The 72,089-nt window shown below is 33.3% G+C and overlaps 1 protein-coding gene across 1 annotated transcript; it reads right to left on the bottom strand.

Annotated features, from left to right (window-relative positions):
- Positions 1 to 18,416: 18,416 nt before the first annotated feature.
- On the bottom strand, positions 18,417 to 48,424 carry LOC143246461 (ferroportin-like). The gene is made up of 8 exons (XM_076493203.1): positions 47,849 to 48,424; positions 44,232 to 44,296; positions 41,772 to 41,931; positions 34,367 to 34,609; positions 30,517 to 30,732; positions 28,224 to 28,403; positions 26,150 to 26,608; positions 18,417 to 25,096 (listed from the first exon to the last, which is right to left on the bottom strand). The coding sequence occupies exons 1-8, from the start codon at positions 47,928 to 47,930 to the stop codon at positions 24,498 to 24,500; spliced, it is 2,004 nt and encodes a 667-aa protein (XP_076349318.1). The 5' UTR covers positions 47,931 to 48,424; the 3' UTR covers positions 18,417 to 24,497.
- Between the last annotated feature and the right edge of the window lie 23,665 nt (positions 48,425 to 72,089).

Raw genomic sequence — 72,089 nt, 5'->3', positions numbered from 1 at the left:
CTAGAAGTAGTACATGACACTTTGTTTTCATGGTTTGATCCAAGGTACTGTTGTTATACTTCTAGAAGTAGTACATAACACTTTGTTTTCATCGCTTGATTTAAGGTACTGTTGTTGTAGTTCTAGCAGTAGTACATAACACTTTGTTTTCATGGTTTGATCCAAGGTACTGTTGTTATACTTCTAGAAGTAGTACATAACACTTTGTTTTCATGGTTTGATCCAAGGTACTGTTGTTGTAGTTCTAGCAGTAGTGCAGAACGCTTTGTTTCCATGGTTTGATCCAAGGTACTGTTGTTATACTTCTAGAAGTAGTACATAACACTTTGTTTCCGTGGTGTGATCCAAGGTACTATTGTTATACTTCTAGAAGTAGTACATAACACTTTGTTTTCATCGCTTGATCCAAGATACTATTGTTGTAGTTCTAGCAGTAGTACATAACACTTTGTTTTCATCGCTTGATCCAAGGTACTGTTGTTATAGTTCTAGCAGTAGTACATAACACTTTGTTTTCATGGTTTGATCCAAGGTACTGTTGTTATACTTCTAGAAGTAGTACATAACACTTTGTTTTCATCGCTTGATCCAAGATACTATTGTTGTAGTTCTAGCAGTAGTACATAACACTTTGTTTTCATCGCTTGATCCAAGATACTATTGTTGTAGTTCTAGCAGTAGTACATAACACTTTGTTTTCATAGCTTGATCCAAGGTACTGTTGTTATACTTCTAGAAGTAGTACATAACACTTTGTTTTCATGGTTTGATCCAAGGTACTGTTGTTATACTTCTAGACGTAGTACATAACACTTTGTTTCCGTGATGTGATCCAAGGTACTATTGTTATACTTCTAGAAGTAGTACAAAACACTTTGTTTTCATCGCTTGATCCAAGGTACTCTTGTTGTAGTTCTAGCAGTAGTGCAGAACGCTTTATTTCCGTGGTTTGATCCAAGGTACTGTTGTTATACTTCTAGAAGCAGTACATAACACTTTGTTTCCATGGTTTGATCCAAGGTACCATTGTTGTCGTTCTAGCAGTAGTACATAACACTTTGTTTTCATCGCTTCATTCAAGACACTAAATTTACGATGACAGAAAACGAGTAGAAATATAGATGTTTTAGTGTTTTAATTCAAAATAATAGATTTTTATAACACTAGAAAACGAGTAGAAAGACAGATGGTTGAATTCAGAACAACAGATTTTTATGACATCATAAAATGGGTGTCAAAATAGGTGTTTTAGTGGTTGCATTCAAAATAATAGATTTTTGTGGCACTAGAAAATGGCACTGATGTGGAATTTCATTATCACTCTTGTTAAGAGTGCTCCAAAGTGAGGAGCACATTTCGCAACAAAGAGACGCGAATTAATTTCTTTAGAGTATCAATGATAAGTGCTTGTGTATTTAAGTAAAATGTTTCTGGTTTTAATACCAACAAGATTCTTTACAACTGTGTATTGTTGTTATTACTTCCTAAAGGTAACTAAAACCTGTTGGAATACTGGTCATTGACAACAATCTATACTGATAGTGATATTGGAGCATTATTGAAAACAAAAATTGATATCAACATGTCTTTGTTCTAAAAAATATTTTCAGTGTTTAATTTCGTTTAAAAATATATGTTCATGTCTTCATAAACAGATTTTTTTTGTTTTGAATTTCATGCAAAGCTACACGAGAGCTATCTGGGCTAGTCGTCCCCAATTTAACAGTGTAAGGCTAGATGGAAGGCTGCTAGTTACTACCACCCACTGCCAACTCTTGGGCTACTCTTTTACCAAGAAATAGTGGGATTGACCGTCGCATTTTATCACCCCCACGGCTGAAAGGGCGAGCATGTTTGGCATGATGGGGATGCGAACCCGCGACCTTCAGATTTTGAGTCGCACGCCTTAACACACATGGCCGTGCCGGGCCTAACATGAGACACACTTTTTACCAGTGTATTTACTTTTCAAACGTTTATTATCAATAGCGGTTTCCCACATGTATTCAGATTATAAATCCGATGGTTCGTGGTTTACGGCCCTTTACTGGAAAAACGTGCTGTGCTCTTTAGAGTTACGGGTGCGCCATAAAGATGACTGTAAAATCATGTTATTCGGCCATTCAAGAGTTGGCGACAGGTGACGTTCACTACCCTCTAATCTTTCGGTTCAAAATTAAAGACAAACATGCTCGGAAAATTATGAAGCAATCTATTTATTTCAGTACAGTAATTAACTAAGTCTCATAGTTATATTATCTGAAATTCTCTTTTTTACTTTTTATTTTTGTTTGTTTCATTTCACTTTGTTTTATTTCTCACGCGACACATTTTACCGCACTTATGGAAACATACTTATCACTGGTCTCCAACTCAGTTCATTAGTATATTCAATGAAAGGAGGGAGTTTAGATATGTTAAGCACTAACTTATATTTATAAATCGATTATTTAGACTGGTGTTGTTCATTCACTTTTGCTGAACATTGAAGTACACAAAAGAAGGGGCCCGGTATGGCTAAGCGTGTTAAGGCGTTCGAGTTGTAATCCGAGGGTCGCGGGTTCGAATCCCCGTCGCACCAAACATGCTCGCCCTTTCAGCCGTGGGGGCGTTATAATGTTACGGTCAATCCCACTATTCGTTAGTAAAAGAGTAGCCCAAGAGTTGGCGGTAGGTGGTGATGACAAGCTACCATCCTTCTAGTCTTACACTGCTAAATTAGGAACGGCTAGCGCAGATAGCCCTCGAGTAGCTTTATGCGAAATTCCAAAACAAACAAACACCAAATAAGAGTTCATTTTAGAAGTCTTACCATCTGAAATATATTATCGTTGAATACTTTGAATTTTAAAGCATGATACTGCACATTATATATTTTAACAGAAACTACAAATTAGTTTAAATAGCTTTTAAATGTAAACAACACTTCAAAATGAACACACACACGTATGTGTATAAACTTTTTTATAACGATTAGATTTTTACGTTGTATAATGACCCCCGCTAGTACAGCGGTATGTCTCCGGATTTACAACGCTAAAATTAGGGGTTTGATTCCCCTCGGTGGGCTCAGCAGATCTACCTAGATCTATCTTAAAAAACCATACAAACTTAGAGTTATTGTTTCTATTATAACGTCGTTGAATATTTTAATGTTTATATAAGTTAGTTTTATATATATTTATATATGTGTGTGTATGTTTGTGATTTAGATACGCGTTTAAGGTTTGTTTTTTGTTTTTTTTGCAATTTCGCACAAAGCTACTCGAGGGCTATCTGTGCTAGCCGTCCCTAATTTAGCAGTGTAAGACTAGAGAGAAAGCAGCTAGTCATCACCACCCACCGCCAACTCTTGGGCTACTCTTTTACTAACGAATAGTGGGATTGACCGTCACATTATAACACTCCCACGGCTCAAAGGGCGAGCATGTTTGGAGCGACGGGGATGCGTACCCGCGACCCTCAGATTACGAGTCGCACTCCTTAACACGCTTGGCCATGCCGGGCCACGCGTTTAAGGTTCTCAGTGACTCAGCTGCATATCTGCAAATTTAAAAGGCTAGAAAGGGATTTCAAGAGTGGTGGGCAGAGAACAGACAGCCCATTGTGTAACTTTGTGCTTAACTTCAAACAAACGCATTTAGATTAAAGCGTATCGGTGTTCGTGAGTATACAAGTTAAGTTCGATATCTGATCCGCTTGTTTTTTCTGTTTAGTTTGTCGTGAACGAGCAAAACTAAAAACAGAAGAATGCCACATTTAAAGTTCTCTAAAGATGTACAAATATAGCTAGATATAAAGATACCTTATAACTCGCTTCCACCCCACCCCCGATGATTCAAAAGCACCAAATGAAGAAAATATGCGATAGAGAAAAAATAGATTTTTTTTTTCCCTTGAAACTCGAAGATGGTGAACTGCCAAACTGCGGCGCCTACGTGAGTGGTTTCCTTGTCAGACTTTGTATGTAAGCGGAAAAACAAATATAGAAAAACATGGTGGTCTTATTAAGTTTCTTGAGGCGTCAGGAGACGTAGCTGACAGGCCATCTTCAGCTCGTGGCATAACAATTTATTAAAGTACTTTGTCGTGTTCGACTCCAGTTCCGCGCTACAGCGGTAAGAATAAGAGATTAAAGGCATAAGAAAACAAACACAGATCTCTTTTTCTGATGACACCTAGCACTCTTGTAAACTTTAATATGATATAATATTAGATTAATGACACTTTATCGTTTGCTTGTTTTGATGTTACGTGCTAATAATGTCCCAGTTACTCTTCTATAGTTCTATATTCGTGGCTTGTTGCCAGAATCTATACTAAAGTAAATACCAAGCCCGTACGCAGAATGTTTGAAAGGTTTTTATGTTGTTTTTCCTAATTTGTGAGATTAAAAGTCAACAACTATTGTGCGAACATAAGATAATGTGAGAAAAATAGGCGCTGTAAGATTAAACCTGCATGAAATATAGCTTAAACAAGTGCATCACTCTTAACATTAAATCCACAGACGTTTCTCCAGTCTAAACCATATAAACATTTTTTATATCACAAAAATAGTTTGGTTCGACTAGTAATTTGATGGTCGGGGTGTTAAAATCCTCGTCTCATCAAACTTTCATCTGTGGAGACACTATAAAGTTACTATCAACCCCGCTGTTCGTTAACAAAAGAGTAGCCTAAGAGAGTTGGCGGTGTATGATGATGACTAGCTGCCTTCTCTCTAGTCTTTCACTGCTAAATTACGGACGGCTAGTGCAGATAACCCTCGTGTAGCTTTGCGCGAAATTTAACACAAACAAACAAAAATGACCCGCCTCGTCTAAGGACGTGAATACACCTGTTTTAAGAGGAAGTAACGTCTAAAATTCCAATAGTTATCTTCAGTTTTGCTTATTATTTCTACAACAATAACAAAAAATATTCTTCTCAGAAGTGCTTTGACTCATAAATCAATATTTTCAAATTGTTCTAGAAACTATTTTAATAAGTTAACTTGTATCAAAGTTCGATCTAATTAGACTAGTTTTTAATAAGTTTTGTTTGTTTGTTTGTAATTAAGCTCAAGGCTACACATTGGACTATCTATGCTCTGTCAACCACGGGTATCGAAAGCAGGTTTACAGTGTTGTAAGTTTACAGACATGCCGTTGTGTCACAGGAAAGTTTTTTAATAAGTTAAAATAAGAGATGAAAAATGACAATTAATTACCCGGTAAAATAAAATGTAAAAAAACAACAAAATCTATTTACAGTAATAACACCTGTATCAGACCCAGGATGGCGAGCTGGTTGAGGCACTCGACTCGTAATCCGAGGAACACGGGTTCGAATCCCAGTCACACCAAACATGTCCTTTCAGCCGTGGAGGCGTTATAATGTATACGGTCAATCCCACTATTCGTTGGTAAAAGAGTAGCCCAAGAGTTGGCGGTGGGTGGTGATGACTAGCTGCCTTCCCTCTAGTTTTACACTGCTAAATTAGGGACGGCTAGCGCAGACAGCTTTCGTGTAACTTTGCGCGAAATTCAAAAAAACAAACAAACAAGACCTCTGTCACAAAGTATTAATAAAGTTTTCTGTTAGCTCTGGCTACGTTTCTTAAAATGGCTTTCGTGTATGTTTAAGTTAGCCATTTAATTACTTGTAGCAATATATTGAAACTGTTATAATTAACTTTAAAGATTCTTGTGTTTAATTACATTACATCACTTAAATATCATCCTTTCAAAACATTAATTTGTTAAACCGGATTCATATGATAACAGAGGTTGTATTTTAAGGATTTCTGCATAACTTTACAAAAGTAAAGAAAGAGCTCCTTTGCCAGTTGTATTTATTCAGATCACTCTTAATGACATGTCATTTTGATGTAGCGGTTTGTTTCTTTGAGTTGAATGTCGCGCAAAACTACACGAGAGCTATCAGCACAAGCCGTCCCTAATTTAGCAGTGTGAGACTAGAGGGAAGGCAGCTAGTCATCACCACCAATATCCAATTCTTAGTACTTTCACAAACAAATAGTGGGATTTACAATCACATTATAACGCTCCCACAACTGAAAACGCGTGTGTGTTTGATAAGACGAATATATGAACTTGCGAATCTCAGGTTGTGAGTCAAGCGCCCTAACCACTTGACGATGCCTTGATGTGATGGTGTCCAATTTAATAGCACCCGTTTTACGGTTTCGTGCAACATAATAAACTTGTGTGTGACAAATTTTAAAAATAGTTTCCCACTGGTACAGCAGTATGTCTGGAGATTCATACCACTAGAAACCGAGTTTCCATACTCGTGATGGGCAGAGCACAGATAAACCATTGTGTAGCTTTGCACTTAATTCCAAACAATCAATAAATTTAAAAAAATAAAGTAGGTTGTTTTTATGAGAAATTATATTTGTTTCAAGCAAATTAAGTTTATCTTTTTGAGAAGTTAGAATATTAGGAGAAAAATAAAAACTTTTGACTATTAAAATGTAAAACTGCGACAATATCCCTTTTTTAAGTCACGTCAAAAAAAAGTACTCCATTTATGGTTGAATAAGTGAAACATGTAGGACTCATGTAGGTCCAAAGTTAGTTTGGTAAGAAACTGATGATAAAAAACAAACATAACACAAGTAGCCAAATACCAAAATACTGTTGGAATAGTTGCATTTTTGTTTTTCTCATCTGTAAATATTAACAATTCAACTTGTAATTGAAACAGTCTAATACAAGAATACAGAATTAGCTCTTTACGAATTCTGAAATCGTGTAAATTCAAGACTGTGAAAAATGCAAAAAAGCTAATCACAAACGTTTTAATACCATTAGCAAAGGTAAATATTCTTATCAATTAATGCTTTAAAGGTACGAGAATAGTTACGAGCTTTGGAAATTCGGAAATAATTTTGGTTCATGAAAAAAAGAATAAAAGAACATAATTTGCGAAGGTACAGGAGAAAAAAGGAAGAAAAGCGAAGGAAAGGAAACAAAAAGTAGAATATAGGGGGAAGCATCTGTAAACAGTGATATTTTATGGGTGCGAACCAGTAGTTTTTATTGTGTTCGTGACTTGGTTCATAAAATGACCCCAGACTTTGTTTTCGGATTCTGAATTTGAACAAAGTTATACTTTTACAGCTTTATTGAAAGGTTCGTCTCAAAAGTGTACACATTTGATGTTTCTAAACTATTTACTGGAACTCAAATATCGATCCATAAAAATAAAGTATTTCTTTATCAATTTAAAGTTTATTTTGGGTTTTTTTGTTATAGGTGGCATTAAATGTAAGAGAATGTAAAAAGAAAGTTTGTTTTTTTCTAACAACGACGGCTACGCCGTCGAACTCCAAACTTTTCAAACTAATTTCGTATTCTACTTGTATATCTTTAGACATTTACAACGAAGACATATTACAGTTTTGCGTAACATGAAAGGCGGTAACGGACTGGCAAACTTTTGCTTTTTAAATGTATTTTGTGTTACTTAACGATGATTATGAGAAAAAATGTAAACTAAGTAGTTTGTTTCAACACGCCTAATATTCGTCATAAAAATTACGCTGGAATATTAGGCCTATTAGTTCTATGTTGTTGTTTTTTTAGTTTTGGGGGTTTATTTAACACTCCATCCGAAATTTTTTTAGTTAAAATGTTCATTCAGTATTCTAACGTCAGGTTCTCTTTCATTAACAGTCGTTTAATTAGAAGGAAATTATTTATAAAAAATAAACAACTTAATCTCTTTAAATTTCTAGTACGACATTTTTATCCCATTATAAGGATTAGTGTTTGCCTGTGTGTGCGTGTTTGTGTGTGTGAAAAGGTTGAATTAACGGCACAGGATTAAGCTTTAAGCTTTTGTAATTGTTTTTGTTAAGGTTTGTTCCAGTTACTGCTTAAGCATTCTTTTAAAAACACTTGATATTAAGATTTTATTTATATTAAAAAAACAAACAAAGTTCGATAATTATCTACTACGTGTCAATCAGATGTCAAGTTAACCTATGCATTCATTTTACAAATTAATTAGCAAAAGTAGCAACTATGCTATAACATATTTGCTAGAGCAAGCTAATGATGATGTAATAATCATCGTAAAACTTTGTGAAGTATTTAGTAATAAATTTAAATTAAATACACAAAAATGAGTGAAGTAATAAGCGTATAGAAGATTGTTGAGCAATTAATCGGTGGCTGAGTTTCAGAAAATTTATTTATTGCAGAAGCCAGCTTTATCACGATTATTTAATAAAATAATTGACTGGCAAGGAAACTGTGTAAATTAGGCTAGGTACCGTTAGTCTCGAGATTTCTGTATCAACGTTGTTTGTAAACTCAGGCCGACAAAGTACAAGCGAACGTAGCCAGTAGAAACATTACAAAGAAAATATCGATATGTGGGTTAGACTGCCATAATTTTATCAAATAATCAAATTAAGAAAAGGATGAATATACTATACGATTCTAAGTAACTGTTCAGCTGAGAGCAATAACAACAATCAATCATTGATAGTTGTCTTAACCAACATGTCCAGAAGGAAGTATCGTCTAGAGCAAAGTTCCTGAACAGGGTAGGGATAAAACAGAAATACCTTAGTCAATCTTTCTCAGTTATGTTACTTTGATGCTCCTCTTGAAATAATGGATTTGTTTGCATGTGGCCAATTTATAGATGCCATAAAGACGAAAACAAGATAATTAGTTTGAAGAAAAATAGGTTAACATCTTTTAATGAAATTCTTCAGTTGGTGGCAAAACTTGAATCCCTTAAAGTCGCACATAAACAATTAAAGACACCATCTAGATTCTAGAATTTATGGGATCAAGAGATCGAGCAGTATTAAAACATCACCTTCCTCTGACGATAGTCTAAGTGAACTAAAAAGATTAATAAGACAACTAGTTACACGAAGAATTAAACTACAAGACCATTGGTGTTTCAGTGTAACTTGAAAGGACATATGGCCAGAAACAGCAGAGAAAACTTTGTGGGAATAACAACGTCTCCAAATTGATACAAGTAAAAAGGAACTATTATAAATGTGGGAAACTTAACATTGCAGCAAGGCTGTGAAGAGTCAGTAAATAAACCAATGGATGAGACTTTAAACCCAAGCAAATCAAAGGAACAAGGAACTAACCAGACATCAGGAAATAGATGAACTTATGGGAAATTCAACTGAGATTACTTTATCTCCCCCCAAAATAAACTAGCCTGTGAATCAAAAGGTTTATTAAAAGCAAGTACTGTAGTATGTGGAACATCAGCAATTCTACAATTACAATAGTTCAACCCGATTTGGAAATGAAAGATTAGGAATTGCCTCAAGCAATGATGAAAAGCGAGCGATTGGTGTAAACAAGTGGACATAAAGTTCCAACATACCTGTTGTTACTCTTACCTAAAGTATCTTTACTATGCCTTATTATGTGTGAATAACTGACGTCGAAGAACAGTGCATAATGGGAAGTGACCAGCTTCAAATAACTTCACTGTCTGTAATCAAAAAATCCTTTTGCACTACTTGATAGCTACTACAATAGAGACTGAACTTCCAGTGACAACAAAAATGGTTAATGTACTACAGAGAAGTAAAGTACGCTTCCAAGGATTTATTCAAATTAAATTTAAATCTATTGAATGGGACATAGTAGAACCGTATACATTAGTGTGTCCTTAGAGATTAATATCTCTTGTGATTCTTAAGAATAAAGGTACCATTATGATGGCCAAAAATACAACGAACTTTAAATTTTAAGTCTGTATGAAATATTGCAAGATATAATTTGTATAGATAACACTTTCATATCAAATAACATCAGAAGCAATTGCATTTAAACATATTTAAGAAGCTTAATATTAAATCCTCACGTAAAGAAAACTTACCACCTCACTTATAAAAGTTGAATAACTGGGGCTATAACGATCTTATAACTGGTCATGTCCATGGATTACATTACTTTCTCACAAAATATCAAAATATAATCTCTAGTGGGCTTCATAACTAAAGCCAAAAATAATAAAATATCTAATAAGTTTGATACTGGAGATACAACCCTAACATTCCAGTTAGCCAAACGGAATGGAGTTTTGAAAAAGGTAAAAGTCGTATTATCGAAGGAGTGATAGATTAATGAGAACATCACTTGCTCAATAAAGTTAATACTAAATAACACTTCCACATCAAAGAACATTGGAAGTAATTGCTTTTAAAGAAATATATAAGAAGCATTAATATATATCAGTACTTTAGCTCATAGAACCGAATATTAATCCATGCCCACAGCCATCACTTACTTTAGTTGTGAAAAAGATGGACTACAAGATCCTGTCTGGACTACTGGAGATGAATGAAGTTTCAGAAAAGGATGCCTATACACTGCCAATAATCTTTGAATGCTCTGTCTAGATTAAAATGGTTTTTAACCTTGGATACTGAGAGCGAGCATTGGTAAGTGCAAGTCAACAAAGCAAGAAGAGAGAAGATAACCTTTCCTGTAATAAATGGTTTGTAATAATTTGTTGTATTCCCAGTTAGAGTATGTAATGAACCTGCTACATTTCAATGGCTAAAGAGATGTACTCTTCATACCACCATGGAATGTCGTACTCATTTACTATTATCACATAATCACATAGAGGACTATCTAGGATAACGTTTGCAGTGAATTAAAGAAAGTTTTGGATTGGTTATAGAAAAAGAACCTTAAGGTGAATCCTAGAAAGTAAATTTTTTCAGCAACAGCTGAGTTTCCAACAACACATGAATAACAGAGAATGAATGTCTACAGATCGATCTAAGATTGAACTTGCTCAGTACTGGCCAACGACAAGAAACTTACACGAGATAAGAACATTCATTGGACTATGCTTCTAATATCATCATTTTGGAAGTTTATTTTCTGATATTCATTGACCTTTAGGCAAATAACTTGAAAATACTAAACTTTTGCTTAACTAATGCTTGTGAACAAGCATTCAACAAACTAAACATGGAATTAACCACTTATGTTAGCATATCCAATCAGGTGACTTCAGAAACTTCAGTAGTAGAACTTTAACTTTGTGCATTACCCTAGACAGCACTAAGAAAATGTTAATGTGTTAACAAAGTGTGTAAACACTGAAAACAGAGAAGCACAGGATAGTAAAGACTGTCAGCATTGAATACAAAAAGACCATTCTTCTGTGTAAAATACATAAGAAACTCATGGTGAGATTATTGACAATATTTGCGGTTTCGAAGGTATAGACGTTCAAAAATATTTGTGACTTGTATGATATCAGGGATTCTGTAAATAAAAGAACTGTGAATCCACAAACAAGTTGATGCATATGTAGTTTACAAAAATGTATTTTAAAATGTAATGGCATTTATACGTACCTCATCAGCAGGTCGAGGTTAAAATTAAGATTCGTATCTCCATTTTGTATAACAGCGATGAAAAACAAAGCAAATACAGTTTGATCAAAAATTAGAACGATAAAAACTATTGTAGAAGGTGAGTAATGCATATAGGAAGTAACCAAGAGCACTGAGGAACATTTTGAAACTGGAATTTCTTTATATATATTTTATTTATATGTATTAAAAATTATGCATCAATGGTTTTCTGAATTTTAACATTTTTAGTTCCAACGATCTCGACATACTTTTAACTTATCTGAACACACGTTTCCATTATTAACAATCAGAATTCAATTCCCCATATCTTAACATTTATTGCTATTGTGTACATTATAAATATACTTGCCTTGCCACTGTTGACAGTAACATAAACTTTTCCCTATGGGCCCGGCATGGCCAAGTGTGTTAAGGCGTTCGACTCGTAATCCGAGTGTCGCGGGTTCAAATCCCCGTCGCACCAAACATGCTCGCCCTTTCAGCCGTGGGGGTGTTATAATGTTACGATCAATCCCACTATTCGTTGGTAAAAGAACAACCCAAGAGTTGGCGGTGAGAGGTGATGATTAGCTGCCTTCCCTCTAGTCTTACACTGCAAGATTAGGAATGGCTAGCGCAGATAGCCCTGTAGTAGCTTTACGCGAAATTCAAAAACAAACCAACAATCCTTTCCCTTTAAGTCCAGCGTAAGAGCTGAAAGTGTTTCAAAAGACACCCACACGGAGGCCACTTAGTACCTATGGCAACGGTTTATATTGTTAGAAAATTAAATTTAGATAGCGTGTTATTTTAATAGGGGAATTTGTTTGGGATATTCTCATTTATAATCAACAGTTACTTTCAACATAAATTACATAAAAAGGACTCTCTCTCTTGTTTTGTCTTTCAAAATTGGATCTTTCTAGTATATCGAGTGGTCATTCGAGCTATCGAACCCCTCACACCTTACATCTGATAAGTAGATTGTGTAGCCCTATTTTGCATGTTTTACCTACAACAAACATTGCACGTGCCTTACCCTGTTATTCACTGAAATAGATATTATGGTGATTTGACTTTAACCTAATCCAGCTTCTACTAAGTAAATTACAAAAGCCTCATATTTTAAAGCGCTTTGCGTTGACATTCTTCGAATTCTAATAAACACAGAATTTATATCAGCTTACGACGGCATGATAACTGAAACAATAAGCAAGGTTGGCTGAAGTACGCAAAACAGAAAAGTGGAAAGTTATAAAGAAATTGAACAAAGAAACGATCACTAAAAGTAAAACTTGAGTCTGAAAGAATAAAAACCTTACAAATGTAGCATTGCTTACATAAATAAAACTGAAAATTTTCATATTTTAAACTAAAAAGTAATTAACGTTCGACAAATAAAAAATAAAGCAACTACTTAACATCGCCCACCACAATATATATGTGTATATAATATCGGTACTCATGTATAGAGTTAAAATAATTAATATACAACTTTGAACATAACGCTAGCCGTCCCTAATTTAGCAGTGTAAGACTCGAGGGAAGGCTACTAGTCATCACCACCTACCTCCAACTCTTGGGCTACTCTTTTACCAACGAATAGTGGGATTGACCGTAACGTTATAACGCCCCTACGACTGAGAGGGTGAGCATGTTTGGTGCGAATGGGATTAAAATCCGCGACACTCGGATTACGAGTTCAACGCCTTGACCCACCTGACCATGCTGGACCTCTTTTACCAGAAATGAAAGAAATCTTTATAATTACAAACCTGAATTGAAAAAAAATAACTGAAAAAGAACGTTTAGGTATATACAAGAAATATCATACTAGACCTTATTTAGAATCTGCTATTAAACATTTGTATATTGTTAATCAAGCAATGCATTGTATTGTAGAGAGTAACTTACCTATGCATTAAAAACTAAACATATTAAAATTACAAGAGACGTGCAAGGAGCACACCTAAACTCGAAACTTAATGATATTGTCGTGGAAGTCTATGTTAAGACTTTATAAAGATCAATACAGTGATTCATGCTCTTTGACGTATGAAAATTAATAGCCATAACATTTGTTTTGCAGTTTTAGTTAGATATTTGTCAAAAACACTCAAAGTTTAGTTGCAAATAATAAGATTTAATAATTTAAACAAAAGTACTTCCCGTCATAGAGTAGGCGAAATGTTTGTTATCCTTTTTTAATGATACAAAACCTAATTTAAATATGCATTGTATCTAAGTTAACATAATTTAGTACATATCGCTCATTAATAATATAAAAGCCAAATCTCATTTAGTGTTTGTCACGTTTTTTAGTTTGGTAAAGTGAACGTTAATGTATAATCTTCAATTATTTTCGCGTATACACTTTTCTAACCGTGTTTGTAGTTTTGATAACATGTCGGTCAAGAAACATGGCTGCACTCCTTTCGATCTAGTTACCTATTCTTCTGAGTCACTCTGGTATGATATGCGATTTCTCGTAGTAAAGACTGCTTTAAAAAGTAGAACACTATATAAAAAGTTAAATGACAGTCTTTTCCACTGACGAGTGATGTGATACATCGAGAAAAGTATCCCTTATTTCCTATGTGATGTTGATAGCGTATCATCTCCGAGATAGATGGTAATATATATCATGCTGTGATAACTTCGACTAACTCTTGCTCTGGAAAGGCGTCTACAGCCAAAGCAGCTAAATCACTTTTAATTTTGTCGATATTCTATTTCGTCTCTTTCTTGCTTCATACTCTTTCAAAGTTAGAAAAATCCGGTTTAATTCCGTCATACATTATCTGACTTTTTGTTGTTGTTGTTGTTGCGTTAACAGGAGGTTTAATTTAATTAAATGTCAGTAATAAAGTTTATGAAGTAACGTTTCTGATACTTCGTATTCACAAGTGTGGTTTGTGGACTGGACCAAAATGCAAACTACTGATGTTTTTGTTCATGTTTGTTTGTTGTTTTAGCAGTGGCAAGCGAAAACGGGTGAGGTAGGACTGGTAATGGTCCACAAAGTATTTTAAGAACACCTGAAAATAAGATGAGATGGACATCCAAATGTGGAACGTAAAATTTAATCCATAGAACTATAGGTGGAGTCTGTATATCGGTTTTTTTAAACACATTTTTTCTAAATCATTTACGGACCAGAAGGACTGTGAATCCTTGAGTTTACTGCGTACAGAAGCCCTTGTAACATAAGGGCCACACAGAAAAAAAAAATACAATCAGTATTGCATTTAATTCTACTAATTACTGTTGAATTTTCTATATGTTTCGCCTGGCGAAATTGTTTGTTAATGTATTTAAAAATACGCTATCTAAACGAAACATTAGCGTTGTAAACCCTCAAATTTACCGTTGAGCCACCTGGAGGAGGACAATGGTAGCGAATAATATATAAAATAAGTTGTTAATTTAAGAAATAAAAACTAATAACTTAATCAATAGCGAAACAAAAATAATACAAAGAACAAAATAAAACGATCAGAGAATATAGGGGGAAAATGGTAAATACCATCAATCAATGGATAAACTAATTATTTTTCTAAACCTGTATGTTGTTTTAAATTGACATTTTCTGATTCGGTGTTGTTATAATTTCTTCGAAATGTTTATAGGTTAATCCACTGTATGTTTAGGCTTCGTCCTAACTTAATTTATAATTTTTACGTTTTGAGGCCATGAAACGAATAAAAAATGAATCATTCTAATACATTCTGATCCTAATATACCATTAAAAAGGATATTTCCCATACCCTATCTGGTAACATCTTTCCCTACATTAATTTAAAGATAAAGCTATATGAAATAAATTAATGATATTTTTGCAGTTGTCCCCTAGGACAGTGGTACATCTATGGATTTATAATGTTAAAATTCGGTGTTCGATTCCCACAGTAGATACAGAAAATAGCCTAACATGCCTTTGTTTAGAAGAATCAATTCCACCATTTTATTTTAAAAACATCTAATAACAGATCAATCATACTGTAATGTAACAAAAAGTCGATATTTCAAAACGCATGTGCTACGAGAACAGTAAAGTTCTAAATTACTTTTTTTTCATATTTTAAGATCAACAGAAAAGTACCTACATGTAACCAATAGCATCATAAAAAGAATAATCATGTCATCAGCTCGCGATATTCATTATTTATTCCAAAAGACCGTCTTGCCATCTGATGGTTAAGAAATAAAACACTATTTAAAAGATTCGCCTAAAAAGTTATTAATTCAATTATGAGTATTTCACATGGTAAATTGAAAAAACAAAAATAAGTTATAAACTCTGTATATTTTTGGCATGTAAAGCTGTTAGATTATGAAAAATTACTTCAGAAATGCAGTTGTTTTCAAGTTGAGCAAATCACAGTTACTAGTAACCATGGGTCGTGTAACAAAATATAAGTTAGTCAACGAAATGTCTAAGCAATAATACGTATTAAATACAAAATATGAGTTTGCTAATTGGGCAAAACCAACTTCTTGCATAGCAAAAAAAAAAAAAAAGAGCATATGATGTCCAGACATAAAAGACTGTCTTTCCTATCCCCAACAAGTCCGGCATGGCGTAGTAGTTAGAGCGCTCAGCTCGTAATCCGAGGGTCGCAGTTTCGAATCCCCGTCACACCAAACATGCTCGCCCCTTTTAGCCATGAGGGCATTATAATGTGACGGTAAATCTCACTATTCGTTAGTAAAAGAGCAACCCAAGAGTTGGCGGTAGGTGCTGATGACTAGCTACCTTCCCTCTAGTCTTACACTGCTAAATTAGGGGCGGCTAAAACTGATAGCTCTTATGTAGCTTTGCGCGAATTTCAAATAAACAAACTCCTGTCGCCGAATTGAATAAGGATTAAGTTCCAGTGAGGTGTACTCGTGTGGAAACTTGACTTTATTAGCGTATTTTGTTTTGTACGTGAAGCCAGATTTGTTTCTGTAAGAACAACTTCTTAAGACTTGACGAAATTTAACTATTGGATCTTTTACTATGTGAATAACTTTAAACCATTCACCTCTGTATAATGAAGCTTGTACCTGTAATGTTTCATTTTTCTTGAATTTAGTCAATACAGTTTGAATGTTACCTGAACTGTGTGTATTGACAGCTAAATGGTAAAATGGGTCGTAGTTGAATTCTATTTAGTTTTTGTAGAGTGTAACATTTGCTGTCAATGTTTTAATTTGATATAACTTTACCTTCAGGCGTTTTGTAAAAAGTTAACTTTATGACTTCGTCATTATTGCTAAATTCCTAGGTTTTACACTTTACAAACAACGTGTGTGTAAATAAATATTTGCTTAATGTGTTTCTGTCGAGACCTTCTTCAAGTCTTCTGGTATACACTGGACCTTCTGTTTGTTAGCCTGATCTTCTCGCTTGCTCTTTTGTTGAATTATACACAAAGCTACTCGAGGGCTATCTGCGCTAGCCGTCCTAATTTAAAAGCGATATACCGCGAGTCAACACTACTCATCCCCTACTCTTAAATCTGATTATTAAATTAACTAGCAGAATTTGTCACACTATTATGACGCCCCCATGACTAAAAGAACTAGCACGTTTAGTGATGGGATTCTAATCCTTGACCACCAGGCAACGCCAAATCATTTTGCACTGGAATGTCGTAATACATGTAACAAGTAAAAGGCATATGCATGTTTGTAATAACAGTGGCATGATATGTTTGTTTGTTTTTGAATTTCGCACAAAGCTACTCGAGGGCTATCAGTGCTAGCCGTCCCTAATTTAGCAGTGTAAGACTAGAGGGAAGGCAGCTAGTCATCACCACCCACCGCCAACTTTTGGGCTGAAAGGGCGAGCATGTTTGGCGCGATGGGGATGCGAACCAGCGACCCTCAGATTACGAGGCTCACGCCTTAACACGCTTGGCCATGCCGGGCCTAGAACGATATGAATTATTCGGCAGAAGCTATTAGATAAGTGATGTTCATTTTGTGTACGAAAAAACATCGCATGGTTTTGAATTTGTACCTGAGCTTAAGTTTCAAAACCAGTTTAAATGTAAGTTCCGATATCGTATACCATTTTACCCTACAATGACGTTAAGTTCTATCTTGAATCGTTTTCTAACGTTAGTTTTATGTTGAGGTTTGCTTCTAATATTTATCAATTAACTATTTTTTAATCAAATTTACTTTTTATACTGTAAATATGGAAACTATTTTACACTCAGGACAATCACGTAGTCCTTGAGCATTATACATTATTCGATTTTGAATTATCTGTATATTTAATAGTTAAATGCGTGTTTGGTTTGTTTTGAATTTCGCGCACAGTTACTCGAGGGCTATCTGCGCTAGCCGTTCGTAATTTAGCAGTGTAAGACAAGAGAGAAGGCAGCTAGTCATCACCACCCACCACCAACTCTTAGGCTACTCCTTTACTAACGAACGGTGGCATTGACCGCACATTATAATGCCCCACAGCTGAAAGGGGAGCTTGTTTGGTGCGACGTGGATTCGAACCCGCGACCCTCGGAACCACCTGGCCATGCCGGACCCGGAAAACATGTATCAAAATGCTTCTTTTCAAGAGCACGTCACACAAACATGATTTAATTTTTTTTTTTTTTACAATTCCTAAAATTTCATATTTACAGCAACATCAATGTAAAATGTTTACAATAAAATCTTATCTCTGGTATTAACATCAGTTTACAGTTAGTTCCCAGTAATACTGAAACATAATTCCTAAAACATCAAAAAATAACACAAAACCATTTAACTAAAATTAAGGAAACTTTTGAGCTCGTTTTAAAGAGTATGGTGCTTTAAAGTTCAACTCAAGAGAGATTTGTGACTTCAAATCTTGCTCTGTATCAAGTTATTTCCTTCCAAAAAATTTTTAATAAATTAGGACTAGGAATGTGTAAAAGTTGCCATTATCAAATAGTTCTCACAAACCCCTCAGAATTCTCTCTCGAATCCCCAGAGGTCTGCGAACCATAGTTTCGGATATGCTGCACTACAATCTTTCATTTGAAACAACTTTTCAAAACCTGCATTTTAACAATGCAAATAGACAAACTATTTTTATTTTCCAATCTTTTTGTTCGTTTACATTTGAAAACATCAATTTATATCTGACAATATCAAATTCAACATCATGAAAAACACCAAGTAACACTGTGCAATTTTAAAGACTTTAAATACTTCTCTTTTAATGATTTTTGTTCAAAAAGCATAAAGTAAAACTACAATTACAAGTCACATATAAACAGTATGAAAAAGACAGTATCTATAAGTTTCTTGTTGTTTTTTTTATGATAGTCTAAAGAAGTGTAGCTGCAAAGAAAATTTTGAATTTCAAAAATTGTCTTTACAATAAATAAACACAATAATACAAGACACAGCTCACAAGTAACTATGTTTAATAACATTTTCTTGGGCTGGGGGTGAATTTACTAGAAATTTAAATTACAGAAAAAATAAACAACAGAAACCTAAAAAAAATTTTTAGTGAGATTCACTGTCACATTGTTTAAATTACAGAAAAAAGAAACAACAGGAACCTAAAAAAAATTTTACTGAGATTCACTGTCATGTTGTTTAAATTACAGAAAAAATAAACAACAGAACCTAAAAAAAATTTTAATGAGATTCACTGTCACGTTGTTTAAATTACAGAAAAAATAAATAGGAACCTAAAAAAAATTTTACTGAGATTCACTGTCACGTTGTTTAAATTACAGAAAAAATAAATAGGAACCTAAAAAAAATTTTACTGAGATTCACTGTTACGTTGTTTAAATTACAGAAAAAATAAACAACAGGAACCTAAAAAAAATTTTACTGAGATTCACTGTCACGTTGTTTAAATTACAGAAAAAATAAACAACAGAAACCTAAAAAAAATTTTTAGTGAGATTCACTGTCACATTGTTTAAATTACAGAAAAAATAAACAACAGGATCCTAAAAAAAATGTTAGTGAGATTCACTGTCACATTGTTTAAATTACAGAAAAAATAAACAACAGGAACCTAAAAAAAATGTTAGTGAGATTCACTGTCACGTTGTTTAAATTACAGAAAAAATAAACAACAGGAACCTAAAAAAAATTTTAGTGAGATTCACTGTCACATCGTTTTTCCAAATGTTAATACTTTCATTGACTAAAAACATTAAAACTACTAATTGAAAGACATAGTAATAATATTAAAAAGTAAATAAATATTAAACATGACTCAATGCTAGCATTAAAATATCTGTCACATATTTTAAAATAAAAGTAAACAAACAGGTATAATAGAAACACTGGATGAGTATTACAACACTAGACACCTACTGAAATATTAAAGTAAACAAACATTAATATGTTCCTCCTCCTCCTTTTCTTTCTTCAGAGCTTGAAGTTAATTCACCCTAAAATTCTTAGAGCTACTGGTAAATTTTAGTTTACAAAGCATGAAAACATGAATGTTTACATAATTCATAATAACCTTTATCATACTTACAAAAAAACATCAACATGTAAATTAGTTTTCACTAACATTATATTAAAATGAAAGTATCTAGAACATGCTACACTATACATAACCTAACCGCAACTTCTTCACAAGATTCACGTGATTTCCTCAACCCACCAACCCAATCAATATTGCACATAAACAAAGTAAGAGTTTTTCACCTTTCATTAATATTCATTTTGAAAAAGCTATGAACTTAGTATTATAAGAACTCCAAGCACCACCTGTCAATTTTCTGTACCTTGATTTGATTTCTTTAAAAAAAGAAAAGCTACATTCTGTACTTCCCTCATAAATTTATAATCAAAATCTAAGTGGCACTTCATATTTTGAGTTTTACCTTTTCAGAGATTTAATTGGTTTGTTTGTTTTGAATTTCGCACACAGCTACACGAGGGCTATCTCTGCTAGCCATTCCTAATTTAGAAGTGTAAGACTAGAGGGCTACTTGGGCTGTTCATTTACCAACGAATAGTGGGATTGACTACCACATTATAATGCCCCCACAGTTAAAAGGGCGAGCCTGTTTGGTGTGACAGGGATTCAAACCCCAGTGCTTTAATATCATTAATAGTTCTACACTAAAACCATAACATAGTTATTACTATAAAAGCATTAAGAAATTATTTTTCTTTAGTTAACCTTAGTTCAAGCTTTCTGCTACAAGGGTAAACTTAAAAATTTGTAATTTTCTTGTTTTAATAGGGATAACAAAGATATACAATTGGATGTGATCTTGTGTTAAATATACAAAATCATTTTATTTAATAATCAAAAATTAAAATCTTTGAAAACTGATATATTATTAATAAAATTCTTGTTATATAGTTTAAATTTTCAGCTAAAGGTGCCACTCAATCTTTAATTATAAAAATGCATTTGTAATTCACAGCATTTGATAAGTTTGATCATCAGCTAATTCCCTCCTGGTTTAGCTGTCTAGAATGCCATATGCTTACTAGTATGTAAATTAAATTAAAAAAAAAACAACAGCTACAGCACGTGATAATGTGTAACATAATAATATAAAATCACACACAGTTTTATTTCAAGATTAGTATTGCTATTGACAAAGAAAATTATTGAAGATAAAGAGCCTTTGTTATGGCCACATTTAAGATCCACTTTACTAGATATATTGCAAACAAGTAATAAACAAACATTTGAAAACACAGGATTTCAGATTTTATCACACCTTGATACTCATATTTCATAATGATTTCAACTCTTGCTTAAAAGACTTAGTGGGTACAGTATAGGTGATGATAAGTTAAACTGTGAGGAGAGTTTGGATCTGATGAGGATTCACATCAAAACATCACACATCCATGTTAATATCATACAACATAAATCCTTCATTTTCAGCAAAATATACCACAGCTTGCCCTTAGTACAAAATCAAAAGCATGGCATGAGAATATTAACATGTGCTTAGGTACAAAAATGAAATTAATATGCCCCAAAGTAAAAGAAAAAACAAGTTTGCAACTTGTTTGATAAAACAGATACCTATCAAGAAAGGCCCAGACTAACATATTATTATTTCACTTTAATAGTAAAAAGATTTTTATAAAAAAAGATTTACCATACGTGTATATATAACAAAATGTTCATTTGTCTTTAGTCTGCACATACAGGCATAAATGCATAGGTAGTTATATACTAGTGCATGATGAAAGTAAACTTTAGGTAAAGATAATAACAACACTAATAGCTGTCTATTTAAATTATAAAGAAATACTTGCAATGAAACTACTGTCATCTTATATTTAAAAGGTGTAATATTTATATTACAGTTTGTGTTACTAGTATGAAGTCAGGTTTTTACAGTATTGTCACTGTAATAACTCTGATACAGCTGAAAGTAAAGTGAGTGAGGCTCAAGCCCCAAATTATTGGCTAATGTTATACTAATGTTGAAACCAATACGCTGCCAGGACTTCAAGCTCCACACACAGATACTTTCTTACCTGGAACACTAAATTATTAAAACTTCATGTTACTGTTTATTTGAAATATTCAAACTACTGAGCAAGTCACCTGCTATATTACAAACTATTTTTAGAAAAGGTAAATGTAATATTATCATGTTCCTTTTTCAATTATATTTTATTAAATTCCTCAAGTTATAAAAACTTAAGTTTTTTCACTTAAAAACTCAGGCATTTGATGTAATTCAGGACAGAAGAATCTCCAAACTGACAATAAGCAAGTTCTTAAAAACAAAAGTTATAAATAGTAATCAATGTGAAATAAAAGGAATTTACAAAAAACAACAAGAAAACTAGGGTATTGTCACAATTCTTTATATATAGTCATTTCTGAGATTAAAATCATTTGACTTTGGTTTACTCTCAACAAGAACCTTAACTGTATATCACCCAAACTGACAATGTTAGAAAATTACCCATTTTACTATAAAATTCTGATACCACATGCTAACTTGACAGTATAAAAATGACAACTGTAACACATCAAGAATCAGCCAAGATTATATGTGACAATGTTTCTTGTCAACTTTTAAGTTACATCTCAAGTTATCTAGTAAATTAGAAACACATTTTATAAACAAAAAATACCCCACATATAATATATATTCTGTATAACACATTCATGACTTAGAGAAGTAATAATAATAGTATCTCAATCCAAGTTGCTTGATTAAGATAATCTCTTTATCTTGTGATTATCTCACTCCAGTTACAATATTTTTTTTTGGGGAATGGCATAACATCCTGAGAAGCTAGAAATTCACCTAAAGTGATATATGAAACCAAATAGAATTCAAATCCATACAGTTCATATAAAAGGCTAATTTCATTCTGCCCCCAAAACTACACTTTTCACATACAATCGGCTAAATGGCAAAGTAAGAGATTCTTGGTTACAAAAACTAAGAGTTTGAATCTGTCCAGTTTCCATTCTTTCAGAAAACATAAAATATTTACTAGCTTTATAAATCCACTTTGAGTAAACATACAGTACTCTAAGTTAATTTAGGTGAGTGAATAATACTGAATATTATTGTACCTAATAATAACGTGCTGTGTTATACAGTGGACCAACTCTTTAATGATTACATTACTGACTTATTTTCATTACACCAAAGGTAAAACTGAAAATATTATCTGTGACATAGTGACCTAATGCATTCTTTCTTTTGCTGCACCCTCTAATGCAGACTGTAGTTTCATCAATTTAAGGTTCATCAGCACATCTTAAGTTATCAAACCAAAGAAATACAATTAGACCTTTTATAATGGTAATGTTTATATAATATTTATGGAGGTTTTCTGTCCTTTTTAACTCACCATATAATAACCTAAATTAATGTAGGTGTCTCCACCTGCATACCAGAACATTAAATGATAAACATTTTAGTATATTCAGCTGGCAGAAAGGTTTACACTAACTTCACAAAAAAATAATCACATGTGCTCAACTCTTCACTGATTTCTATCATACAATTGGAGAAAGAAAACAAACTCAACTGAAATACACAATTGTATTTCTGTCTTGCCTTGTGCTCTTGAGCTCCACTGGTCTTAAAACGTTTCTCATCTTGAATTTTGGAAAACAAAAAACAACTCTTGTGGATGGGCTATTATTCATTATTAATATATGAATATCAAATTGTCTATCTCAAACTTTGTTCTGCAAAGCTCTGAAACTTTTGGTAACAATTTAAGAATTATTTAGAAATATCACATCAACAATCCATTAAGTTATAAAATCTGTTCAACATAACATACATGACTAAATTTAATATCACAACATAAAAAATAAAATCATACCAAGCTAAGACTACCATTAATTCCTTGTATATGAAAATAAGTAAAAATCATCTATATAAATCATAAAACAAAAAATAATGGAATTAAACTTCTGAAGTATCATCTTGTTTCTTTTAATGATGGCCCACTTATCTTTTAACAACTGATTGAAAAGTGGTTCAACAGGTATATTTAATTTAATCAGTAACCAGTCTTTAAAGGCTTTAAAATTTAACTCGATCTCTACACACCATAACAAACTAAAGTTAAATAACAATATAAATTTATATATAGCTTAATATATAATATATAAAGTACATCTTATCTTCTAAGTAGGTAGTTCTGAACTCTTGGATTGCAACCAAACATTGGATCAACATGGCTCTCCAGTGACTGTGTCAAGGAATTCTATTCAAAGTAATGGGTAACTGAACTAGCCTCATTGCCATAATTTGGTTCACAGCCAAAAAAAAAAGTTAAGAACCACTACTCTATATACTAAAAATAGAACAACCAATTAAATACTGTTTATAAAGATATTTATCCTTGAAGCTCACTCCAACTTAACACACACCGGGACCCAAGTTCATTAACAGTCAGTGCAAACCAAGAAACCCAACATGTGTAAGCTCAAGCAATAAATCATTCTTAACTCCCAAGGGAAAGTAAGCTAACATCAACTTGGCCAACAAGTAGTACAACCTTTAAAGTAGTGCAAATGAAGTATACAATAACTCTTTAAGCCATGTTGGTCTATCACTGAAATAATTAGATCTTTTAAGCTTAATTTAACTTTAAAGATACAACTGGATTACTGAAACCTGGATAATCAATTCAACATAGCTTAAACAGATGATTCATCTTGTGATGAATGTAATGGAAGATTGACGGGATCCCCATTTTGAGCTTGTGTATTATTATTTTTAACATCTTTCCTGGTCCAGAACCTGCTGAATCTGACCAGAGGGCCTTCTTTATTTGTGGAAGTGGTTACCTCATGAACATGGTCATCACATAGATCTATTTCTTCAAAACTTGGTGTCTCCTGCATTTCATTGGAATGATGCAGCTCTGGTGGTTGTTTTATTGCCTCTGCTTCTAAAGGCATGCCAAAAAGAAATGGTGGATGGGGATGATGATGAAAGTGGGGGTGACTAGCACACTGGGTAGCACAAGGAGAAAATAAGTCAAAGTGGAACAAGTGCCCACGTCGCTTTCTTGAGAAGACAGCATAGGAAATCCATCCGGAGCAGACAAAGATAAATGACAAAATCACTAAAATTCCAAATGTTTCCATCCAAGGAATTGCAATAACCAAAAAAAACTTCAAAAGATCCATGGTCATGTTGGTGCTATATTGTACCCCATTGACAACCCCAAGCTCTGTCTCTTCTACCAGCTCCTGGAAAATTTGGTTCACAGTCAGGTCAGCAATCCACAAACCTATCACAAGATAGATTATAAAGTCCATGAAACAGTCTCATGGCAAATTTTCACATAAAATAAAAATACCATGCATTTAAAATCAGCAGTTCACAAACTTTTGACAAAGAATCATAAAATTCGTGGTTTCAAATTTATATTGAGATAATTCATTGTGAGTGAGCCATCAGGTCAACAATTTACAAATAAAGCAAATCAGTTAAAGTAAAATCAGAATCAGCTGAGAGAATTCATGTCAAAGTATATAACCATGTTCTCTGGCAAGTACAAGTGAAAAATCTTATACAATTTTACATGAACTCTCTTAACTGATTCTCCATTTTTTTTAAAACTACCTTTTCTGAAGTCCAACATAAATGAAAGAACATATCCTGATGAGTTGCTAAGAATTTATATTACAACATCAATGTCTAATGTTTAAGCATCAGGTTGAAAAGCTAAAGAAATTATGATAACATTCTGTATAATTAGTCCTAATGTAAGAAAAATTGGTAAAAGTTTTCTTTATTTTCCACTACATTACCTAAGAAATATATCACACTGACAACCCATTCTTTCTGTTGCAAAGAAAGAAACAATGCCAAAATAACCATTATGAAACAATAAAATACAATTGCAATACACATGAAATGGTTAGTAAAAATCTGGTAACTAAACCAAAACAAACTAAAAAAAAAATGTTTCAGCTTTTTCACCAGAATCCACTTAATAGATTACATGTCAATCACCACTTAATAAGTACATTACAACAAATTCAGAATATTTGTAAATTAAACATTATTTATAGAAAAACTCTAAAATGAAAATTTCCCAGTTAAACTACATTGCAGCATTCCAAGAGACATGCACAATGTTGCATAAAAAACACTGAATTCACTAACATATTATGAAAAATGGTCTAAGTTACTTGTTGAAATTAAATTGTTAAAATCTTTGATGGATATCTATTGAAAGTTTAATTACAATAAGTTTAGTTTCATGCAAAAAACATTTACAAGTTTTATAATATCCTACACTACATGTAGTATTTGAATAACTAACATTAATACTTACCAAATCTTGCACTTATAATCCCAGTAAGAAGGAGAGCAACAGATGTATATTCCTGATGGCTGGAGCTCTCTAACTTTGTGCCAACAGTTGCAATGACTGAAGAATTTTCAGGTTGACCAGTAGTTGTTTCCCAGATGGCCACAGAACTCAGTTCTCCAGAACTGTTGAAAACAATCAGTTGTGTATGATTAAGGTTTAACTTATCATGTAGGTCACTGACTCTCTCTTTGGGATGTCCAGTGAAAAATGGATCAAATGGACTACCTGGTGCCCATACTGAAGCTACACAAAATATGAGACAAATAACCTCTAGAAAATATCCAAACAGTCCTGTCCTCTCTAAGCCAATCCTGTTGCGAAGTTGAGGATAGCAAAATGTTCCAAGCACACCCACAAGCCCAGTCAAACCACTCATTCCTCCCATCATTCCTTCTGACAATCCCTGTGTATAAACATACCCTGAAAAATTCAAAAGAAAAAATACACACTGTTTCTTTAAATGTGTTCCACCACTAATGTTTATATGGAGGCATGAACTTGTTCTATACTTCTTCCACATATAATAATTGTTTATTACAATGATTTAAACAAAACCATTACTTAACAAAAATATTTTTAAACAGGCTGATGGTCCTTATTAAGTACACACCTAAAACAATATGTCAAAATAATGTGCTAATTATTCTCAATATTATGCATAGTCATAGTATTTAATAAGTAGATTGAACAATATGGGTGTTGGGCTAAGAATTCTTCTAATAGTGAGTGTGTGACTTGTTGGTGACAAGTTCAAAAATAAAAAAAGCAGCACATATTCCACTTGTTTTTAAAATAACATATGTACATTCAAACTAGTTAAACATGTAAAACAAATTATTTACACTATAGAGATAATAGGTATACATAAACACCATAAATAGTTCTCTTCTTGTTGTCAAAAGCACACTTATGTCTATTCAGTTTCTTTATAATTTCAGTTGACATGGTGATCTACTTTTCTCTATTTCTACTGGACTAGCATTTTGTGAATAATTCAGCTACAATTATAGTACGAGTCACCACAGTCATATACTGCTCTTGCAGTAATCACTGGTCCCCATACCTCAGATATTGTCAGTTCCTTTTGTCAAAGTGCATTCAGACTGGTTCAATTACTTTAGAACTCACTCTGACAGAATAAACTAAACTTCTTATCTCTTTTGAAACTGTTTGTTTTACACTTAACATATTAATCACTAGGCCTAAGTTAACCATTAGCCCTTTCTCTCCTATGGAAGTTATCTTTAAGTTTAATCTTTCTGTGGCCAAACTTCTATTTCCTGTGACTTTACTCTCTCACCTGCTGTTCCTGATCATCTCACACTATTTATATATGTGTCATTTAATTGTCTCCTCACTTTCCAGAAATCTCTATATCCTTGACATCAATAAATTTCACACAACTTTTGATATCCTCAAAATCAATAAATAATAAACACAACAACAGACTCTTACCAAGTTGCATAAATAAACTTGTCATAATGTCTACTTTAGAATAACTGCTTTCAATTCTCTTGTTATAAAAAATCTATGCAATCAAAAAATACTGACCTACAAAATAAATTAATAATACCTCATTGAACAGTCTTGTATCATGACACAAAGTCTGTCAACATGAAAAGCACATGTTATCAATCATGGTTGTTTTTTTACTTCAGTTAAGTTCACCCAAATTTCGATGGACTATTAACAAATTAATATCCCAATTATATTTCAGAAAATTTCATTTGCATAACAAATTATCTCACTTACCAAGTTATATCTTCAGAACATCTGATATATTCTTCAACTGCAAACTCTTTCATGTAGAAAATTGTATGTCAAGCACACTAAGTATTTCTTAGTTACCATCTCAAGTAGAAAATTTTGCCTTTTTTATACACATGGATAACTAAGCTTAATTGCACAAACATCTTAGTCAAAAATGTGATGAATAAAATAGCAGTCTAGTAGTTATCTAGTATGATCTTATATATCATTCAGGTTAATATCTGATTCTGATATAAAACTAGCACTTTACTGTGCATGTACCTACCAACAGTTATACTATCAAATCCCAAGACTGTCATATACAGTAGAGCCAATCCAAGTCCCGCAGGAAACACTTCTTGTTGAAAATATGTTTGCCACCCACGGAAATACCTAATACAAGAAGGGCAATGTCTCCTAGAGGTAGATTTCACAACTGTTGGTTCATCAGCTTCAGAATCCATGTCTACCAGGAGAAATATTAATATCTCGAATATGTCTTCACCAGTATTGTATAAATTTCTTAAAGTACAAACCTTATGTTATTAGTGGATTCTCCTTAATATTCCATGCCAATAGGTTCAAATAGTTTTATAAGAGTTTAACCTTTCATCTACAACTTTGTGAAATGAAAGACTAATAAATGAAAAAAAACACACAAACTGTTATATATGATACAAAAACCATATTCAAAATAGCATTTCTTTAAAATGGTCATCAAAAGGTTCTTGAAATGGAAACAACTGATTAAACTAATTATCTTTAGACACCTCTTCCGAGAGGTACATAACAGACTAACAGTGACAATGTTTAAACCAATATCCACTGAAGATTTTCATTGTATATGAAACTATATAATAATCCAGAACTGTACAAAGGGATGCAAATAAATGTCAATATTCCAGAGAAACTTTTTTCAATTAATTGCTTTTATCATAGTTTACATTATCTACACAAATAAATATATTTTATTCTACTTTTGTCAATATTCAAACCATATATTTAAAAAATCTAGTAATGTTAGTATATTAGTACAGAAACACAATAAAATGCTGCAGTATGACAACAAACTTTAGCATGAAAATTTCACTAGCAGCATTACCAGCTTATCTGCTAAAAAAACAACAAGTATACAGTACTGATAAAATCACAATATACTTAAGTCCAGATGTAAGTGTTTTCACACCCTAAAATTATACTTCTACTACTGATTTAAATCTAGTTTTAATGCCAAGATACAACTTTTATAGTAAGGAATAATATTTTTCAGAATAGGTACCAATATTTCTATCGCAGGTGCAATCACTCTCAAGTACACAATGTTTTAACAGTAAAGGTTTTACTATTCACATCAACATTCAAACAACAGATTTTAGAATTGTTTCAAATGTAGTTTTTATTCCAAACTTAATTTGATGTTTTAAATTTGACTATTAGGTTGTCCAGAAATAAATGTCGAAATTCTCACAATGATGTTTAGAAGCTGAATATCGAGTAACTTATCATTGGTTGGTTTAATGCAATGTTTGTCACTTACAAGGTGTCTTAATTGTCTGCTGTTTCAATTCTACTCAGAGTAAGTTTTGCAACCTCCAAGGCAACATGGACAAGAAGGACTTTCATCTGATTTTCCTATACGATTTCAAACGTGGACGAAAAGTTCTGAAACTACATGGAACATGAACTAGACATTCAGCCATGGATCCATTACTACATGTACAGATTTCGATATGGAGATGAAAGTCTTGGAGACCACAAAAGTCATGGAAGGAAGCCATCCTTAGATGAAAACACATCAAGGGAAGCAACTGAGACAAATCCTTGCACAACAGTACATGAGCTTGCAGAAAAGCTAGGCATAAGCAAATCAAGCATTGCAAACCATCTGAGTGTGTTTGGCAAGACGAAAAAGTTGGATAAACAGGTTCTGCATGAGCTGACTGAAGATAACAAAATTGGCATTATGAGACCTGTTAAGGATGATACTCCAAAAATTGAATGAATTGGGAATCAAGGTTCTGCCTCATCCACCTTATTCCTCAAACCTTTCCCCTACAGATTTTCACTTTTCAAGCTCTTTGAAACTTTTTGCACAATAGATGCTTTCAAAACTAGTCAGCTACAGAAGAAGCTTTCAGGGAGTTCACTGACCATAGAAACTCTGATTTCTACAACAGAGGCAAAAACAGCATCGTCACACATTGGCAAAAGTGTGTTGAAGCAAATGGTGCTTACTTTGATTAAAGCATGTTTTACAACACTGGTTTATATTTTTCCAAACTTTGCTCTTCAAAAACAACATTTATTTATGGACAATCTAATAAAAAGAAAAGCTTTAACTACACCATTTCCATATAAAATTAATTAAGACCTGTAGAAACTTTATGTACAGAGATTTCAAAATGTACATAATAGTGGCTCTTGTAGTTTGTGTCTATATTACACATTAACCTTATCATTTCAAACAGAAGTCTTGAAAGTTTTTCATGCCCATGTGATTGAAGTTTTTTAAAGTTTCATTAATGGATATTAAAAAAATTCTGTTTAAAACAATAAAAAAACTAGTCTAAAAAACATACCTTTTTTCTCCTGACGCTTGTTCCTTTTTAAAGCCAACTGTGGACATCCTTGGTAAATCACCCAAAGCAACCAGTATTCCACAGAAACAGATATAATGTTCCACAAGGCCAGGAAGATTGCTGCTGTCACCATGGAAATGGTCATCACTTGACCCACAATTAAAGGAGCCAACAGCTTTGACAATAGGTCTATACGTCTTATAGCAGCATTTATTTCTAAACAGAATACCCCATATTAATATATGCAGCACATGTATACTATATTCATTTTAAATATACTTTACACAAAATATTTTTCAATAATAAGTATGATAGCAAATAAAAAACAATCCTAGAAAATACATATGTTTATTGATACTTATCACTTTTACATATCTTACTAATATAAGTAGATTATACAATTCCTGTAATACTAAGTTCAGAAACTACGACAGCATTTGCTAGTTTAAGTTCAAGCTCAGACAGTACTCACATGAGACAAATGATACCCTGCTGAGTACAAAATGGTACATATTGATGCAAGTTGTGTATTACATACCATATGGACACTGAGGGACCATGTGGTCCTTCAAGACTGTCCTTACAGTAAAGAAATTTCAACCCATCCTTTATTTTCAGGAAATCAGTTCCCCTCCTAAACACCTGTACAATGCCAGCTTCCACTACTTTCTATGGCAACTCATTCAATAAACCTGTCTGAAAACTAAAACTGTCTTAACTGTAGCCTACAGTCTGTATTATCCACTTCTTAAACTTGTATCCTGTTGTTCTATTATTTTTAGAAAGAAAAGTAAAAAAAAATAATCAAAGGTCTATATTGTATTAATCCACTGGAAAACTTGTCACCTTCAATAAGATAACATTATACCCTGCTTTCCTAAAGAGCATGGCATCTTAATTAAAATGAACTCTCCATCCTACATCCTTGTAATCTTCCTCTGAACCTTTTCTAATAAATCAGTATCTTTTGTAAGATAAGACCAAAACTCTACACAGTATTTCTACATTTCTGAATATGTGCATATCATGTGACCACTCTCCACCAATAGTACTGCACCACCTATGTTAGTGCAGCTAGCCCTCTCTACTATTCCCACTCAGTCTTTAGTTTCGAGAATTAGCAAGTTACAAAAGAAGAACACAGGTAATGGGGAGGAAGGGTGATATAGGAATGTCCTTCAAAGGGAATTTATACATGTCCAATTCAATGAAATGAGAGCTTCCAAGAAAGCCCACATCCCTAAAAAGATAGAACATTTCAAGCAGCAAGAAATCAGAGATAAGAAACTTGTGAACTACTGTCATCAGGAATCCCTCCCATGTTGCTTCTTTTTAAGAGCAGATGAGTGTGGTCTCTGGACTGTGAAGAGGAAGAAGCCAGCAGAAGTCAGTTATCCATATCAAGAAAAGTACAAAGATTCGGAGACTGAAGATGTTGGGCAAGAGTTTGCACATTCCACCAACAAAACACTTAAAGATCCAAGATTAGTCCAAATGATATGACCCACAACTGAAAAACTGAACTATAAATTATGTGGGCACAGTGAGGAAGAATATAGAATAGTAGATTTTGAGGAAAAAAATCAAGTGTCTAGAACCATGGGCATAAAAAAAGGGGCCAAAGAAAACCTCAACCCTATGAAGAGAAAAGAAATGAACATATCAGCAAGGAAACGAAGCAAAAACAAAACAAAAACCTAAGTTCTACCATGTTAAAAATGACAACAGTAAGGCATATAGTGAACAATGACAAAATTTTATTCAGATAGAAACAAAGTATTTTAAAATATCAAACAGACAAACCATCTATATTTGCCTGTTTCACAAAGTATAGATCATAAACCCATTAATAATACCTAAAAACATATTAATAATAAAAATCAAAGCTATAATTCATCTGAAGTAACGTATATGACAAAGGAAACATAATTAAGTCCTACACTGACAAAACTTAGGGTGATAAGGGAAACAGTTAACAATGACAGAAGAAATTAATGAGATAGAACAATGAATTATATATTACTAAAAGTAATGATATGCAACTTTCAAACTATTGAAACATACCTAGTTAGAGTACTTATTAATAACAAACCCACAATATTTGTTAAATGTACAAAGTATGCAATATTAATAAAGATGTAAAACAATTAAGTTTACCTAAAAAAACATCTAATAACCAGTATCTAATTTACAATTCCTGTAACTTAACTCAGATAACAAAAGATACATAAATATCTAACATATCAAAAACACTGAACAATTATGATGTGAAATTCTTAATTCTTCTGCATATAAATAAGGAACAAGCCACACAAGACATCGGAGTTGTGCCTACCACAGGCATATCAACCAGGTATGGAGTGTACATGTCATGAAACTTACCAAAAATTCCGTGGGAGAACTAGAAGCAATAGAAGGAAATGAGGCGAAGAACAATACTCCACCAAAGTTAATGATGTGGTGGCATGGCAACTGATGGAAGGTGAAAACAACTGAAGAGATTTTGAGTGAGAATAACCAAAATAAGTAAAAAATAATTCAAATAGTATTCACATTGATTGTAATTTTCCTCAGAAACATTGTAATATTGAAAAGAATAAATAACTGGCCAAATATATAAATCTATCAACCTGTAAACTACACTAAGGCCTGTACTTCCTCTGCAGGTAAAGCTGAATCCAATTCCTGGGAAGTGATACCAGTAACATTTTCAGCTGCAATGGAAATTTCCACAGAAGATATATTAATATTAAATTCATATTAAACTCACTTATAATTCAGTAACAAGAAATACATGCAAATTCAGTAAAATAAAATGACAGAAAAAATTTGAAATGGTAAAAAAGCACAGTCACAAATAGTAACCACATACAAAAACCACACACCTAAACAATACAGTGGCAACTGAGAAGATGAATATTGAGCAAGAATAGCAGGAGCTTGCTGCACAAATATAGGTGGTACAATGCTATTGGTGGAGAATAGTTACATCATATGGACATGTTCAGAAATGGATCAAAATAAACGAGGTACTTAGACTGGTGTACTGACTGCAAAACTTTTTAGCAATGGTTAGAGGACAAAATATCAAGATAGCTTTGTGTGAGAGGAAGTACGACCATACCAGAATAAGTGAAAGGGATTTAAATTTCTTTTTAACCTTATCCAAAGTTTAAAAAAAAGTAATGCTTGCAAACATAGTTAGAATGAATGACTAAAATCTGAATTTATCAGATAAAAATTGTAACTCAGAAAGTAAGGTACAAACTGGATCGATTCCAGAAAAAGTCAAATGTGTAATTTTACCTCACTTTTACTTTTCTATTTGCAACACAAACACATTTTTCATTACATTATACGTTTAACTCCTTCTAATCTCATTTTCCTCTTAACAAACTTTGGAATAAAAGGTAATATTACTCTACTACACATTTTATTGTTGAACCTCCAGTTAACTTGTCCAATATAGACCAACAATTAGACGTGTAAACAACAACATTTCAGTCTTCCACAAGTCATCAACCAGTCACTCTTTTTTTCAATACCAGACAATGTCAGTTCACTAGGAGAATGAGAGCCTACTGCTTATATATAAAACATTATATATAAAGATTTAGCAATATATAAATATACATATGCAGAACTAACATTTCAAAGTTATAGTTTAGAATACAAGCTAACAAAGTACTGCAAAAAAAATATTTGTGATAAAAATTGCATTAAAAGGCAGATGTTTTAATCTGACATTTTTGCTCATCTCTTACACGTAGCAGTTTTTTTTTCTGTTTATATCTTTCCAACTCAATTGTTTTTAACTTTGCATTATTGTACATACTTTTAAATCTCTTACCTGTAAGTTTATCCTTCCTCCCTGCTGCTATTACAACCGTCCAATCTTTTTCAATACAGATAGCTGTAGCCATGCTGGACAATCTTGTAATAACAGCAAGCACAACTACAATCATCTGACAGAGAACCTCAAACCATCCCTTCAATGCTTGCACTTGATTTTCCTCAAAGATCAAGAACAAGCATACAATAGTAGCACATAAGACAACAACACCATTTTGAACAATCAGTGACATCCTAGCAGCTGTAAAAACAATGAATATAATTAATACACAGCCCACAAAATAATCAAGTACAAACAAGTATAGCCTCTATTGCAATTCAATGAAAAATGTAATTATACAATATCAAAGAATACCACTCACTTAAAAACCATATATATATATATATAAAAACAAAAAATGTCTCATTTAGTACACAATGATATTTGAAATTTATTTAGTCATTCATAAATGTATAAACAGTCAACAAAATAGACACAAAGCTAAATGTATTTTATATATCTTTATAGTGCTATTCTTCCTAATGTTGAGAAGTAGCTAGACTGAACAGTCAAGTAATTTCATTCTCAGGTTTACACAATTGAATATAATTTTTACATTTCTCAGATTTCTTTTTATTTGTCATACAGAAACAAAAATCATTTTAACATTCTGCAATTTGATCATGTTTTATGCTGCAATACAAATTACCAAATATGATTTTTTTTAGCCTTATGATTAACTTTGATTAGAAAAAAAGAAACTATAATTAAAATTGAGTGGAAAAGTCTAAGAAATTATGCAAAAAAATTAGTACTAATCAAGCATTTAAACATTTATTCACATTAAGAAAAATCTTGAAGATCACTATTTCAGCAATTAGCATGTTTTAGAATTATGCTTCACAAATATATGTTACAAGTACCTGTATTTTTAAAAATGCTTTAAAACATTGTATCTTCCATTTTTCCAGCTAGACAAAATAATTTATCTAACAATGTTAAAAATAAATCTTCATTGACGTTTTTCCTCCCTTTTTTCCCCAAGTAGCAAAACATTTTAGTTTGCACTAAACATGACACACACAAAAAAATGTTTGTAGCTGTTGCTTGACTACAATGTACTGATACATTAAAGCCTCACTTATGTTGGTTCAAACAAATAACCCAGATCATGTAACAAGTCTAAGTATTTGCTACTAACCTCAAAGACTGAGCACTGAATTCCATAGAGTATGCAATCAAGTTTCAGCCTTTCGTGTATAGAAGTATTACTGAGAAATGCATGCAGAATGTAGGAGTAAAATCTTTGACAAGGAAATAAATAATTAAATTTGATAGAAGAAGGGAATAAAATATATTTCCAAAATATGTTTTTGTTTTTAAAGAAGAAAATATCTTAATGAACACATACATAAATTTTGAACACACAAATTTGAGAAGGGTGTTATTGATTTGATATTGTATTCCTATCATACTGGTTAAAGAACAACAAAATCATAAATTCATACATGTTTACAACATATTATAAATTTTGACTACTTTTTCCCACTTATTATCTCAAACAGACTGAAAATTCACTTTCAGTCCTCCAAGACATAACTTCCCATACAGTTTGTACCTCTTCTCACAAGATTAGCTGGAATCCCACATTGAGAAGGAGAAGGGACCACTGTGAGGGAACAACAAAAGCACAAGGAGAGGGGGGTTGACAGGGGGTAAAGAGTTGAGAATATGTATTCTGTAAGAAAGCAGTATGAGCTATATTACAATGAAGAGCTCTGACCAGGCACAGAAGCTTATCTGGAACCAGAAGGAAGAGAAATAGGAGAAAAGGAAGAACCACCCTCTTTAGCCACTAATGTCTTTAGGAAAGAGAAATGATTTGAATACAAGTTAATGTGATAAAGAATATCTGAAATGTCAATGGCAAACAAATGCAAACTTCAACTTCCACAGGCTAAGAGAAGAAAGAAAGAAATTTTAAGGGAAAGATGAAACATGGAACAAAAAAAAAGTGGTTCAAATGGAAGTAGCATAAAGGAATGTAGAACCATTAATGTCACAATCCAGAAAGGTAAGACACCTGAGAGGTAATGTATCAGAAAGAATGTATGGGCATGATAAAAACAAGGGAATAAAAACTCTGGGGGGGGGGAGGTATGGCAAAAGACCACCCAATATCCAGAAAGCAAGGAGACACAAAGTCAAAGAGCCAGGTGAGAAATTCCACTATACAAGTCACAATGAGATCATCAGCAAGAAGCCTTCTGATTGTTGAGCAAGAACAAAATACCTTCCTCTTTGGTTATTATACCTCCACAGAAGATAATCATATGAAACCAGCAAACAAGGAAGTAACTCAACAAGTAAAACTGGGTCTTCTTGCCATGGTTAAAACAAAAGCCAGACATGGAGATGCAGAACTGGAGTGTTTGGATGTAGGACATGTAACCAAAGTTGAAGAAAGAAGAAAGTGGAAGAACTGAAGGAGAGAGGAGTAGTTATTTTGTAATAGTGGAAACCAAGATTGAGCTAGCCAATAAAGAGCAATCAAGATAACTTGACAAGGAGTGGATGGATAAGAGAAATCACCAATTGAAGTAATCAGATGGAAGTACATATAAAAATACTTGTGTGAACAATCCTGGCCAAAGGCATTGACTGTCAGAGCCTGTTGATGAAGTACACATGACCAAAAAAACAGGTGACTTGATGTTATGGCCTGTAACAAAGACATCCATATGGGTAGAACCCCATCAAAGGCAAAGATTCCTGAAAACAAGGAGATCTCATGCTCATATCATGGGATATAACCAGTCATGGCATAAAAGATGATCCACAACCAGACTGAAAGCACCCAACACACAAAACACAATAAGGGGTGAGATATACATGGACTCAGTATAAGAGATCCAACATACCATAACAGATCTTTGGACTGGGCTCCCCCATGATAGCTTATACATGCCATCTCTGTAGAATTGTACAAAACAATTTTTGGCAAAAAGAAAAAATGATGCAATGTCTGACATACAAATAGAAGTTCAAGAACAATGATATGCAAAGCACTTTTGTCTGCAGACCAACAGCCACTTCCTGGTTGACTGACCTATGCCCCTATTTCTGAAGGGATGTATCCACAAAAAAATGTAGATTCAGACATGAGGAAGGAAGTGGTTGCCTGCTAAATTAAGGGCTTTCTCCAGCCACCAAAGTAGATTCTATCAGGGAAGGAAGAAGGGAAATGGGAGTGGAAAAAGGATTCCAAGCAATGTTTTATCATTAGTGAAATACTCATTAAAGGGATTGCATGTAGGCACAATCAAAGAGGACTAGTGATTTCATTGAAGACCACATCCACCAAAAAGCAACAGAACCTTGCAAGCAGTTAGTGACTAGGCCAAGAGGGTGTAGTAAACCAAAAATTCCATTGAAAGAAGTCATAAAGGAGAAGGCTGGAATCTATTAATATGCAAGTAGAAAAATACCCTCAAATGGAAAAAGAGTCTGCTCTTTATGGTTCTGAAAAAGGACTTTCAGTTTGATCAACCAGACCACCCAAGACACAAAAACAGGAGCTACCAAGCACGACTGACCGATTCCTGTTTGGAACGAGCCAATGATCTATGTAACAAAATTCCAGTCTTAGATTATAGAGATGCCAAGCAAAAGCCTGGATTAATTGACAAAGCCCAAAAGGTACCATGACAAGTCCAAAAGGGAGGGCCTACAGTTTAAAACCCACTCAAAGATGGACAAACTGAAAATAAAGATGAGATTGAGGAATATCTATATGTTTTGTCCTCAAAAACTGTGGAGAAAATGCCCATCTCAAAGTGTAAAAAAGAAAAGAAAAAGAGTTCATAACAAAATTGGGTTGTGATAAATTGATTACTAGTCACCAATCCACAGTTTTCTGAGAGACAAAAATAAATTGTGAATAAAAACCTCTCTAAAATGTGGAACAGGCTCAATTCCCCAATTCCAAATGTAAGAGCAATTCCCAAACGAATTCTTATAGATGTTGGCTGGTCAAAGGATCTTGAGAAGAAGGAAAGGAAACTAGGAAAGGAGAAACCTGGAGTGAAGAAAGAAACTGGAAAATGAATCCTTTTGACAGAACCTGAAGCACCTATTAATCATCAATTAAGGGATGCTAGCAATAAAGAAACTTGAACAGCAAAGTTCCCACCAGGCCCAAACGTAACAGTTACTCACCAGTACTGTTAACAATGGGGGAGAAGTCATCATGGAAGACAAAAAAAAGTACCCCGAAAGAAAGGACAGGTAAGATAGGAAATGGGAATCGGAGGCAAATAAGACTTTGACAGAGACAAACAGGCTACAATATTCATAAGGGTGGACTTTTGCTGTATCAATGGCACCTGAAACTTGATAGTTTCCAGGACCACATCAATGACATAACATCTCAAAAATGGAGCTATTCATAAATCCCTAAGGTATGTTGAGGGTAAATTGACTCAACCCTACATGGCATCATGACCTATAGGGTCTCAACAACAAAGAAACTACATATATAACACCAGAACTGAGGACAATATGTAGGCTATGGTGAAGAAGAGAGGGGCAAAGGTATCTGCAGAAAACCCCTCAGGATTTCTGTGAAAATCCTTTGATAGGAGACATATGGCAGAAAAATACTAAAAGAGTTTGGTAAAAGGCAAGATGCAAGCAAGAATACTGTGCATGGGTAAAATTGATATTTGACTCAACAAATGCCACCCAAATAGACAATAAGGAACTAATAACTGTTGACCTAAAAATAGATAGTTGGCACAATGGTAGGAAAGGATGAACTGATCATAAGTCCTCATAGGGCACAGCATGCTAATCCTTACACTTAATTGCAAGGCAAAGTGATCAGCATGAACCCAAACATCAGGGGAAGGAGGAAAACCTAAAATGGTTGGGAAAATTAATCATGCAATAAGAAAGGATGAGATATGTAAGAAATAGGGGAAAGAAATAAAACATTACAAACCAGAAACCCAAAATCCATAAAGAATAAATGAGGCCTAGACAACTTCTCAGATTTGGAATGTGAAGGAACAGCAAACTCTTCAGGTTGAAAAAGATTAACAAAGTCCTTATCAGCATGCACAGGCTCACCCGGTTCACAAGGAGCATGGGCAATGTCCAAGGACAAAGGCTGTCCCATGTAACATTCAATCTCTTGGGATATAAAAACAGATAAATCCACTGTGAGGTCACCCACATCTAAGCCCCGAGTATAAATGCTGGTCACTGTTGTAACCACTGAAGAAGTAACATTAACTTTGGAATTCACTGTCACAGAAAGGTTCCCCATACTTGAGTACAGTAATAAAGCAACTAGAATTAACTAATAAACAATACATAAAAACTGGTTGCAGGGAAGCAAATTAATTTGAAAAAAAAAAACACTATTTGGAAAACAAAGTCAAACATAAAGCATTAAACAAACAAAAGAACAAGTCCAAACTCAAACACTGCCAAACAAGAATTGATAGTTTGGTAAAGGAGTGTAGACAGAATCACAGCATCAGATGTCATGCCCCACATGCAACATGGGAGACAAGTTGGAATCTTGTAATTTCAATATAGGGAGCAGAGGGCTTGTGTATGAATGGTGAACAAACCTTACCAAGTACACATGATGTTGTAAATGATCTCCCTCTAAACCATGAACATCAGCCACATCTGGCAAGGTCTGTTTACCATTCATACACTTGACAGACTTGACCTGTACCTATATCCTGTTACCTGTTGACACTATTACTTTCATATTTAATCCCTATGTCTGTAGTCTTCGTAATAATATAGAAACCTTGTTTAAATAGCACTCATTATACCTGAAGAAGTTAAACCAATGTTTTGTCAAAACATGTATGCTCCACCATCAACAAAATTCTTCCTTATGCTTATAAGTCAATGTCTGCCTACCTGTTATTGCAATCATATAATTCCCATTTATATTGTAACTTGTGTATCCATCTGCTTGCAGTACAAAAAAAGTATTTTCTAAAGTTCAGGCTTTTTTTCAATGAAGAACAGAATAAATCAAAAATCTGTGAAAAAACTAAGTACAAATTTTGATTACTTTATAAGAATTAATTATTTTTACCTTTCCTTAAAGTTTTATGAAAGCTCTATCAAAGGCATTTCTTAAAGTTTAGCCTAAGCACCTGTAGTTTAAAACAGGTATTAAAAAAAATCTGCACATTCATTTATGTTGTTCAACATATCTCACAAGAAAGTAAATTCAAAAACATTGTCAACTTATACGACATTGAACATTTCTCCATACATACAAATACTATACATAATGTGTATTCCCTACTTGTTTTAAATCCATGTTATGAAAAAATGTCTATTTTTTAGAGCACACTTAGAAAACATTTTTCATCATTTATGGAGTTAAACACCATTAGGAATTTTGTCAATATATAAAGAGATTTCTACTCAGACTCCTGGGTGTAAGTTGTAGATAATGTCAGACAAGTTTAATAGTAGTTTGGGAGAGATTTATAAATTATTTTATATTCTCACATCAAGAATCACGGAGCTGCTACTGAGTTACACAGAACATTTAGATTTAATGTTAAATTATTTACCATAATTACATTAAATTTGTTTTGTTTTTTTTTTTTTTTTTTTAAATAAGAGTAAGAAAAGTATTAAAACTTTTCAGTTGGACAAATTTCCAAAATATACATAATACAAGTGACAATAAACACGAAAGTAAACACTTTTCACTCTAAGAAACAATAGTATTGTGGTTATTTCAATGAGTGGTCTACCAATTATACTAAAGGGTTAAACAACTGTTGCTTGCTAGTAAGATACTTTTTTTACCAACTCAAATTATCACATTTTCCCCTTCACCCAAAAAGAATATGCTCTGAGGTCTTATGTCAGAGACAAGAGTTAAATAATAGTTGAGCAGCAATTTATCTTGTGATAATTTCAATTTTTTTTCCTCAATTTGAATTTAAAACAAAGATCTTTCATACACAAGGAAAGTGTTCTATCTACTGAACTACATGGTTAACCCACTAGAGAGTACTAGTAAGGAACTTTTAACAAGTAATTCAAATTTCAAGGTTATTCAGTTATCATAAACAAAGCCCCATACTGGGCTGTAGTTTTTCTAGTGATAATTTTAATGTTATTTTATTTTTTTGTTACTACTTACTCAACTCAGATTCAAACTTGGTACTTCACATATGCCAAACAAGTGCTCTCTATCAACTGAGTTAAAGAGTTACCTCACAAGCACTTGCTAGTAACCCACTCTGCTTTTCCACAACTCAAACTGCTACAGCATTAGTAATTCTATAAATATTTTATTGGTTTTGTGGAAAATGCCACAGTAAACAATAAAGTAATGAAGAATAATTAGCCTCAAAACATTGTTCTTTACCTTTCAAACGAGCTGTTTTATCTATCCAACTGCCAATAGGAGCACCACAAACAATTATGGCTAAACTTGCTGTAAAACCATAAACTGCTGAAAGTCTGAGAGATTCTGGGTAAAGCTTTATGAAGTACAAGCCAACAGCAAAGGACCACATGCGATCTCCCTGATAGAAAAAAAATTGAGTCAACAATAAATTTTGGTATTTTAATTAAAAGAACCATTAATGAAAAAAGTTAAAAATGATAGTAAATATATATTGATATTAAGTACTAAATAATGGCCAAACCCCTACTAAAACTTTAAACATTAATGACTGAGGTTGAAGTATTCCCAGTTTTCAAACATTATAAAATATGCAAATCAGACTAAAATGTGGCTAACTTAAGAATTACTTCATTTCATAAAATACATACATTATAATGACATTTATTTATATTTGCTATGTAACTGCTTTCTACCTTTATTAAGAAAAGGATATATAAAATTCATAATATCAGCAATGGTTACGCACATCACTAACAAGTGTCACTAGCGTTAATGCATGAATTTACCTTATCACATTAAGAACATGTTTGAATGGACAAAAATTTGTTTTTTCTAGAAAAAATAGAAAAATTGAAAAAATTGTTTTTCACTGAACAATTAAATAATGGGGTTATTCTGTAACTTCACACTTGTATGTGAAATATAATATCCCAACACAAGAAATATATCACACAAAAATATCAAATATGTTTAATGGACCCATCCCTAAAACCTAAAATAAGTTACTCAAAGGCTCTAGAGGACTTTGTTAACTTTAAATCACATTAGTAAATTACATAATCACATTGTATATTTTGCATCCCAAACTTCTGCAAAGTGTAAAATTAAAAAACAAAGAGTGAAAATATAATAGGAATAGAACACCCAGTCAAGTACAACTCTAATGAAATTTATCTCTGAATGATGTTATTAGTGATTATGCCAGGAGGAAGGTGATTGCTGGATGAACTCCTTCATCTTTACAGTAAAAAAAAAAAAAAAAAACCCTTTCATCAAAAGAGAGAAAAACAAAATTTGTTCTGGTTTGGTTTGAATGTTGGTAAGTACAAAGCTATACATTATGCTACCTGTGCTGTACTTACCATGAGTATCATAAACCTGATTTTTAGTATCATAAACCTGAGACATACCTCTGAGCCACAAGGGGACATTTTGTCTTGTACATATGTATGATGTGTCTATTCTACATGGGCTTAATTTTAAATGAAATCACCTCAAATACTGATAACTTTATCTGAATCATATTGAAACTTATCGGAAAGTCTTAAGTTATAATCTCTGCAATTTAATCTAATAAGCATCAAATCCACTGGGTAAGGGTCCTTGAAATGAAATGTACTATTCCAATTTCTAATTTGTACATTATATTTTGTTTAACTGTTCTTACTGTATGACTGTCTACTTTATACAAAAACAAATTTGTACTGTGTTACAACTGTAAACTAGTTGGCACACATGGTTGTTGGTATCAGTTAACTAAAGATAACTTTGTAGGTCACACATTTCTTTCAATAACTATTTTATTTTGAGTTTCAAAAACAATGAATGAATAAAAACAATTGCTGTATTAAACAGCAACTTAAATCAGTTACTAAAATAGCAGCCAAGCAATATATAGCAGTCACTGAAAAATGATAGAACAGTAAACAAATGTCTAAAAACAGAATAATTAACAGTTAAAATGATTAACTGAAACTTTAGTTAGCAATAAACCAAACTTATAAAATACTTGAAATACTAAAGTTTATTGTCATATCAACTATGTCATTGCAATTATGGTTACAAAGCCACTCCCTGAAACCAGATTCTAAGAGGAAAACTGAAGACAAAGAAACAAATATCAAATTCCATCCAAAACCTTAAAAAAAAAAAATTCACTGGCATTTTATTACTTCATGTCATCTCTCTGACATCTCCCTGTCCTTTCAAACTTCTCTTTGCTTTGAGATTTAGAGAATATATTATTACAAACTTCATACAAAATCTGGCTACATGTATACATATACAGATCTCACTTTTACATTGAAAATTTAAATCATACATAAAATATTTATTGTAACCTCTGACACATAATTACAAACATCATCATTTTTAACAATAATAACATGTCTATAAAAATTAAAATTAATTAAATATAGTAAAACTTTATTCCCATAAACATTAACTAATTTTTTTTTTAGAAAAGTTCCTTTTTCTATTTCAACAGAAAAAAGATAGACATCACTAAAGATAAATGTACAGTCTATTCTCAATATACTGTTTAGCATTAATTGTGCAGTTACTTATGCATTATGCAACACCTAAAGTCAACACTAGAGCTACTGTTGTTTGGGCAGCAAAAATACCCATAAAACTCCTCCATGTTTTTATCTCACATTAAGCTCAACAAAGATACTGATAATTCTGAGATACACTTACCCATGATGAAAGAGCTCGACTGCAGTATAACTTAAATCTGGTTGTGTAGAAAAAACTGCATTTTCCTACACAAGAAAAACATGTTCCTTACAAGACATGAAAATACTTATCTATGAACTTGATGTATAGATAACAGAAAAAATATAATGGAACATTCAAAACTAACTTTGAGAATCATGTGACTTTTCTTTTGTAGTCTGTTTCTTGTAGAGTCATTTAAAATACAAAACACTGTTAATGATTCATTCAGGAAACAAATACAAAACCTAGCCAAGGAACCAAATTTTTCTCAATTTTCAAAAACTTGTATTTTATTTTTACAAAATACTATTTATTTTTGCCAAGTTAAGTAGATTGAAGTTTATTTTTTGTGCAAACTGGGAAAACGTAATTTCATAGAACTTTTATTAGACTAAAAAAAGCTCTTTTGACACCAACTGAAACACACATTAATATTTACTTTAAAGTAGTAATTCTGTCTTCACTGAGTAGATCTGAGCTCAAAAAAGTTTTCTTTTCACATTATGTCAGATATATTTACAAGATTTTATTACATATAGAAGTCAGACATCTTTGTAAAAGATAACTAGGAAGTTAAGAAGCCTTATAAATGTGTGTGTGTGTGTGTGTGTGTGTATATATATTAAGATGCATGTTATACATGCTCTATTACAAATTAGATTATTATACTATTAAATACTTAAGAAGGGGTATAAAGCAGATATTTAAAACCTCTTATAAGGATGGTATTTTGTAAAATAAACAGGTTTGAAATATCTTAACTGGAAAACAAAAATGAAAAAGAATATAGATCTATAAATATATAAACCATACACTGAACTCACAAGTTCTTCCATAATCTTTCTAACAAATAACTGAAACTAGTTACTCCTCAAGCAAGAAAAATTCTCTGTATAAAACTAAACTTAGAACTTAGATCTTTATATATTATTTTTTTGAGAGACAGACAATTTATGAAAATAAAATCAACTTTCAAGTACAATTGACAAATAATCACAAACTTATAGTTTATTAATGTACTGAAAAAGTTGCCTAATTAAATAAATCACAGCACCTGAGTTCACAAAGTTTTGTCTACATTCAAAGCAGGAAAGAAAAACTTTAATAAAAAATTCAACATGTCAATAGTTTGTGTGTGTGTGTGTGTGTGTGTGTGTGTGTGTGTGTGTGTCTATATATATATCAAGTCATCCCTTCAGTAATGTCAGATTTTAGGTTCAGAAAAAGAGAAAGAATTTCAAATGCTTTTAATGCTATTTAATCAATAATGTATGTTCCATTATTATTAATTACTTCCTGACAAACTTTCACAAGCTTCTGAATTCCACTTCCATAAAATTCTTGGGGTTTGGAGGAAAAGAAGGTAGAGGGGGTAGTTTTGACATCTTCATATATTCCAAGCTCTTTTCCATCAAGATAGTTCTGCAAACTTTGGGACAGATGATAATCAGATGGGGTAAAATCTGGAGAATACAGAGGATGTGGAAGTGTTTTTCCCAGTCTAGCTCTTCAATCTTTGCAGATGTAATCCTTGCCATATGAAACCGTGCATTATCCTGCTGTACCACAACACCTTTATGAATTATTAAAGCAGCCCTCGATTCTTTCAGTGCAACATTCAAGCTCTCTAACTTTTGACAACAGAAGTCTGATGTAATTGTTACATTGAGTGGCAGCACCTCAAAGTGGATTACACCAACAATATCCCACCAAACCCTTAACAAAACTTTCCTATGGTAGAGGACCATTTTGAGCTGTGCTATAGCCAATTTGCCTACACTGAGCCATTATCTGCAGTGCTTAACATTTTTATAAAATACCCATTTTTCTTCTCCAGTTACTAGCCTGTCCAAAAAAGAAGAGTTACATTAACAAGAGTGCAGAGAAGTGCAAATGTCCACTCTTGTTCTAAGGATGGCTTCCATCAAATCATGGGGACCCATCTTCACGTTTTGACACCTTTTCAAGCTGTTGCAGATGATGAATTGTTAAATGGGTTAAATTAAGCTCCTCTGCTAGTTCTTCAACTGTTACAGCACAATCTTCATTAAGTGCAGCCAGCAGCAAGTCATCATTAAACCCAGCAGGACAACCTGAACGTGGCACATCACTTTAGCTGTAGTTGCCTGATCTGAACTTCTGAAATGACATTCGACATTTTCTTTCACTGAAAGACTCCACACCATAGGCATCTTGAATGTTTCACGTAGCTTCTGCTTCACTCTTGCCTTTTTTAAACTCATAAAGCACGATATGTCTAATGTGCTTCTCAGACACATCCATCTTCATAAGGGTTTAACTGATTAATTATCTGAAAAAATAGAGTTGGGCTCATTTCTTTTACTTGTCTGAACATTTTTACACATGTCCTACTGCATATTTTAGTCCTTATAAATCCTTCTAAAAAGATAGAAATGATGATGTACTTTCTGTATTAAATTTTTGGACATTACTTATGGGATGGCCTGATATATAAACTGAAAGCCAATACAAACTCATTTAAAAATGTTATGGGGCAAAAAATAATTTAAAGGATTATAAAATTACTATTCACAAATTATTTTATGTCACTGAACTGATTACAACATTGTGAAAAACAAACATGGAAAAGACTGTCAAGATATTTCAATCTATATTTACATTACTAATAAAAACACATTTCCTGTGATGCTTCTTGACATATATTTCTATCAAGTCCCTTTTAAAGTATTCTTGAAACACATTTCTGTGAATTCCCCTGTAATACTTTCCTGCAATGTCTCCTGAAACACATTTCTGCAAAGTACCCATTAACAAACATCTATTGTGTCTTCTAAAATTTCACAATAAATATCCATGCTAAGATAAAATGAACTTCATCTGAAACAAGAGAATCAGCCTAGAACTTAAGATTACTGGAAAAATCTAAATTTTGTGGTGTGAAAAAACAGTAACACAACACAGGACAATTATAAAAAACATAGATGAACAGCAGTATTAAATAACTTTTTTTCTTAAATTATGTTTTACAAACACCTTTTATGAAAAAAACAATATTCTGAAAATAATTTACTGATGCACAGTGCATGTCAACATACTGAATGAGAAATAAAATTTATCATCAATTCCAAGCTTCTGAAAATACTCTAAACCTACTTGTATGACTGGTGCTTGTTAAAATACTGCTGCATTTTAATATTTTTCTTTAAAATATTTTGCTTGACAAACACACTTAGAAGTAGTTTCCTTCTTAAATTCAAGTTTTTCAAAGTCTGGTACATTAATAATGAGTGACACTTGGATAATGGTGGTATATCTCTAATTCTCCTCTTTACAAGTTCAAAAACGAACTGCTGATAGCCTAGCAACAAGGTTACTAAATACTGTTACAGTTTTAAGCTAAAGTATCAAAAAAATAAATATCATACTACATGATACAAATAAAGTGTCATAGCTATTAAACATAGGCCAAGATAATACAATTACGAAATCACTCAGTTAATCATCACACATTAAACACCGCCATGCCTTGCTTGCCCTTGCAAGGCACAGCGATGATTGATAAGCAAAATTCAACAAGTCCAACAAGCCATAAACATGCAAGGGTTAAGCTTTACCATGCTTTTTCCGTATGGAAGTTTCCAGTTGCGGTATATCTCTGTCATCGGAGTCGTTACTGCCGTCTTCTTGTTTCTCCATATTCTAATACTTCGCACATATATATATATACAGAGAGAGAAAGTGGGAAGGAAAGAAAAAGATATTTTTAAGCACCAATAAGCAGTGCTATTTCCACCTTGCTAACGGGCGGAATTCGTCAACCACTGAGTGATGTTCATATCGTTCGTTCCCGTTCCTCTTACACACCTTGTTATTTCTCTCGCTTGCTGCTTTGGATTACAATAGTATCAGAGTCAACATAAATCATGGACGACACAGAGATGATTGACTAGAATGCCAATTTTTTGCTCATCGTTTCGACTACGTTAAATGTATTTATAATAATGTCTAAACATTAGCGCCAACTCAATTTTTTTAGTTTTCAAAATGTTCTTTCATTCTATAAAGTATTTTTCTCGCTGTTGATTTTTATTTGTTTTGCTGTTTCGTTAAACTTTAATTCACAAGCAAGGGATATAATAAGCAAGCATCCTTTGAACAATGGACCTGGAATTTTCACTGGCATCAACAAAACAACAAGAAGTTGAATTATTTATAGATACCCTAGTGAAGAGATGTTAATCTAAATTTATGTATAGGGTATTCCGTGAATTTGCATTTTAGTTATCAACAGTGCTTGTTAGACTTCTGTTACACAGACCGGCTCCCTTGCTCTAATCGCACAAGTCCCCAATATATAACAATTTCATGTCAAGAAAGAGATTTATTTTACTGCAAAGCTACATTTTAGTAGAAAGAAGGGGAGAGGTAAAAAAAAGTATTAAAAAAATGGAAATATCCTAGAAAAACGTGATGCAAATTTTTATAAAAATCAAAGAATAAGACAGGATATGTAGAGGAGCTTTGTAAAAGCAAAACCGAGAAAAAAATCAAGAATATTGTTAAAAGATTGTTTAAAAAGCGACAGTGTAATAATAAGTATAATAGGGTGTTATAATTATGTACCATCAGTTTAAATGAGTGCCAAACATTAAAGAAAAGATAAACATGACAATAAATGATAGGCTTAAACAGACACTGTAGATTATGTACAGTGCTATCTTAAGTGTCATAATAATTCGATAGTACTTCCTGCTGAAGCCACTAGAGTTTACTTTAGGCTCACAGCTGATAAGTTTGCCGTTACACAAAGAGACATGACTAACAAACAAAAAAAATTAATAAGAGAAGCTAAATTTCTCTATCTTATTCAAAATTATTCCCATTACTGAAAAGATAAGAAAATAATTCCACGTATTTAGGTGATATAGTAGAAGAAAAAAGCTTTAATATATAAAGTTATTAAACTGAAAAAAGGTATTTCTCATTTATCTCAATACTGATTGTTTTACAATTGAAAACAGTTGTATAGTGTTTGTATCAAAACTAGGAACGCTTGTTTCTTGATAACTTGCTAAACTTTACAAGATGAACACTGTTATGTATACGTCAATAGCATTTTGCAAAATATTCTACCATGTTTCAACTACTGTATATAAAAAGGCTTAGCGAAAACAGTCATCCTTTTATAATTTTCTACTTATATTTGTCGGGTTCAAATCCCGGTTGCGCCAAACATGCTCGCTCTTTCAGCCGTGGGGGCGTTATAATGTGACGCTCAATCCCACTATTCGGTGGTAAAAGAGTAGCCCAAAAGTTGGCGGTGGGTGGTGATGACTAACTGCCTTCCCTCTAGTCTTATACTGCTAAATTAGGGACGGTTAGCGCAGAGAGCCCTCGAGTAGCTTCGCGCGAAATTCAAAACAAACAAAACAATATTTGCCAATCGAAATGTTCATTCAGCTCATTCGGAAGTTTTGTTCTGTTTTTTAGTGAATTCTTAATAGATCATTGTTGTTTGTTTCAGTTGTAAGTTTCAATTTTTAGATACTTAAAATCAGTTGTTAATTTTAGATCATGGTTTCACTTAGGTCTAAGTAAATAATTTTTTAATATTGTATGTTTGACTTTTTGTGTAAATAATATTCTGACTTGAGCAATAAAATGTCGTTGTTTCTCAGCACAAACAATTACAAACTTTGATATCACAACCAGATTTGTTTTGTTTGATTTTTTCCTCATGGCGTATTTTCTTTCTGTGAAAATTTTAAAATACTCATTTCTTGTATAGTACAATAAGTTGGGTGGCTAACCAGTTCTCTTTTTATATTATTTAATGCCCCCTGCTAGTACAGCGGTTAGTCTCCGGATTTACAACGCTAAAATCAGGGGTTCGATTCCCCTCGGTGGGCTGAGCAGATAGCCCTATGTGGCTTTGCTATAACACAAACACACACTATATTATTTAAATCCGTCTCTGTAGTATACAGTAAAAGTTATTTACTTATCTTTCATTTTTCTACATTATAAAGTGCAATTTATTTACTTATGCATGTATTTAGTTATTGTATAGCACACAGCACAATTTATTTCTTTAAGTTGACATTTGTTCTTCTACAATAAACATATAGTGTAACGTATTTACTTAAATTTAGTTCTTGTACGACCCACAATGCAATCTGTTTCTTTAAATTTGCTCTCCAGTAGCACAGCGGACTCACATCACTAGAAACTGAACTTCGATACCTGTGGTGGGCAGAGCACAGATAGCCAGTTGTGTAGCTTTGTGCTTAACTAGAAACAAGAAAACAATCATTCTTTAAATTTAGTTCTGTAGAACTATACTGTATACTATACAATATATTTACTTCTACAGTATACAGTATATTTTCTCATATTTAATACTTGTATAGTACATAGTACAACCAAGTTCTTTAAATTTAGTTCGTCTGATAGACTCAAAGTCTGAAGAAAAAGTAACTTTGAAATAAATATAAAATTAACTGATAACAAATAAACTGTTATAGTTATTTAAAATATGTCAATTACAAGAATACTTGATTAGTCTAAGTTCCACCAATATATGCTATAAAATCTGTAATACAACAAAATTACAGTAAACTCCAATAACACACTAACCTTAAGCAGTAGAGAAGTAAACACTCGGTTTGTGTTCAGAAGAGCATATGTCTATTGATGAAACCGTCATGTGAAATGTTGAAGAATCAGTGAATTTTCACTAGATACCGGCCGATTCGTTTTATTAAACAATACTGCTAACAATCAGAATGCAATCACACGCATTGTCAAAATGTGAAAACAATTTCACTATTGTTTCGTACATGATGTCACAATATTAACTGGAAAATGTATATTTTCCAAGTCTTTATGAAAATAAGTCTGATCATGTCAGTTGCTCCAAGTTTATATGTATAAACATCAAAACAAAAGTACATGATGGAGTGTCGTTTTTTAAAATATAATTAAACACACTTCTGTAGTTAAAGCGCGTTTCCCTCACAGTTATGACAAACATTTCACATATTATTTAAATACTAAAATTCTATTTTACCATTGTTGGTTTGTTGTACTTATTTAATTGTTCTATTTCCCTTGGTAACATAAATAGTGTAAAATTTAATCTTAATGTTGTAAAGTATACAATATCAAGCTTGTAAAGCCTTGATTATATCATGACTTTAGAACTCATTAGGAATATATTCCACCTTTTATGCGTTAGTTTCCTATTACTGGCATTACCTACTTATAATACCTCATCAGATATACTGGGTACGATTGGTGTGTTTTGATATTCTATAAAATAAATAAATCTTGTAATATACGTCTGATGAAAAGCACTGGTTAGACTTTAAATCCGCCTTAATCGTTTTGTTTATTTGTTTTTGAATTTCGCGTAAAGCTACTCGAGGGCTATCTGCGCTAGCTGTCCCTAACTTAGCAGTGTAAGACTAGAGAGAAGGCAGCTAGTCAACGCAACCCACAGCCGACTCTTGAGCTACTCTTTTACCAACGAATAGCGGGATTGACCGTCACATTATAACACCCCCCACGGCTGAAAAGGCGAACATGTTTGGTGCGACAGGGATTCAAACCCGCGACCCTCAAATTACAAATCGAACGACTTAACCCTCTGGCCATGCCAGGCCGTTTTGTTTATTAATCTTAAATTTAACAGATATAGCTTGCTTATCATTTAGTTATACTAACGTTATATTTCCTGAAAACGTTAGGGGTGAACCCAAGTAAAGTGTCCGGACTCACTTTCCCACCCTCACCTTCCCAAAAAAATCCTCTACTGGCACAGTGAAAAGTTTGTGGACTCACACCGCTAGAAACCAGATAGCCCATTGTGTAACTTTGTGCTTAATTTTAAACAAACAAAATTAATGAAAAGAGTAAATAATTAAGTAGAAATAAAGGAGAAAACATAGATGTAAGTGGCAGAAATATTACATTTAACTGTCTTCTTGGTTTTTCATTTATGGCGACCTGCCACTGACTCATTCAGGATTCACGCCTTTTTATAGTGTTTATGGAATTTTAACCAATCTTTATAACACGAAGAGGGGAAAGTTATTGAAAAACGTAATCAAGTAAGGGCGAGAAACAGAAATAACACTGTGGCGGGTGACTTTCGCACCACCCTGTACAACAATATTTCGAGGCAAATTGACACCTTAGTATGAATGTACCGTAATAACCTTTTGCTATTAGATTTAGCAACAATACCATTTTCTCTGTATTACGTAACTTTAATAAAGTAAAAATAAGACACAAATGATAAAATATAACCAAACCAGCCTTTTACACCAGCGTTCGGTGTATTTAATAAACAATCTTTAATCGTTTCTTGGAATTTAGATGAAATCAGAACAGATTAAAATGCAAATATATTATTCGCGTCTTGTACTGTTTAGATAATATTCGTCCAGGACAAAATAGAAATGCATGGAAGTTGGGTAATTTGGTTACATTAAGACGATTTTCAAGTCTCACCATGTTGGTATAATGCGTCTTACTGCGGCCCATCTTGCTCTGACGACCGTTCTCTTTGGTAATACCTTTGATGTGTAGTTTTAATTGTAAAATATTCTGTTGAAAGGCTGAAATGTCCAAAGCTTACTACTTCTCCTTAAATGTTTTCCATAGTACATGTAGTGAACGTTTAGTATCCGTTTGAACAGTTCATCGGTTCTGAGTACGACAACTTGACTGATATGCTTTCTTTTGAGATAATGTGAATACCCGTTTCATCATGAATACTCTGCCTAAACAGTCTATCAAAGAATATGAATACCCGTTTCATTCTCTAGCTGTTTAACGTCTGCGACGGTGAACGTGAAGCATGACTAAAAAGTCTTATCTTACGAAAACTATACCCTGTTGTCCTCACTTACAAGTGGAGATCCATATTTATTAAAACTGCGTACTGTTACCTAGGCTACGTAGACAACTTTTGTCGATAACCTATGTGTTCGAGGATCCTCATTACTTAAGATATGTCACATTTTGCTCGGCACGACTGTGGTACGACCTGTTACAAATCTTTCTGCATAGCCCCGTTGTCCCAAACTGATCCATATTCCTTTGTTTTCCAATCTCATCAGATATACGGGATACCTACATCTTGAAAACTTTGAATTCCCCATTCGAAGATATCTTTATAATCTGAGTGTATGAATACCATGCGTTGAAAAAAGGCTGTTATATACCCTTTCAAAAAAGCGAATTTTCGGTAGCATCACACTACTTGCGCAACGCTAAAAATTTAAAATGTAGTTATGATACAAGTCGTTTCATGAAGACTCTATATCGGCTGAGGTTGTTACTCAACCTGCTGATTTGCGTATTCAAAATCGATTTACAATAACGTACTCAATCCTGCATACACGTTTCCTGACCTTAATAAATCGGTTTTAACGCGATAGTTGTAAAAAGATGCAAAAATACTGTATAAATGCCTAATAATCTGAAATAAGCAGGAACCGGAAATCACGATTACATGTAATAACTGGTAAATATAATAAACATAGCTACCTGATATTTCCGGTAATTATCCGCTTAGTCCCAACAAACTGTTCTTTCAGATGGATGTAGCATAAAAGTTATAATTTTGAAACTATTTAGCCATGATTATTTTAAACTTTCACGTGATGTTTACTATCCTCTTTTTTTTTTTTTTTTCAGAAAAGAAACAAGAGAATGGAGGTTGTTCTTCGGGTTACAGAAAAACTGGGAACAAATGTTGTAAGTTGTTGACTTCAGTTTTGTTTTAAATACTAAATTCATGTTACAACCTTTAAAGATTTCAGTCAACATGTTATGAACACATGAACAACATTAAATTATTATGTTCGCTCAGTTTTTGATAGTTTTGTACTCACGAGAAAGAACCTGAATGACACTTGTGCTGGCCCTCTGGTTATGGTAAAATAACTTTATTATAACTTAATGAACAAAAACAAAACGAAATTAATGGTGTAGTTATAATCAATGCCTGATTTCTGCTGCATCCCCCAGGATCTGAGATCCATAAGTTGTTTTGTTTTTTTTTTCCAAAGCTGAAAACACTCTAATTAATTGTAAAACTATTTCGCTTGCATAGCGATTTTATATTGGACTAGGAAAATCATGTACAATAGTCTAATGCTAAATATAGAAATGCCGGAACGAGAAATCTACTGTATAACCGTCTGAGATGGGATTCGTTTGAAATAATGGTAGTTTTCTGGTTTAAAAGAAAAAACAATAGAGGTACGTCATGTCCATTCATTCCCATCCCACTACACCCCTGGTCACGTACATTACTCCACTATATAGTAGCATCACAAATGTTTAAACTATTATCTTCCAAAACTCAGTATCAGTTTTCTTTCTTCTCCATCTGTCAAAATGATCCTACAGTCCATGTTTTTCTAGACATTAAGTATTGGTTATAATCAGTGAGTCACTTAATTATAAAAGTTTTATGCTATGAAAATAATTTTATTGATCTGGTAAGATTGTTATACTGTTATATCCCAAAGTTGCTTGCAACCCGGGTTACTACGGTGATGGGTTAACCAGCGAGTGTTATCCGTGTCCCTTGCATCATTACATGCCTCATACAGCTGCTGATAGTTGTCTTCCTTGCCCGACTGGAAAACAGACCGTATCTACAGCAACAGCGAGAGAAGAGGAATGTTTTGGTAAGAACTATTTATGATATAAATTATCAACCATGGCGTCATAGACATGAGTCATAAAGTTTGATTTAAATTAACGTTCGAGATTTTGTCAGCTGCAAACAAAGACAGAATCGACATCATATATAACCTTCCATAGTTGACCCCAAAATAGGGTATAGTATCGACATCGGAAGTAAACTTACCTAGTTCACCCTACAAACAAGGGTACGAAATAACACTATGTAGTTCAAGCGTTCTCTTTTGGTGCTTACAGAAATTGTCCTCACTTTAAGTATTTCTCAACTGTTGGGCAATATGTTATTATAATCCAGTTAATGACTAAGACATAAGTTAATATCTCGCGTGTTTTAAAGTAATCAAATTCGAAAGTATGTGCTTTTCAAGTGGATGACCCTTGTTTTAAAACTACACTCGAATTATAAACTTAAGAGTTTTTCTACGGTTTTGTTTGGTTTTTTTTTAAATTTCGCGCAAAGCTGCACGAGGGCTATCTGCGCTAGCCGTCCGTAATTTAACAGTGTAAGACTAGAGGGAAGGCAGCTAGTCATCACCACCCACCGTCAACTCTTGGAATATTTTTTTACCAACGAATAGCTGAAGGGGCGAGCATGTTTGGTGCGACGGGGATTCGAACTCGCGACCCTCAGATTACGTTCTACGGTTTATACATGAAACTCTACTACTTGAAAGGAAACTCAACAGGTGAGTCTATGCTTAATATTATTTCAACGTTGGATAAAACTGAGATTTGAATATAGAATATTATTAAATCCTATGCTATGTCATTCAATAGCCCAGTGACATGTGTGAGGGTTTATGGCGCTAGAAATTGGGTTTCTATACTCTCGCTGGACAAAACACAGATAACACATTGAGCGGCTTTGTACTTAACAGCAAAACAAAAATAAACAAATAATACAAGCTTACGTATATCGCTCATACCTGTACACGAATAATTCCTTTTTTTTGGTTTTGCGCAAAGCTACACAAGGGTTATCTGCCCTAGCTGTCCCTAATTTTGCAGTATAAGACTAGAGGGAAGGCAGCTAGTCATCATCACCCACCGCCAACTCTTGGGCTATCTTTTACCAACGAACAGTGGGATTGACTGTCACATTATAACGCCCCCACGACTGAAAGGACGAGTATGTTTGGTGTGACAGGGATTCGAACCCGCTCTCCTCAGGTTACGAGTTGAGAGCCTTAACCACGTGGCCGTGCCGCGCCTACAACTAGTTAGATCAAACGATAAACAACAAGACGTAGGTTTGAGTACGACATACAACAACTAGATATAATGGCGTAGCCTCGAAGAAGCAGTAATATACTTTGTTAGGTATAAATATCAAGTATGAAGAAATTTAAGAAAAGTACAACATTAGTACGAAGAGCGGGTATTAATATCAATACACATGAACTGGATTCCGGAAAAAATCAGATCTGAAAACTCGTCGTAATTAATTTCTTAGTAAAGGATATTTTTGAAAACGCACGATTTAATTGAAGCATGAACCTTATAGTGCAACAAGCCGAAACAGTTTCGATCTTGAAAAATAAACTGAAGAAGAATTCGGTATAAAAGGTGCTGCAGAGAGAAGTAATTTTCATTAAGGGACAATTAAAATAATGAAGCATTTGTTCTAACCTTTCCAAATTATGAGGGGGAAGCGTTCAGCACCACTACCATTAATAAATTTTAGAGGTGCTCAAACACCTACAACATTCACAGAGCTAGCACCTACGTAGAAAGGCCTACACATTTAATTTACATTTCTATATAAAGTTTTTAATAATAAATATTTGGCCATCTCGTAAACACGATTCATACCTATATGCACAGCCTACTCGTAAGTTAGTAGACATCATAAGAGTACAGAATGAGCTATTTCTGTTGTGTAATACGCAAGTAATCCAAGTATAAATATAAGTCTTGCACGGTAAACATGACAAAATACAAAAGTCGTGCCATAAGTAAAAGAACCTTGGGAAATTATGTTTTCACAAGGTTATATATTTGGATGCTAGAAGATAGTCAATATCAACCAAAATCCGCGAAATTACTTACAATACTATTTGCAGAGAATTAGATAAAAATGCAGTTTCATTTACGTCTGGAAAAAAAAAATATACATCTTCTGCACAGCCTAAGAATAAACTTTTAGTTGCTCTGAGGAAAAATGTGGATAGCAACATGCACTAGATGGCTTTTACCGTTGCCACAGTACCACCGAAAGTAATATATACAGAGAATGTGTTACAATGGCAGGTAGCTAGACATAAGATATTTTTCTCTCCATGCGGTATTGTATGCTGACAAGAATGAATAATTCTGATTTTTACACATCGTCTTGCCTTTTCAGAAACTATCCTTGTCCTTATGATTCCAGGTTTCAGATCTTATAAATGTGAGTAATAGCGGTATTTTTGCCATCAGTATTGTAAGTACTGGAACTACTTCCTGTATTAAATATTTATTATAATGGATTTATTAAAGACTAATTACAATCTCATTCCATTTGTTCCATCTTGTTGTTTATTTAATAAGACACCATTCTTTCTCGAGCGAGTATATTTACTTATTAATAGGCTGTGTACGAAAGTTTCGAAAAACAAATGAACTCAATCGTGATTTGGAATTCGCTAAAAACTAGAGGAATAATATATGTAAAACATTATCTATAATTATAAAATGTAAATGTTTCATTCGACTGTAGAAACAACTTTTGTTAGATATCAATACACTCAGCTTGCGAAAGTGTGTCAAGATAAAGCCTTATTCTTGTGTGTCAATCTTTGCAAGATCAATAAAACACATTTAATTATCACACATATCAGTCAAATCACCTGGTATATCATAAAAAGTAACACTGCATAATTACATTGCAAAAACAAATACTTAACACCTATAACATGAGCCAGCCAGCATCTTGATGTGAATGAAAAAAAAAGGACTTTGATTAGAAAAAATGTTGTTTGACACTATTTTCGAAGTTTAGTTTGCTGGACCAAACTGGCCCGTGAACATGCTCGAGACCATGAAAGCCAACATGGAGACGTTACCTTTTAAATGTAAAATAAAACGATATAGCAGTGAAACATGTTTTGAATGTTCTAGATATTGTTGTAGATGCGATGGTTTAAGTGTAGTAATTAGGCTAAACTGTGGATCCACGTCGGATGAGGAAATAAATTATTCAATACTATTCCAATCGATTTGATATACCAGCTGAATCTGAGTTTCGTCAACTAATTACTGCATTAACAGCGAAACATAAAACAACCAACTGACTTAATAAAATCGTTACTTTCATAAAGCGAGATTGGAATCACGTATAGGAAATCAATAGTTTAAATATTTTGTAAAACTAATGGCATAGTAAAGCCCAAAGATTCAGTGTTGAGGTAAATGTACGATGCATTACAAGGTGATGTCCCTAATGATTCTAAAATTAAACATGTAATTTCTGCAATGAGGAATAAACACAAGGAGGATGATATAATGTCCAGCACCATTTTTCAACAGTGGTGTTTATATTAAATGCCCAATATTCATGTTGATTTGTTAGAAAGGTTTAGATATAATGTCCAGTGTGGTACCATCCTAGTATAATTCATATAGATTTCATCATGTCGTATTTTCATTCATATTTAGTTAATTCATGTTCCGAAACTGTACCGAGCTTCATTCATTGAGATCTATCGAAATAACCAAAAATCATTGATTAACAGAATGGCTCTTCTCTTCCATGTTGATCAGTATTAAAATCAGTACTAAAAAATGATGCGGTAGATCGTGTGGCAGATGTTGAAAGTAGATTGTTTGTTTTGAATTTCGCGCAAAGCTACTCAAGGACTATCTGCGTTAACCGTTTCTAATTCAGCAATGTAAAATTAGAGGAGAGGCAACTAGTCATCACCACTCACCGCCAACTCTTGGGCTACTCTTTTACCAACGAATAGTGGAATTGACCGTCACATTATAATTCCCCACGGCTGAAAGGGCGAGCATGTTTGGCGCGACCGGGATGCGAACCCGCAACCCTCAGATTACGAGTCGAATACCTTAACCCACCTGGTCATGCCGGGCCAGTGAAAGTAGAAAATCGCATGCGGATAGCGAGTACTGAGAAGCATGCAAAAACTAGTTTTTCTCTCTGTTATCTATATATTCAACCATGGAGAACTTGTAGTTTAGCACATTGTTCAGAATATGAGAAAATATACAATATCTCATAAAATACTGACGAAAACAATTATTTAAAATTCCATTTAAGTTTTTCATTACAATACGAATTATCTTCTATCAGGGTTGTTTATGATTGAATTATTAAAACTTTTAGTTTGATTGTACGCAATTTACTTGAAATTTAGACTAATAAAATGTAAGTGAAAACACTGGCTCAAATTGTAAATAATACATTTTAAAATCACACCGAAACAGTTATTTTCTAACGTATCATTATTGTCTGAGAATACTAATTTGACGTATTATTTCTTGGACAATGATAAACAAAATATTTGAGTTTAGACGAGTTACAATTATATATAAGCTCTCAAGCTTATAAGACAAAAGGAAACAATGCTATTTATTGAAAAAAAAATAGAATTTTGCAATCACTAACTATAAAAGGACTATTTTCTTTGTTACTGTGTCAGGAACGCTTTCATAATAATTTTTTGGTAGTACTCAACAATATACATTGTTGTTCAACAACAAAACTATCACCTGACTCTTATTAAGCCAACAGTGGTGTTGATATTGAATGCCCAATATTCACGTTGATTTGTTAGAAAGGTTTTGTTTTTGATAAATTTGGTGATAAAACAGAAAAATAGTCTGATTCAGAACTTTTATGGCATTGAATTGTAGTCACAAGCAAAAATAACATTCACCAGGTGGTGTTTCAAGTAAGCCTTACGCCACGTTTATGTATGTACTAAACTACAAACGGGCCTGCTAGTTCTAACATTATAAAGTCAGTGTTTAAAAACGTTTTAAGGGGTAAGTACATATATATATCTACTTGACGTAAAAACAAATAAAAATAGATGTTTATTACCACCAACAATCTTTTATCCATTATGCAATCAAAAGAATTGAAACTTTGTGTTTGAATGCCCGCACTATGTTTTCTACTTCCTGGCCTAGAATACGATGAAAAGGATAATGAATGGTATTTAACCCTCTTTTCAGAGTGCGCACGTACTTCTGTTGGTAACATTTCATTTTTCTGCGTAATGTTACTAAAAATGTGGTTATTCAAAATTATTTCGAATCTGATGAAATTAGTGAAGAGTAGAGGCATTTTAGAAGTACGGACAAATTCGTTTAGTTCAATTTTGTAATTTTCGTTAATCATTGACCAAAGGTTTCCATCATTCTAGACAGGCTTTCATACGAATAAATAGATAATTTGGTAAGTTTTAAGAATCGCTTCCAAACAGCTCTTCGATAAACTATAATTGCAATTCATGAAACACTTTGAAAAAAAAAAATTGCCTTCAGCACATGGTGTTGATGTAACTTTTGGTAAGTCATCTAGTAGAAGGTATTTAGAATTATTCTAATATGTTCATAAACAAACATGTTTTTCTCTTTTTTTTAAATTTATATTACTTTGGTTACAGATCCCAAAACCAGGCCTAACAACAACAGTTTCGCTTTTTGTTGGATTGCAGTGCTTGTGGGAATTTTGGTTGGAATATTTCTTACACTGTAAGGAAAGTCGATTCCTAAAATAGTTTTGTAAGATTATTCTCAAAAATTAGTTTTAATTTAAAGACATTCAGCTGCCTGAGCTGACATTTAACTGATTCAAATATTAACTAGCCAAGGCTATATTCTTTAAGAGTCTCATATTTGTGATATATTATTTTCTTATTCGTTTTGTCATCCTTACAATTAGAGATATGAGATACTTCTGAATAAGATAGAGCAGTGACATGAGCATGGTATGGGGTGGCAGCCTCCCTAACTTGCAATACATGCAGCCATTCAGAAAAATTTTCAGTTTTCATTCCACCAAAATTAGAAGCAGAAAATATAATTTTTACCTTCATTAGGGAAAAACTAATAACAGAAGTTTCTTACTCATAATTTCATTCGGACAAATATTATATAGACCTCTTCCAAAATATCCCCCGTACACCTATAGTTAAAGCCCCTACCTTTTTATCCGTATGCCTCAAAGTGCCTGCCCCCTTCTTCAGCCATAAAAACTTTCAACAATATCTAAAAGGTACACTTGTTTTCAGATCTTTCTTGCTGCAGGTTGTTATCAGCTTTAATATGAGTGGCAAACAGGACTTTACAGTAAAAAAAGAAAAAAATAATAATTGTTTTAACATGAAGTAATTCACTACTAAATTTTAGATTTGGAAAAATCAAGATATGTTTGCTTGTTATAGCTTTTTCACCCTATGTGAACGGCCCCTTCCCCCACCCAAGTGGCATAGCAGCATGTCTACGGACGTACCTTTGTAATGAATAAAAAATAACAATAAACAGACGGTGTACGAGGGGTAATCCATAATACCTATAGTCTTCTTTGACCTCTCCCCAAAAAAAGTCTTTATTTTGCGATGCTTGAAAAGCACCCCTTTTTGTTAATAAGCCCCTGGTCTTTTGTTGTTTTTTTTTCGCGCAAAGCTGTACGAGGACTATCTGCGCTAGCCGTCCCTAATTTAGCAGTGTAAGACTAGAAGGAAGGTAATTAGTCATCACCACCTACCGCCAACTCTTGGGCTACTCTTTTACCAATGAATAGTGGGATTGACCCTCACATTATAACGCCTCCACGGCCGAAAGGGCGAGTATGTATGGTACGACGGGGATTCGAACCGGCGAGCCTCCGATTACGAGTCGAACGCCTTAACTACCTGGTCATGCTGGGCCTGTCTTTTAATGTTATCTGCACAATATCTTGGCAGCTGTTAAAATTCTTCAGGTTTAAGAATGTAAACGTACCTCAGAAAAAAAAGAGTAGTAAAATGTTCCTGAAATATACATATAGTCTAATGATCAGTAGCAAGTAGTTAATCAAACAGAAGTTAGTAGTAAAAGTTAAAAAGCCAGAAAATGAAGAAAGTACCTTGAAGGCAGAATAATTTCAATAATCCATAAATTAACAATCGTTTCTTAATATTTGCATTTAAAACTGTTTAATTTTATGCATCTAAACACAGTAAAACGTATCTTCACTGTTACAACTAGATCATTATTGCATGATTTTTATTCCCTTTACTTGACTTAGTACTTATCGTGTTTCCTTTCTTGCTAATTTATTTTGACTTTTTTTATTATAAGTAATAGATAAACAAATGTGTACAATGTACACATAACATGTTGTTGAGATTACTCACTCGTGTCGCCTCGTCTGTTCCACGGTGGGGTAGCGATAGATCTAGCGACTTACGACCTTCAGATCAGGGGTTCTGTTCCTCTCGGTAGACACCAACGATAGCCTATTGTGGCTTGTCTATAACAAAACACACCCATACACAATTTATCTCTCTTAATTGAATGAGATTGCGCTAAATTGTTGGCTTAAATAAGCATTAATTAGTAATGAATGACACAAAATTGGTAATTTAATTGGTAATTTTGAAGATCTGTATTATGTCTGGGGTAATTAGTTTGTAAGTTCCTAAGTAAGTATTGTATTCTCTATTAAAGCGTTTCGGTAAACATTTACATATTTCGTACATAATCTGATTTCTACTGAAAGTTGGCAACCGTTGAATGAATGCTACAAATATATTATTATCTAAACATAAAAATGTCCATTATTTGTTATAGTCCTTCAATTATAGGTATAGATAAAGTTAATATGAAAGATGTTAAAATAATTTAACCACTTTTTAATTGAATACATATAATTTCTAAGGGAAAGTTGCACGATTCACTTAGTACGAAACAACTATTGGATTTGTAACAGATATTAAAAAATTATGTAGGCCTAATTAGAGGATGGACCAGGAGGGTCATTTGGCCCAGACCTCAAGCTAAAAGGGGGCCTGAAATTTAGATTCTTCTTGCATTTGTTAAGCTTCGCAACTTGTTTTTATGTGACACACACTCTTAGCTTATAGCTGCAAATTATATATGCAAATTAAATATTGAAATTATGTTTCACTTTTGCTTTTGTTTTCATGTGTCATCATTTTTCATTTCTATTATAGCCAGGAGCCTCAAAAGATGGAAATGGCCCTGGCTTCTCTGCACTTCTCTGAAGACCTGTTTCTATGTCATTAATTTTTGTTTTTTACTTAAATATTGCTATAGGTTCGCCTCTTTCCTCACAAGTTGTTGTTTTCTGCTTCCTCAAGATAATTTTAGATTGAAACTTTCATCAACTCCGAGACAAGAAAAAAATAAAACGAAACTGCAAGAAACGTTTATAGGCAAAATTAAACTCAGATTTAAAAAAATCATCTTCAAGAACCCTCGTGAACGAAAACCTCCCCCAAGCAAACAAGAGGTTAGTAACTCATATTCTGTAGTTTTAGTTTCTTATAACAATTAAATAAAGCAATTTAATACTACTACTAAATGTAACTTTTTGATAATAACTTATAATCTTGTATATCACTATTAAATAAACAATTTTTTTACAAATTATTAAAAGGAAAAAAAAATACTAATGGAAAGTAGGGGTCGTCAATTATTTGTAAAATTGCTGTAAAAATTATCTGTAATAAAATAAATGCTGCAATAAAAATAAAGAAACAAAACTATTTTGATAGATTTTAAATTATTTTCAATCCCTACTTTGCTGCTTTATTCAGCTTGTTTACACCACAGCCGCCATACCAAACTCTGGGATATATTGTGACGGAGATATTTGACGCAGCATTAATGGAATCCTTCGCAATTTGCGAAATACTAATATATACGAGACTCAAAGGAAAATGTAGGTTATTGAATTGTTCAGATATTCTACAGTTTACTGCAAGTTATTTCACGAAATATAAGGTAACAAAATGTAAAATTTCAGACGTGTACCTTTACACCAAAGTCTAAACTCATGATGTTCACAATTAGGCACTAAGACTAGCACCTCGGTCGCTCAACAGAAAGTATGCAAAGTTATAATGCTAAAATGAAGTTTCGATATTGGTGGTGGGCGCAGATAGTCAGAGGTGTAGCTTAAAAAAAAACATCAGCTAGGATTATTAATGCTATCTTTTCATACTATATGTTTCGTAAATAAGACAAACTTTGTTAAATGTCACTTTTACTAACAATGGTGGTTAAGATGTGAAATGTATTTATTATTTATTACATTTAATTTAATCACCATATTTTTACTGTAAAGTTTATTTTTTGGATTTTTATTTCATTATATAGATATACGACTTACCTAAATTCTCTAAGCTGGCCGAACTTTAAGAGACATTGCTGATATTATATATATAGGATATACATATGTGTATACATTATTATATGTATCTATACACACACGACCAAAAGTATATTTACAGCAAGATTTACTTGTTTGGAATTTCGCTCAAAGCTACACGAGGGCTATCTGCGCTAGCCGTCCCTAATTTAGCAGTGCAAGACTAGAGGGAAGGCAGCTTGTCATCACCACCCACCGCCAATTTTTAAGCTACTCTTTTACCAACGAATAGTGGGATCAATTGTGACGTTATAACGCCCCCACGGCTGAAAGGGCAAGCATGTTTGGTGTGACGGGGTATCGAACCCTCGGATTACGAGTCGAGTGCATTAACCACCTGGCCATGGTGGGCCTAACAGCAAGGATATCCAACTAACTTATGAAACAATACATATAAATCTTTGTAAGTAAGAACGTAAGAATAGTATATTTGGTTTGCTATGCTCATCATTACTGAACTGAGTTTTAGTTACGATTAGAGACCAGTAGACCACAATGCAGTAGAAAGAGACATCAGCTCAAGTTCTTCAATAAAATGGGTCTTCCCATTTAAGCGTATGAAATTGACACTTTCAAGAACAAATTTCATAATATCTTCATAATTGAAGTATCTGGCTGCCAGGTGTTCACGATGAACAATGCAATGAACAGAGTGAAACTTTGGAAAGCTAGGATCACTTTTCATAAGTGCAATTAATTCTGCATTTTTCTCCACCATTGCAAGTGCTCCATCTGTTTATAAAGTTTATATAAACTTTCAGTTTATATCATAATTATAAAGCTTGGAAATTTTTTATTTACTTTTTATATTAATTGTGATGCAAAAAGGAGTTTAGCCAACATATTTCCGCGAGCTGCACATTATATGTCAAAGAGTCACATGTGGCTTGCGAGCCGCGGCTTGGCTTACCCTGTGCTAAACACTGGCACGTGATGCCTTTGCCTCTATTCTATAGCATTGCTCGTGATCTCCAGTTGATGTCTTAAAAGATCAGAAAACCATGATTAATATCACAATGAGAAGGCCTCTGTATATGATCCATGAAAGTAGCCTCTCAGCATTTCAGTGATAAGTCTGAGGATTTACGAGGGCTGTTAAAAAAATACGCGGACTGGCGTCATAAAACAAAATGTACTTTATTTAGAAGTTACAGGTCTGGGACCCCTTCAAAGTACTCTCCTCCCCAACGCACACACTTATCCCAACGGTGTTTCCACTTGTTGAAACAGTCCTGGTACGCTTCTTTTGTAATGTCCTCCAGCTCCTTCATCGCATTTGCCTTAATCTCGGGAATCGTCTCAAATCTTCTTCCTTTCAAGGGTCTTTTGAGTTTGGGGAACAAGAAAAAAATCGCAAGGAGCAAGCTTCAGATGAGTAGGGGGGGAAGAACAGTGATCGAGTGTTTGGCCAAAAACTCACGAGTTCTGAGGCACAAATTTCGCAGCAACGCGGTGCATCTTCAATTTTTCGGTCAAAATCTCGTAACAAGTTCCAACTGACATCCCACACTCTTCAGCAAGCTCCCTGACAGTCAGACGTCGATTTGTCCGCACCAGGGTGTTGATTTTGTCGACGTGTGGGTCGTCAGTTGACGTGGAAGGACGTCCAGGAGGCTCATCATCTTCAATGGACTGTCGACCATTCTTAAAACGTTCATGCCACTTGAAACATGCCGTACGATTCATAGCAACATCACCGTAAGCCGTGTTAAGCATAGCAAAAGTTTCAGTCGCAGATTTTCCAAGTTTGACACAAAATTTTACAGCAAGTCGTTGCTCCTTCAGGTCATTCATTCTGAAATCCGCTAAACGAAAAAATCGCACTTCACTTAAAACCGCGTAGCTAATACACAAATGAAGATATCTGCAATCGGGAAATGGCGTCGTAATCAGCTGATCTGTGAGAACCTAGCGACACCAAGCGGGTTCTCCTGGAACCAACTGGAGCCGCGCAATTCAAACAGTCCGCGTATTTTTTGAACAGACCTCGTATAGCGCTGAAACCTGGTTTAAAAATTCGCGGTGGGCATAACACAGATAGTTTATTGTGTAGCTTTGTGTTTAAGTGCAAAAAAGAAGAAAAATAATCCACATAGGTGGCTTGCTTTAATCGAAATTATCACCAATTACTCATAAGTATGTCCTTAGCAAAATAAACTGCTAACGTGACGTTTATGATGTCTATATAAATATAATAGTAGTCTGTTGTATTTTCATGTAACTACTTTGCAGGGTGTGAGTGGATCTTCACCAAAATTAGTATAGAGAATCATTAATTTCATGTGAGGGTGCATAAATATTTTCAGTTTTGCGGTTTTTATAGGTGATTTTGTGTTTCGTAGCACTATTTGGCCCACTGTTGATAATCTTCACCAAATTTCGTATTTTTTTTAGGGTACGTGAGGATATATATGCAAACTTGCGTTTTCACATTTTATATTTTTGTAGTTATTATGGGCGTGTTTGCGTTTCTTACAGTTCCCTGTAAGGGAAGCAACTTTTCACGTCGAAAGATAACCTTTCGACAATCATGAAGTTACATTACTTTCATCTAAGGGATGGATACTTCAACTAATATTTTATTAATTTTCACATAAACTGTTCTATGCAAATGTATTCATTGTGATTTTAGTTTTAATTTAAAAGTAAATTTAAATTTTAATTGAATTTACAAAATTTAATTACTCAAATGTTGAATTTTTGTCTAGCAATAAATTGATTCTTGTATTACTTTTTCCCGTCAGGTGGATAGGACAATTTCTGCAGATCGTCAGCTGCAGAGAGAACCTTCACTGGTCAAGGATTATGATGAGAATTACGAAGATCCTAGAAATTTTCCATGGCCAGACGACATGCCACGTATGAATGCTCCACCCCCACCACTTCCACCGAGAAATAGCTGATTCGCTGACGTTAATTTCGTAGACATATGTGCATGCGTATACATGTAGAAGTTCAAATTATGCTAACAACTTACGCAACAAAATTAAACTTATTAAAAAGAAATGTTGAAGAGTCCAAAATGTCAAATAAAATTTTATATTTGAATGGTTGCATACTTTGTTTTTATTTTTTATTTTACCCATCTTCTCTTGACACAAGTTTGATTCTCAAGGCCTACATTGACATGTAACTTAGTTAAGACTAACACATGCACACATGTAATTATAACACCCGGGTTATTTTCACATGCAAAACACACAGATAATGTGATGTGCCATAGGAATGTTTAAGCATTATCATTGCAGATATATAATTATATCACGGTTGTCGAAGACAATGGATTCTCCCTCCGCCTTCCAAATGACCACAATAGCCGAGATTTGTTTAGCCCAAGCATAGTTAATAACCGTTTTTTTGGTTTTATGTTTACAGAAGTCCAATAAGAGTATTAATCGAAAGAGAATATGTGTTCCACGAGAAAACACGATAGCTGCCAGCCAATTATAACAAAGAAACAGTTTTATTTGAAAATATTCCTTCCATACTAGTCAGGACAGGTTTGTTGTTGTTAAGAGCAAATTACACAATCGTCTGTGTTCTGTCTACTGAGGCGATCGAAACCAGAGATTTAGTGCTATAAACTCTCAAATTTACCACTAAGCTAATAACTCCAACCATAATGCGTGAAGAGCATTAAAAAATGGTCACTTATAAAACAGTCTTCAACCAGTCTTATAACATATCGCGTAATAATTTTTTCCAGTATGATATAAACAAGAGTTCCATTATAGTACGATTAGTACAACATATCTTTTTTAATCAGTCTCCAGGTGTCACATTTCTTTTACATAAACACTTAAGTATAGTTTTAAATACTGTATATATATATTTAACCATTTCTAATTTAAGATATCCCTAACACCTTTTCATATGTATTTTCGCCATCGGCCACATTGTACCGGAAATGAGACGCTTACAGTAGTACATGGAGAAATACATATTTCCTGGAAAATCAGATTACCTTCATGATGTCACTAAATATTTTCTCTATATATCACTTGGTCAATTAAACCACAACAGCCTGTTTGCCGCCGAAGAAGAAAGGTTCACCTTTCGAAAGCGCTCGGGTTATAGGGTTTTTATCTCATTTCCATTACCAGTATGTTGATACTGTAATATATCATGGGGAGCTAGTAAACTAGGCGCAATAGTTTCAACAAAGTGATTAGATAAATTGGTATTGTACAATAAGCATTTGAAAATTTTGGCAAACAATCTTTCTCGAAACAAAAAAGGTTGTGTTAAACTCCGTTAATATGGAGGAGTCATTATGAGCTTATTGTCGCATTAAAACAATCAATATGTTTGGTTCTACGGTTGTGTTTAAAACAAACAGAAAAAAAGTAGGTTAACATAGCATAAGCTTCACACAGTAGTCATGTATTACTTGCTGTGGCGAAAGATATTTCGTTTTAAACTTTTTGAAAACAATAAATTTCTCCAATGGCACAAATACTTTTGATACTCAGTATATATAGGTGTGCTAAATTTCTGACAGATTTACTGAAACACAGAGAGAATTAATCTGTTTGACTCTACGTAGATGTAAAATAATGTTTAAATCTAAGCAGATGAAATGAATGTTAACATTATACAAATAAAATTTAGTTTTCAATTACTTATAATGTACTGTGCAAAAGTGTTAGGATAAAGTTGATTTTAGATTTCAGGCCACTTTCAAAGAACAAGGTAAATTAATTAAGACATGAAAATTTTATTAACGTTCGTATTTTGTACAACCAAAACTCAGTGGAAGTGCTTGAGTTCAGCAAACAGATAATATTTTGTGTATCTACACTTTTCTTTAATATTTTGCTCGGAATGTCTCTAATACACTCCCATAAGGTTTAATTTGATTTGTCAAGTTTTCGATCTATCAAATTCCAGATCTGTTCAATGGGATTGAGATTGGTGCCATTGCATCATTTTAATGACTACAAACTAATTTCTGTACAAGTTGGATGAGTGTTTGGGATCATTACATTCTTGGTAGTAAAATTCTATACCAATAATATGTGAACCACTGGGTATACTGTGACAGATCAGTATCTAATGATACTTGTACTGATTCATTATTTCATCTAGTTTTCAAATATCTCCTGTCATCTCTGCAGAAAAACACTCCAAAACCATCACCCCATGCTTCATGATAGATGCAATGCATTGAGGTAAGTATCTTTCGCCTTTCTGCTGCTGGAAGTACAACCTACATGTTTTGAACCAAATATTTCAAACTTGGACTCATCTGTACATAACACCCTTTATCAATCATCAACAGTCCAGTTTTTGTACTTTTTAGCAAATTTCAGTTTCTTGACAATGTTATGATATAGAAATAGAGGTATTTTTTAAACTGCTACATGACCAAACATTCCATTCTCATAGAGTCTTCTTGATACTGTAGATCTGGAACACATTTCTATCATCTGGTACATGGCCATTCATCTCATGCTTGAGATTGGTGGTAGTCTTCATTCTGACCTGAAGTCTGCATAAATGAAGATACTTAACACCAGTATCATTGAGTTTAAGTGTTTTGCCTCTTCCTTTACTGTTTTCATATTTACCTGTCTCTCTAGGGAGTACCTGACAGTGTTTGGAAAACATTTCAAGTCTGCAGCAATTTATCAGAGAGACTAACCAGCATCATGTAAAGTTTTTATGTGAACTCTCTGCTGTACTGATAATTTTCCAGGTTTTTTGGGTTGTGACACGACAACAAATCTTCATACATATAGTGTTAAACACAGTTTTTATCAAGGTTTATTTGTAGAGTGTTATTAAATTGATATACCAGTAATATATGCTAGCTTCTTGCTATACAGTTAAGACATTGTATGGGGTACCATGACAGTTACTTCAGCCCTTAAATTTGACCAGTATCTTTATTGAAACAGAACTCTTATAACAACTATATGGGAACTCTAAAGAATGATAAGTATTCTCACCCTGACTCATTCAGTTTTCAACATGAATTAGTGAAGCATCACTGTAGTGTTGACATTTACATTGTATGACAGCATGGAAGAATTAGCTAAAGTGTAATGAATAACAAAATATTTTTTCTAATATTTTAAGCTAAAATAAATGGTTTAGAACATATTTTAAGAAAATTAGATATAATGTATACATGTGTATTCTTATAGCAAAGCCAGGTTGGGCTATCTTTTGAGTCCCTGATTTTAGCATTGTAAGTCTGTAGACTTACTGCTGTACCAGCTGGTAACAAATATAATATAAACTTGGATGAACTTAACAATGACAAGTAATATAAATCTTTATTGTTTTCTGCTATTCAAGAGAAAACAAAACCAGCTAGTCTTTTTTGTCATCGCTTCAGCACTGTCCACCATGGTCAGGTGGTTAGGGTGCTCGTCTTGCAATCTGAGGGTCATGGATTCAAATCCTCATCACACCAAACATGTTTGCCCTTTGAGCGAAAGGGGCATTATAATGATTCAGTCAAACACACTATTCATTGATAAAAGAGTAGCCCAAGAGTTGATGGTGGGTGGTGGTAACTAGCTGCCTTCCCTCTAGTCTTACAATGCTAAGTGAGAGACAGCTAGTGCAGATATCCTTTGTGTAGTGTTGCACAAAATTCAAAACAAACCAAACTCTTCAGGAATTAACAGAAAATATGGGACTGGTGATTAACACTTTGAATAACTCCACGAGCTATTAAAATCTGTATGTTATTCCTATATTGCCATATGTTTTATATCCCCTTAGTTATCAGATATTTCTTTCAAAATTTCTGTTTAATCTACAATGTCATTATTGAGTTTTTTTCACTTTTAGTTAGCCACATAACTGAATGAGTCCCCACAATGTCATAGTGTTCCCCATTAGGAAAATTCAGTAGTATATATTATATTACAGATAGAAAGAATGACCAGTAATCATTTTGTTTGGTACACAAAGAAGTTTTAAGTACCTTGATGCCCAGTGTTGTTTTAGGTGTCCTTCTGTATCATGGATAGCACGTGCACCAAGAGAGAATGTGTGTTGCATATATGATTGTATATTCTTTATTTTAGAGAGACTTTACAGCTGTTAGCTAAGTTTTCCAATATATTAAGAAAAAAATTATAGAAATTTAAGGTTTAGGGTTAAACTTATTCAATCTGAAATAAACTAAGTTAAAGATCTTTGATTATAATCGAACTTTAACTTTTAGCTTTTAAGAATTTGCAGTTAATCTCTCTCCAGTTCCTGTTCCCCTCCCATTAGCACAGTAACAAGTGCAAAGGTCTATAATGTTAAAAATGTGGTCTCTATCCTCATTATGTAATTTTGTGTTTAATTACAAGTAAGTAAGCTCCCCAGTTCCTCATACATACACAGAAACACTACAAAACGTACCTGTTTTATTTTTAACTCGGTGCTTAAATAAATATTATGGTGTGCATTTTTTGACATTCTATTTCTTTGCAAGTAATTTAGTCAGAATCAGGGAGAAACAAATTCATAATTTGTGTATCCTACAGATTTCTCTACTCTGACTGAAATCATTGTAGCCAAGAATACCACATCTATCCAAAATTTGAGTGAAAAAAAGACACCAATGTTAAACCAGCAACAGAAATGTTACATAATGAAAATAGAGACAGCAGCAAGAAAGAAAAAAAAGTTTTAATTACATGATTTTTGTTTACTATTTTATAGTTAAGCATAAGCTATACTTAATGTGCTCTATGTTTTGTGACAAGTACGACTATCAAAAGTCATTTTTTAGCATTATA

The sequence above is a fragment of the Tachypleus tridentatus genome, chromosome 3 (assembly GCF_004210375.1).
Source record: "Tachypleus tridentatus isolate NWPU-2018 chromosome 3, ASM421037v1, whole genome shotgun sequence".
In the NCBI taxonomy this organism is placed as follows: domain Eukaryota; kingdom Metazoa; phylum Arthropoda; class Merostomata; order Xiphosura; family Limulidae; genus Tachypleus; species Tachypleus tridentatus.
The sequence above is the reverse complement of the archived record's forward strand: the minus strand, read 5'-3'. Positions and strand labels throughout refer to the sequence as shown.

Excerpts from the sequence above, each read along its gene's own strand:
- LOC143246461 (XM_076493203.1), bottom strand. The coding sequence starts at position 47,930 with ATGGAGAAACAAGAAGACGGCAGTAACGACTCCGATGACAGAGATATA. Across the intron at positions 41,932-44,231 it reads GTCGAGCTCTTTCATCATGG|GGAGATCGCATGTGGTCCTT; the intron begins GTAAGTGTATCT and ends TTTTTCTATCAG. Across the intron at positions 25,097-26,149 it reads GATTATAAGTGCAAGATTTG|GTTTGTGGATTGCTGACCTG; the intron begins GTAAGTATTAAT and ends ATCTTGTGATAG.